The sequence below is a fragment of the Mytilus californianus genome, unplaced genomic scaffold, assembly GCF_021869535.1.
Source record: "Mytilus californianus isolate M0D057914Y unplaced genomic scaffold, xbMytCali1.0.p SCAF_6, whole genome shotgun sequence".
Classification (NCBI taxonomy): Eukaryota; Metazoa; Mollusca; class Bivalvia; order Mytilida; family Mytilidae; genus Mytilus; species Mytilus californianus.
The window spans coordinates 17272753-17344841 of NW_026262712.1; the positions used below are offsets into that span (position 1 = coordinate 17272753).

General features: G+C 32.9%; 1 protein-coding gene across 3 annotated transcripts; it reads left to right on the top strand.

The window, feature by feature from the left end:
- The first annotated feature begins 331 nt into the window (after window positions 1-331).
- LOC127705753 (zinc finger protein 76-like) lies at window positions 332-41018 on the top strand. 3 transcript variants are annotated; one of them, XM_052210111.1, is made up of 15 exons: window positions 332-434; window positions 7207-7564; window positions 7598-7707; window positions 9554-9797; window positions 10833-10895; window positions 11212-11364; window positions 14444-14577; window positions 16734-16808; window positions 21288-21419; window positions 23910-24111; window positions 25011-25190; window positions 25964-26200; window positions 32288-32418; window positions 38754-38921; window positions 40442-41018. In XM_052210111.1, exons 2-15 carry the CDS (start codon window positions 7231-7233, stop codon window positions 40625-40627), a joined length of 2349 nt encoding a protein of 782 aa, XP_052066071.1. In that variant the 5' UTR covers window positions 332-434; window positions 7207-7230; the 3' UTR covers window positions 40628-41018. The 3 variants fall into 3 exon arrangements, with proteins under 3 accessions (XP_052066071.1, XP_052066069.1, XP_052066070.1); XM_052210109.1 differs by having other exon boundaries at window positions 7207-7707; XM_052210110.1 differs by lacking the exon at window positions 332-434 and adding an exon at window positions 571-667 and having other exon boundaries at window positions 7207-7707.
- The last annotated feature ends 31071 nt before the right edge of the window (window positions 41019-72089 follow it).

Here is a 72089-nt window from a genome sequence, read left to right on the forward strand (position 1 = left end):
ACTCTGTTATTTGTACATCATTGCTGAAGCGTCTGTGAAACAAATTATTCGTTAATTTTGAATCAAAATGAAATCATGATCGTGACAGAGACATATATATTCCAAAAATCATATAATAGAAACTTTACGGTATTTAGCCTCATTTGTATGTGACGGGATTTGATCATTTCGCGGTAAATATACTGTGCTGTTTCTGTCTTATTTCTATTTAGTTTTAACATTCAGTTTATCTTAAATTGATCATTTATATCAAGGATTTGTATAGTATACAAATCCTTGTTTATATATACAATCGAGTGATTGAGAGCGTGATTGAGTGGGTCATGCAACTGGTTTAGATATCATTGTGAGCAAAGGATGTATAAAACGGTAACCAGTAGGTTTCCTGTTCGAAAATGATGCATGGCGGTCTAGATTGGTGAGAAGGATTTTGGGTAAGTTTTCCCAGTGTTCAGCAGTAGTAGAGGCTGTTGGGATATTTTAACTGAAGTAAACAGCGGTAGAAGGCAGATACCAGATACAGAGTTTAATTTTAATAAAACAAATAACCAGATTTACACTGTTGTCGTTATATAAAAGCAATAAAAACAAAACAAGATGGTGGACACAGAGTTACGTTACTCGGTACACCGTTGTATCTGGAATGTGTCCAGAAATTTATTGACAAGTATTTGTTGATATTTTCTCAATATAGTAAAAGTCGATACATAATGGTCATTCCAATAATGTCACTGCATGACAAGTGTATCTGGAAATTATCTTCCCATTTTCTTATTGGGCTTGTAAAGTTGTATGAGTCTTGTATCCTGGATATATATATATTCATATATTACAAATTTATCTGACCGCATTGTTTATAGATAACTTAATAAGTGTGTGAATGTATAATGATTGAGGATTGAGTAACTCTAATGAACAATATTTACTATTGAAGACTCTATATTACCCTCCAGCATGTCTTGATTATTTTATTTGTTGGATTGCTGTCTCTGATTTAAGAATTTTAACCATATCTTCTCTAACCACAACTTTTTTTAAATTCAGATTATACAAAACAGCAATTGATTATTAGTTATAAATTTTATACGTTATAGTCAGATAGTAGGATTTTATTTTTTTAATTCTTTACTAAATCATTTTTTGTAAATTGTCCAAAATAGCGAGCCTTTAAATAATTCACAAAACTGGGATCAACTGAACTTGGCGACCACAATACTTGTATATGAGTATTGTCAACAATACTCGTATATATAATAAATGTACAAGTATTGTACAAAAAATTTTAAAAAATCAATATTGTTTGTTATTATTCATCATGTTCATTGAGGTGGTTTATTAACAACTTGTTGGTGTTTTTTTGTTCTAATGCATTTAGGCAGATATAAAAATTGAGACTATGTTGCTTTATACTTTTATTTATTCATGATAACAAAAACACTTAAATAAGTTAAATTAATCTGGGACTATTATTCTAACAGTATAAGTCCCTGAATTAATACACAATAATAAATCAGAAACGTTCATATACTGCAGCTATAAGCAGGGTGATTCTCATCTGGTCAATTGTTTTTGTGTCCATGTCTGTATGATGACGCCTCCCATTTTGTACCCTGGCAAAAACCATTCGTACTCTGACCATTTCGTTACAACAAATGAACAAATGTTTCTAATTTTCTATCCTGAAATACACATTTTTCAAATCATTACATTACTTTTGAATATTTTTGAGTAAAGGCAGTAATAATGACTCTACTTCAATGTATTTATATTTTATATAAACAATACTATGACAATACTCGTATACAATACTTGTACATTAATTATATACGAGTATTGTTGACAATACTAGTATACAAGTATTGTGGTCGCCAAGTTCAGTTTCAGGCAACAAACTATTTCAACTGAAAATAGAAATATGTCTCTACAGGAAAAATCGTCGTGTGAATCTTATAGTGTTGTATGTCCACTTTTGATAAAAATGAAGATATATATATATATGTGAGATCCATGTGTAATGGCCTAACTCCCTATACAACTAGAATATGAGGTTTTTACACTACCAGTTTTTGTCAGAATGACATGGTTCTATCTCCACACTCCCATTGGATTATAATGACTTATTCATCTACAGTAGTTAGATGGAGAAAAATATTTTTATAGCATTGTATCTCCACTATTTCTAAAGAATTTTTGCTTTTGAATAATTATTATTAAAATTATCTTAGTAGTACTATGATTAAATGGTTTACATGGTTTGAACTCAATCTATGAGCAATTCTTAGCAAATCCAGTTAAGTACAGAATTGGGGATATTACAATGTTAAAAAATCCATTGTCTATCTCCAGTGGAAACATAGGGATGCATTTCTTCTAAAACTACATTGTTTGAAGTGAAAAAATGCTTTATTTATCTAAGTTGCTTGTTTATTAAGAAAACAATCAAACAAAGAGTTACTCTTCATGTACCTTAAATTGATTCCTATATAACTTTTTATGTCTTAGTCAAATATTTATGATATTGTTATTTAAATTTTTATCACTGTTACCATGATTACCAAATGGAAAATACATCATAAGAATCACACAATGGAATAGTTAAATAAAAGTCCAAAATGATGCTATATCCGATCCGCATTTTTACAATCAACATGATCAATGGAAAAAATTTGAAACCAAAAAGCAAATATCATGAATATGGCATAAAATTGGGAAATTACAGGAATTACCAAACAGGTTGGAAGAAAAGAAGCAAGCATTATCCTTTAACTTCACTTTTTGCGATGAAGATGATGTCCTCTTAACTAAATAATTCAAAGGTTGGTGACTATGTAGAAATCATCTATCCCATCTGACTTGAAATGCAGGATACAGCAGATACAGTTAAATCTGCTTCATATCTTTACTAACATCTAGAAATTGACAATAAGGGTCAGTTGAAAACCACAAATTTTACAACAAAAGAGATGATTTCTTCACAATTGCGAATTTTTCCATTTCTATGTAGCAACATTCCAGCATTGCCTGTATGTGTAGTGTATATCTCTCAGCTGTTGTTGGGACATTCCAGATTGCATTTCCTATCATCATTTCCTTGTTAGAAGGTTACTGCTCACAAGGATGCTATTAAACCAAGAGTTCCAAGCGGTGAAGTTGAAATCATCCATTTGAAAATTTTACGGACACCATCATGAGTTGGTTGACCATTAAGGCTTTATGGAATATCTGTTTCACAGATGACGACAGATATGTTCCAATTGTCTTAACCATAATCCCATCCTCTTCCTTGAATGTGACCTGAAATGATGAACTAGACTTAATATAAGTCCCTAAGTCCTCCTGCCAAACACTCTAGATTGCAGGTCAGAATTAACCATGTTGGAGCCACCTTTATTGTAATCATGGTTTGATTGATTGACTCACAACCTCAGTGTTGACAGGCTAGTGATACAGTAGTTCGACTACCAAGGGCCCCAATCATGGTTTGACATTGATAAACTTACTCATTTTATGATCAGGATTTGATGCTAGTAAAGTAGTTTGGTCTTAGTTTGTGAATATGCAGTCATATATCTTTATCACAGCATGGACTAACCAACAGTAGTGAAAGTCAAGACATGATCCCAAAGTAATGTTGAACCCTGATCATTACATGGACTAGCAGACTGCAATTTTCAAAACCCAAATTAGAATAGCAAATAAACCTTATGAATCTATTTACACTGCTCTGATGGAAACCTTTTTTCTCTATATTCTCGCCAAATCAGTAAGTGGATTTTTTCATTCAACTAGCCAAAATGATAAAATTCTAAGGCTGGTGAACCAAAATTGTAACTACATATACCAGTCCCAGTGAAAGTCATTTTCTGTCCTTGAAAAACTCCACAACTGCAACTAATATCAACAGTTTACAATAAACATTTTTAAAACGTGGACAGTCTTTTTTTCAATTGATCAAAACTCTTTCAGACTTAAGCAATTTAAAGCTTGTGATATGTTATAGACATATTTATTGTGAAAGCCCCAAGGGTGACTAGGGAATAGAAATATGGTCACTTCCAAACAGCAGTAAAACCCTTCCTAATGTGGGTCTTTTGTTTGGCTGTGCGGGATGTACAAGTATCCTACTATCTTGTCAGAATGGGGACGCTAAATCAGATGCATTGTGTAGAAAAAGTGCCATGCTCTCTGCACGTTAGGAACCCTTGCAACAATTTTTTGAGACGTCCATAGCTGGCCCGTTGCAAGGCAAAATTTCTGTCCAGGGCTACCTTACATGTCTTATTTTATTACATGTATATCCTCATTTTCCAGTGGCAGTCAAAATATCTTGATCTTCATCTGGGACGGCCTTTATTACAGGACCTACCTATTGTATTTATTGTTAATTTATTCTTGACCTGAAAATGCATGAAATATTTGCCACTGGACATTAGGTAACCAAAATATCAATTAATCTATGCTATAAGACCTAACACTGTTTTTTGGGGATTGGGAAAAGTAAGCCACTGTTGACGGTGCCCTTCAATTTTGAAAATTTTCTCTTTTGTTACTGAGAATTGTAGTGTCAACATATATTTGTTATGCATAACTGAAGTACTCCTGGAAACTTTATTATAGATAATACTGTAATATTTGTTCCAGTGGAAATAATATTGCAGAGTATTTTTCCATTTTGGAACATATTATGAAGTCTTTTCTATTTCATGACAATAGGAATTTGGCAGTTTTCCTTTTTATTCTTGCAACAGTTTCATTATGTATAGGATGAACTTGACATATATAGTATAGACAACTGTCTATTGTTAAGGCCTGTTTGAACATAATGGTGACTCTAAATGTCTTTTGGTTGTTTATGACATTGGGTTTCTGTCCACATATGTGTAACTGACATATATCTCCTTTTATTCTTTAAAGATATATAAAAAAAAAAATACTACAACTTACTTTTTTGTGAAACAAAAAATTTGTAAGATGTATTTCATTTGCATAAATGACTTAAATTCAGAGGAGATAATTAAGCTGGATATTTCTGTGAAGCAAATTAATAACCCATTTTAACAGATATAAAAAAAAAAACTGAAAACAACTACATGTTGTGCTGTTACACCACTGTCCCAGGTTAGGGGGAGGGTTGAGCGCTCACAAACATGTTTAACCCCGTCACATTCTTTATGTGCCTGTCCAGAGTCAGGCTTCTGTAGTTCAGTGGTTGTCGTTGGTTCATTAGAAAATGAAAGGATATGGAGTAAATGTACATGGGACAAAATCGCACACAATACATAGAAAACATAGAAAATTATCAATGAACAGGGCTTTTATTCCTGTTCTTCATCTTGACAGTTGATGAAGGGTCTTCAACAATGAATGAATCATTCATACCCTACAACAAGGTCAAGACGGCCCCTAGCGTCAACTTAAGCGGTACTATTGATAAAAATAAACCACAGTTCACCTTCTTGCTCCCCACCCGCCTGTCATATTTGGTTTTCGTAAATTGTTTTGTTATAAATTAAGCCATTTGTTTTCCCAATTGAATTGTTTCATATTTTTCATGTTTGGGCCTTTTATAGCTGACTATACAGTATGGGTTTTTTCTCATTGTTGAAGGCCGTACCGTTGCCTATAATTGCTTACATCCACTTTATTTGAACTTTGGTGGATATATATAGTTGTCTCATTGGCAATAATACCACATCTCCTTATTTTTATACATATACCTCAATTTTCTTTTCATTTCAGGAAATAGATTTATATGACTAATGTACCCTCAAGTATCATGAGTATAGGGTATAGATTGTAAGATTTTGTCTTATTCACCAACAACTTTAACATATTTTCCAAACTGTTTTAAAACATTTTGCATAGAAATGGGGGCTTGACAGTCTATTTTAGGGAGACATTGTAATAACTAAAAAATATTTCAATTTTAAGCCATGAAGAGTCCAAGACATTATAAACATGATAAAGGGATCCAGGCATCATTGGCCCACTCTGGTTATGAGCAAGTTTAAAAAATAAAAACATAGACATATTAAACATAAACATAAACAACATCATGGTCATTAGAAAAAAGAAAAGAAAATATTACAGGGAATACATGGTTGTTGCTCATTCATCATTTAACTGTTGTTCAATTGTATGTCTTTTTATGCCCCCACCGTAGCGGAGGGGGCATTAAGTTTTACCCTTGTACGTCTGTACGTATGTCCGTACGTCCCAAAGGTGGTTTCTGTTCTCTAACTTTAGTTTGCCTCAACCAAATGCTATGAAACTTATACACAATGCTTATTATCACAAAACACAGATCAAGATTTAATTATGGTGGCGTCACTATAACCGATCTAGAGTTATGCCCCTTTACAAATGGAAAAATTACTGAATTTTTCGTTTCCGTTCTCTAACTTAAGTTTGCCTCAACCAAATGTTATGAAACTTATACAAAATGCTTATTACCACATAATACAGATCTAGATTGAATTTTGGTGGCGTCAATATAAAGGTTCTTGAGTTATGCCCCTTTATAAACATAAAAATTGCTGAATTTTTCGTTTCCGTTCTCTAACTTTAGTTTGCCTCAACCAAATATTATAAAACTTATTCACAAATGCTTATTTCCACAAAATACAGATCAATTTTCAGTTTTGGTGGTGTCACTTTTACCGTTCTAGAGTTATGCCTGTTTACAAATGGAAAAATTGCTGAATTTTTCGTTTCTGTTTTCTAACTTAAGTTAGCCTCAACCAAATGTTATGAGACTTATACACAATACTTATTACCACAAAACTCAGATCAAGTACAAATTTGGGTAGCATCACTTTTACCATTCTTCAGTTATGTCCCTTTATAACTTTATATGATATGCAAGCGGGGGCATCATCTGTGTCCCATGGACACATTCCCCATTTATTTCTTTATGTGATGTTGATGTTAACATTGACATACAAACTGTAGTAGATTTACCCATGTATATGTAGTGATCACAGTTTGTTTGATTGGGACTAACCATCCATTATTATTATTGCTTATTCAAAGCAAAATCACAGCACTAATAGAATTAATAATTATCAAAAAGTATAGCTTGCGATCAGAGTTTTACTCTTGCCCATCCAGATTATCTTTCGATCAACTTGTAACTTTTTAAAATGCTAGAATCTGATACAATTTAATTGATTTAATAGTATAGACAACTGTTCTTTCTTTTCTCAGAAAATATTAAGAAAAAAAATTTAAATGGAGAGCAACACAATAACTATACCTTCTTCAATTCCTGACCAGTTAACTGTAGATGATGAAGTCACTCAAATAACTGATTGTTCAGAGGAGGATTCTAACCCACCATTACAGACATCTGACCAACTTTCTAGTAATACGGATGGCTTGGCAGAAAATTCAGTCGTTGATAGTTTCGTTGGCAGTACTGTTATGCAGGCAGGCAGCCTAGATGGAAGTGTTGTCATTGATGCTGGCAACCTGGAAGGAGGTACTGTCATTGATGCAGGCAGCATGGTAGTAAGTTCTGTCATTGATGCAGGTAGTCTTGAAGGAAGTACAGTCATTGATGCAGGTAGTCTTGAAGGAAGTACGGTCATTGATGCAGGCAGCTTAGTAGTAAGTTCTGTCATTGATGCAGGTAGTTTGACAGGCAGTACAGTAATCGCTGCCAGCAGTTTGGCTGGAACAACAGTTGTAAATGCAGGAACATTGCCAGTAAGTTCTGTGGTTATTTACTTTTTTTGCGTCATAATATATTCATCCTGCTGTCATTACTAGGCTGCATAGTACAATGTAGTAGATATATATGTACAAATAGTAGAATAAAAGTGTTCACATCACATTACACAATCAAAATTTATAATGCTTGATATGTTTGTTTTGCTTACAAAGAAAGTCACAGAATGCTAGACAAAGGGACATAATTTGGGGTCAGTAGCAACAAGTTTACATGGTTAAGTAATAACATAAAGCTTTAAATTTCAGAAAGTAAAAGAGATAAATATTTATCTAAAAATAAGTTATACTATATATATATATATAGATAGCTTATGGTGAAGTCAGTTTCAGTTTACTTGAAGTACTATGTCAAATTTACTACTCTATAGAATTTTGTAATGTGTCCATGTCTTTAATCCTTAACCTCTTATAACTCACAGTGATCAATGTTAATTTCCAAAATGTAGTTTTTATCATGCTAAATAAAATAACAGAGCTTTTTTTTCAGGTTACTGGCTGTGTAAAATTGTCAGATTTTGTAAGGATTATTAATTGAAAAACAACCTTTACCACATTCTTTATGCGCTTGTCCCAATTCAGAATAATGTCATCCTCTTTAAATGTATTTATCATATTATTATTATTATTATTGGAGTCTGCAGTTCAGGTTTGACTTTGGTTGCTTTCTGTCATATTTTTTTTCCTTAATTGTTTTGTTATAACTCAATCAGACTCATGTTGTTAGAATTCTTTCACACTTTGTCATGTTGGGGCCTTTTATTGCAGACTACAATATTGGTTTTGCTCTTTTTGAGGCCCTTTGTGGTGAACCTATATTTGCTTACATCTACATCTTTTGGAATATGTTGAATGGTTGTCTCAGTGGCAATAATACCACATCCTTATTTCTATGTGAAGCTGATTCCTGTGCACATCATCATCATCATGTGGCACCTGTTTCTAGAATAATCTTCATTGGTTATCTTGTACATAATTTGAATAGTCAAATACATGTATACATGCAAACAGTTAAGGTGTAATACCACCATTGATTTTCCCCTATTAGTCTTTGTTAAATTTGCACTTTTCAAAAAATTGTGCAGAATTTATCTTTGTTTCAAATAAAGAAATACTTGGCATGAGTAAAGATTTATCCTGTCCAGAACTATAGAAAAAATTTCACATAACATTTCATTGCATATAAGAAAATAACCATCACTGGAAGTTAACCAATCAAATTTTCCCCCTTTTTTAACCTGTGTACAAGCTTTAGTAACCATGTAACCTCAAGTTTCCAAAATATTCTATAGAAACTCCAAATAAAGAAATGATGGTGCTTTGAAATACCCAAGATATATGTTTATGACTCAGAAATGTTTTACTGCAATGAAATGTAGGATCAATTACCTACAACTGTCAAATTCAAGGGAATATTTTTTTTCGACCTATTTTCGTATGCAACCGGATGTGACGTACTATGATTTGGTGGTATTACACCTTAAGAGCATAAGAAAACCAAGAAAGGTACTAAGCATATAAAAACAGTTAAAATTATTTAAGATGTGATTTTACTGATTGATGGATTGTTGGTTGCTTAACGTCCATGTGATTTTACTGAGAAACCTTACTTTTAGTATGATGAAATGATTTATGAACAAAAAATATCAATGTATCTTGTCAATATTTGGGACTAAGCAGTCCACCATCAACAGCATAGACCCTATTATAATACAATAAACATGTGGACAGTTTTGCTAGTATAACCTTGACCAAATGTTGAAAAGCAAAATATACATGTATAGCAAGGACATACAATAATGAGAGCCTTGATACTTTATTTCAGTCAGAACAGTCTAATCACCTTGATATGTCCAATGCCAAGGTCACCAGTATGGAGCATATTCAGAATGTAATGAGTTTCCCTACTTCCTTGGACACTCCATCTACTGTTGTGGATATAAGTCATATTGTACAGCAACTAAACACTTCAGTAACACCCCCAGCCATTATAACTGGAGATGGATCTCAGACAGTACAGGCTGTTACTCTGTCAGATGGCACTACAGCTTTTATACAACATCCAAAAGGTCAGTCAGGTCTCAGTACAATACTTTCAAACCTTAGATGTGAGTAATTATATCAACATGAGCAGCATAGTTATGATAAAATTGAGAATGGAAATGGGGAATGTGTCAAAGAGACAACAACCCGGCTATAGAGCAGACAACAGCCTAAGGCCACCAATGGGTCTTCAATGCAGCGAGAAACTCCCGCACCCGGAGGCGTCCTTCAGCTGGCCCCTAACAAATATGTATACTAGTTCAGTGATAATGGACGTCATGCTAAACTCCAAATTATACACAAGAAACTAAAATTAAAAATGATAAAAGACTAAAAAAGGCCAGAGGCTCCTGACTTGGGACAGGCGCAAAAATGCGGCGGGGTTAAACATGTTTTTTGAGATCTCAACCCTCCCCCTATACCTCTAGCCAATGTAGAAAAAACAGACGTACAACAGTACGCACAGTAAAACTCAGTTTAAGAGAAGTCCAAGTCCGATGTTAGTACATTTATTTGTGAGTACATTTATTTGATTAAAAGTTCTTAGGAGGTAAATAAAGAATGGTAATTTACCAATACGAACTGATCAGAATATTTAGTACCCCACATATTGCTTGTAGGGTTAAGAGGTGAAATTTTATAAAAGATTTTCTTGATCTAAGATTGAATTAAATACCATGCAGTTAAAGATGGTTAATTGTGTTGATTTTAGTTTAACCTATTTGATCATATGTTCTTTAATGCCAGGGGCCTTGGTGGCCAAGTGGTCTAAGTAGTTGAAATACTGTATCACTAGTCTGTCAACACTGAAATTGTAAGTTCAAATCCTGGTCGTGGCAGGTGCACTCGACTCTAATCTTGTGACTAGGATTGTCATTTTTCCTGCCATTGATTTGCAGGACCCTATATAAAGTATATTGAAAATCCCTTTTCACAAAATTAGAATTAAAAGCTTCCTTATAAGAAACTGGAAGGCTTGTGATGCTTCTTTTGTGCAACTGTATCAGTCTTAATAAACACACACATTATATGACACATATTTAGATAATTTTATTCACCAGGAGGAAAATTTTTGGAAGGACAGACCATTACATTAGAGGATGGTACTACAGCAGTTGTTCAAGGTATTTATTTGTTTAGCATGCTTTGGAAAGGTTAATTGTTATTGCACACTGGGCAAATTCATATTACATGTTTACTTTCAAATGCTAAAGATGAAGGATATATGTTAAAATATACACAGCAGGTCCTGCCTCCTTTTTCCATGAGTTGTGCTATAGTGACATGAGGTTTTACTTTCATCGGTGCTTTCTGATTCTAAAGATGTACTTAATATGAAAAATGACTTACGATTGATATTGATATTTGGAAAGCTATCACTTTAGCATGTGAATATCATATATCATATAAATATGAATCTAGCCTGACTTTCTGTTACAGTTACTAACTTATCAGTTCACCCATCATCCATGTCAAATGAAGCAGATACAATTCTACATGAGAATACCTCAACATTGGAGAATTCTGTTCAGGGAGACCACTCTATCCAGCTTGAGGATGGAACAACAGCATACATTCAAAATACAGTCAAAGGTAAAATTAGAAAAGAAAAACTATGAAAGAATTTATTCATAATCATTTGAAAGATGTCTTCTTAAACAAGGTCAAGGTAAGAACACATATAACAGTAATGCAACAAGAAACTGAAGGAAAACTCACGATTACACAACCCAGTTAAAATAGACAGGCCAGCAGTCACCTATAAAACAGTACATAAAACTTCAGACAAAAAAATCAACTCCTCTGAACTAAGGTTCTTTTTTTCTGTTTTTTGAGGTTTCTCATGGGTATAATATAGTTGAAAATGGATCTGATTTTGAAAGGTAAGACAGAGCCTGGATTTAAAAAAAATTGATAAACATTTTATTTAAAGGGTCAATTAGGTATTACAGAAACCATGTCATTTTGAATTTTGTCCTTATTATTCACAAGGAAACAATCCAGTAGAACAATTAAAGATAACATAGGAACTGAAACATACCTCTAGAATAAAAATTAAGATAACAAAAATACTGAACTCCAAGGAAAATTCAAAACAGAAAGTCCTTTATCAAATGGCAAAATCAAAAGATCAAACGAATGGAAAACAACTGTCATATTCTTGACTTAGTACTGTACTGTACAGGCATTTTCTTATGTAGAAAATGGTGGATTAAACCTGGTTTTAATGTGAAAGCAGAGTACAGAAAAACACATAAGCCATAAATGTGTTAGTGTAAATCACATTGAATCAATAACATGAATAATATTATTGGTATGTAGATTTAAATGTTGGAACAGCACAATGATTTATCCAAAGACATTTTTGTTGAGCCTGCGACATTTATGTCGCCAAAAGTGAGACATAGTGAACCTAGATTCCGTCATCAGCGTCAACATTTAGGTTCAGTCTGTGATTAAAGTTTTTTGGGACATCAATAACTTTGTCAAACCTTCAAGCAATTTTATGAAATTTGGATAGAAGCTTTTTTATGACCAAAATATAGTATCCAGAGCAAATTTTTTGAAAATATTTATTTTCATTTTCCGTATTTTACTAATAAATGGACTTAGTTTGTTTTTAGTTAAACTGTAAACATGTAGGCCTAAGACCCGGCATGACATAATATGACATAATTTAAATGAGAAACTATCATCCTGATTTATTACCACACAATTAATGAATTACGTACGTCCCAAAGTTGGTTTACGTTCTCTAACTTTAGTTTGCCTCAACCAAATGTTATGAAACTTATACACAAGGCTTATTACCACAGAACACAGATCAAGTTTGAATTTTGGTGGCGTCACTTTAACCATTCTAGAGTTATGCCCCTTTTAAATGGAAAAATTGCCAAATATTTTAGTTTCTGTACTCTAACTTAAGTTTGCCTCAACCAAATGTTATGAAACTTATACACAATGCTTATTACTACAAAACACAGATCATTTTGAATTTTGGTGGCGTCACTTTAACCGTTCTAGAGTTATGCCCCTTTATAAATGGAAAAATTGCAAAATATTTAGTTTCCGTTCTCTAACTTACGTTTGCCTCAACCAAATGTTATGAAACTTATACAAAATGCTTATTACCACAAAACACAGATCAAGTTTGAATTTTGGTGGCGTCACTTTTACCGTTCTAGAGTTATGCCCCTTTATAAATGGAAAAATTGCAAAATTTTTAGTTTCCATTCTCTAACTTAAGTTTGCCTCAACCAAATGTTATTGAACTTATATACAATGCTTATTACCACAAAACACAGATCAAGTTTGAATTTTGGTGGCGTCACTTTTACCGTTCTAGAGTTATGCCCCTTTATAAATGGAAAAATTGCAAAATTTTTATTTTCTTCTAAATATCAAGTAATTTTTAAAATTGGAGTTATCTTCCTTTGTCCATGGTTATAGTTGAATCAACTACAATCAATGCTTTATACAATGCAATGTTTAATTTTGACTTCCACTGATAGTGATAAAACACAGATCAAGTTGAATTTGGGTAGTGTCACTTTAATCATTATTGAGTTATGCCCCTTTATAAATTGAAAGATTGCAAAATTTTTAGTTTCCATTCTGTAACTTAAGTTTGCCCCAACCAAACATTATGAAACCTATACATAATATTCATTACCACAAAACACAGATCAAGTACGAAATTTGGTGGCGACACTTTTACCGTTCTTGAGTTATGTTCCTTTATAAACATAAAAATTGCTGAATATTTTGTTTCCGTTCTCTAACTTTAGTTTGTCTCAACCAAATGTTATAAAACTTATACACAACTGTTCTAGAGTTATGCGTGTTTACAAATAGAAAAATTGCTGAATTTTTAGTTTCTGTTCTCTACTTAAGTTATCCTCAACCAAATGTTGTGAGACATACACACAATTGCTTATTACCACAAAACTCAGATCAAGTTCAAATTTGGGTACCGTCACTTTTACCATTCTTCAGTTATGTCCCTTTATAACTATATGATATGCAAGCGGGGGCATCATCTGTGTCCACATGTGGACACTATCCACATTTATTTGTACAGAACATGATATCATAATATTGTATGTTACTACAAACAGATAAAACCAAATAAATGTGGCTTGTTGAAAGCTTTAATTTTGTACGTCACATGTGAAGAATGAATGTGTAATCCCATGATCCTTTGATCTTTTGTAGAGACCTTCCATTTTAAATGAAAGTCAAGTATATAACAATTATTTTAGACTTTTGCTAAAATGTGGAAAAAAACATGTGAAAATATAAGCACAGAGTCCAGGACCTTTATTTCCATATTGTTACACTGTGTCCTATTGAAACCCTGCTAACTTCATGATCAATCTAGAAAACAGTTATGGAAAAATTTTAGGGCACTCTTTATCATGAATTCATATGCAATGGTACTATTTATTGGTATATATACATAGTCCAAATAGGTTTGGATTAAAACTCCATTTATAATGGTTTCAAGAGGAAATGCATGATAACAACCCTTCCATCTTATTTTCTGGAATAGTCCTGAAATCCATAAAAATTTTGATAATTAATCTACTGTAACATTCAAAGTCAGATAATCAGTCTACTGTTGTCAAATTATATTTTTCTGAGAATTATAATCTGGTTGCTTTGTTTTTAGATGGCACTAACATACAAGCATTACAACTAGAAGATGGCACAACAGCTTATATAACACATCCATCAGCTATTTCATTGTTTGGGGATACTGCCCTTGATGCATCAGCTATCAACCTGGAACAGTTCACCTCACAGGTAATATCAGAACAAAGTTTTGAATACTGTAACCTCTAGAATCTCTGAATGCTAATGATATGTCAGAAGTGTTAAATTTTATATGTACAATTGCTTTGCTTGATAGCTGACTTAAAGAAAGATTCATTACCGAATAAGAACCTATGGAAACAAAAGGTAAACATTGATATGACAGCAACTCAACAAACTCTTGGAAACAATAAATCTCTGAAGGTCACCTTCTTACAACTCTTCGGATGCACAAAATTTACAAAGTTTTTATTTTATTTACTAGTGATACCACTGCTGTAGGACTGTTAAGTCCTAGAGGCTATCATCATCTCAGTAGTAAGTGCTTCGGTACTGACATGGTTTAAGTAACATATACTTATTTAGAATGCATCCCTCAATTTTAAATGTTCAGGTTTGAGCGTTCCGGATACAGGTCATAAAAATTTTTTCAGATGCTTTAAAGTTATTCAATATTTATTTAATTCACTAGTACTGTATCAATACTGCTGTTGGTTGACTGTGAGTTTCAGAGGATATCACCAGCTCAGCAGTTAGTGCTTTGGTACTGATAGGATTTTTACTGATTTAAAATTTCCTGTTTTTTTGTCGAGCCTGTCGCAGAAAGCTCGACATAGGGATAGTGATCCGGCGGCGGCGTTAGCTAACTTCTTTAAAGCTTTATATTTTAGAAGGTGGAAGAGCTGGATGCTTCATACTTTGTATATGGATGCCTCATGTTACGAAGTTTCAGTCAGTCACATGTCCAATGTCCTTGACCTCATTTTCATGGTTCAGTGACTAATTGAAAAAAAGTTAAGATTTTTTGTAATGTTAAATTCTCTCTTATTATAAGTAATAGGATAACTATATTTGGTATGTGCGTACCTAACAAGGTCCTGATGACCGTCATACAGTTTTCATTTGACCTCGACCTCATTTCATGGATCAGTGAACAAGGTTAAGTTTTCGTGGTCAAGTCCATATCTCATATACTATAAGCAATAGGTCTCGTATATTCGGTGTATGGAAGGACTGTAAGGTGTACATGTCCAACTGGCAGGTGTCATCTGACCTTGACCTCATTTTCATGGTTCAGTGGTTATAGTTAAGTTTTTGTGTTTTGGTCTGTTTTTCTTATACTGTATGCAATAGGTCTACTATATTTGGTGTATGGAATGATTGTAAGGTGAACATGTCTAGCTGGCAGGTGTCATCTGACCTTGACCTCATTTTCATGGTTCAGTGGTTATAGTTAAGTTTTTGTGTTTTGGTTTGTTTTTCCTGTATTGTATGCAATAGGTCTACTATATTTGGTGTATGGAATGATTGTAAGGTGTACATGTCTAGCTGGCAGGTGTCATCTGACCTTGACCTCATTTTCATGGTTCAGTGGTCAAAGTTTAGTTTTTGTGTTTTGGTCTGTTTTTCTAATACTATATGCAATAGTTCAGCTATATTTGGTGTATGAAAATATTTTATGATCTAAATGTCAGTCACGCAGGTTTTATGTGACCTTGACCTCATTTTCAAGGTTCATTGCTTAGTGTTAAGTTTTTGTGTTTTGGTCTGTTTTTCTTAAACTATAAGCAATAGGTCAGTTAAATTTGTAGTATGGAAGAATTGTTAGCTGTACATGCCTGCCTAGCATGGTTCATCTGACCTTGACCTCATTTTCATGGTTCATTGGTCAATGTTTAGTTTACTTGGTTAATGTTAAGTTTATGTGACAGTTGTAATAAAGCTTTATATTTAGGACTATCAACATAATATCAATGATTAGTAAAGAAGGCGAGACATTTCAGCGGTGCACTCTTGTTTTATATTGAAAACGCTTTTGGAAAATAAGAAAGTAATCTTTAATTAATCATGATAGAGATACGTTTAAAATGTTTGTGCTTAATTGTCATTTAAAATGCCTCTGAAAAGAGGTGGGCTATATACTAAATCAGCTTGGTAAAGCCAACAATTACTCAGTCATTCTTCATTAAGTTTACATCCCTAGAAGACAGACTAAAATTTATTTTATCTGGCCTCTTTTGAAGTGATCATTATCATCTATTATTTAACTCCAGTATACAAAAAATATTTGAATGCAGTGTTTGTGATGGTACCATAAAATTTCCTAATAGTAATAAATTTACCTTGTTCTACACTTTTGACTACAGGCAGATGGAGTCAAACAAGAGGGCAGTCTACAATCGTTACAGTTCACTAAAGGACAGATATTACCAGGACACATAGTAAGTACATAGTTATATCCCTTCTCCAAAGAATTGGGATACACTTGTTTACCTCTATACATCCATCCATGTGTCTGACTATCACATTTCAGTCACATTTTTATACGACCGCAAATTTTGCGGTCGTATATTGGTATGACGTTGGCGGCGTCGTCGTTGTCCTCCTAAGACACATTGGTTTTCGCACAATAACTTTAGTTTAAGTGAATGGATCTCTATGAAATTTTACCATAAGGTTCAATACCACAAAAGGAAGGTTGGAATTGATTTTGGGGGTTATGGTACCAACAGTTAAGTAATTAGGGGCCAAAAATAAGCATTTTTGTAACTTCCAGTCAATAACTTGTGTGTAAGTGTATGGATCTCTCTGACATTGTACCACAAGGTTCCATATCACAAAGGAAAGGCTGGGATTGATTTTGGGGGTAATTGCCTCAAAATTTTAGGAATTAGGGGCAAAAAAAGGGGCAAAAAACAAGCATTTTTCTAGTTTCCAGACAATAACTTGTGTGTAAGTGTATGGATCTTTCTAAAATTGTACTACAAGGTTCCATATCACAAAGGGAAAGCTGGAATTGAGTTTGGGGGTAATTGCCCAAAAAGTTTAGGAATAAGGGGCCAAAAATAAGCATTTTTCTAGTTTCCAGACAATAACTTGTGTTCAAGTGTATGGATCTCTCTGAAATTGTACTGCAAGGTAACATACCACAAAGGGAAGGCTGGGATGGATTTAGGGGGTAATTGCCTCAAAATTTTAGGAATTAGGGGCAAAAAAGGGGCAAAAAACAACATTTTTCTAGTTTCAGGACAATAACTTTTGTGTAAGTGTATGGATCTTTATGAAATTGTACTACAAGGTTCCATATCACAAAGGGAAAGCTGGGTTTGAGTTTGGGGGTAATTGCCTTAAAGTTAGGAATTTGGCTCTCTGAAATTGTACTGCAAGGTACCATACCACAAAGGGAAGGCTGGGATTGAGTGTGGGGGTGATGAATCATAAGGGGGTTCAAAAAATTTGGGGGGGATTTTTTTTTTCTATTTTAAGACTTTTATGATGTATTTAAATTGGTAATTATGGTTGCAAACTCCATTGGAAATTTTAATTGAGATTATGACCATCTCTTGAGGGAAAGAATTGGTGTTTTTTTTGGAAAAGGGAGGGGGGAGGTGAAAAATAAATTTAGGGGGAGGTGGGTAAAAAAGAAATTGTGTGGGCTTTTTTTTTCATTTCAGATTTCAGAAATTAAAAAGAAAATTTCTTCAAATATTATTTCTTTTTGCAAAAAAAGGGGGGGGTTTAAACATTTTTTTTTTGGGGGGGGGTCAATACCCAACAGCATTGTGTATTTCACAAAAGCAAAAATAAAGGGGGGTAAATTTTTTTTTATTGGGGGGGGGGGGGGGGGGGTCAAAATTTCGCAACAGCATAGTGTATTGCACAAAAATAAAAAAATGAATATAAATTCAAATCATATAACCAATTCTAAGTTCTTTGACTACAGTTATTCAATGTCAGAAAACTATTATGTGTCAAATATTTAATTACAATCCAAATTCAGACCGTTATCAAGCGCGAATATTGTGTCCATTTTTGCCCAAACAGTTCAGGGTTGGACCTCTGCAGTCGTATCCAGCTGCGCTCAGTGAAGCACTTTATTCACAGTTAGCCTGAGACACTTGCTATTTCTCTTTATCCTATACCATGTGACACATTTTCAGTTCCTTCAATTTTCTCACAATACATTATTTAGTATGTCCTTATATTTTTTGGGAGATATATTGTGTTTGTCAAAATTTTGGAATGGACATTTTCTCATATTTTTTGCTGTCAGTTTGAATTTTTTAGTAAAAAATCTGTGGATTATACATGAAGGAATTCAGGAAAATTTGGTATATAGAATCATTGTAAGGTTTACATGTCTGTCAGAGGGGGTACATCTGCTCTTGAGCTCATTTCATACTTAAGGTCTTTTTCTTTGACAGAATTTAAGAAACAGGACTATAAATGCTGTAAAGAATAATCAAACGTTGTATATCATGACCTGCAGGCAGCATTCATCTGACCTTGACCTCATTTTCATGGTTCATTGGTCAATATTAATTTTTTCGTGATAAGGTCATTTTCTCAGGTATGATTAACTTATAGACTGTTATATTTAGTGTATAGAATGATTGTAAGGTGTACATGCCTGTATGGCAGGGTTCATCTAGCCTTGACCTCATTTTTAGCTCACCTGTCCTAAAAGGGCAAGTGAGCTTTTCTCATCACTTGGCGTCCGTTGTCCGTTTTCATCCGTCATCGTTGTCTGTTGTCATCGTCTGTTAAATTTTACAAAAATTCTCTGAAATTACTGGGCCAAATTTAACCAAACTTGGCCACAATCATCATTGGGGTAACTAGTTTAAAAAATGTGTCAGATGACCCCTGCCAGCCAACCAAGATGACCGACACGACTAAAAATAAAACATAGGTCTAAATGCAAGTTTTGTCTATTATTTTGAAAACCGCTGTAAAAAGAGAGAATCTGACAGGCTAAAAATGTTCAGAATGTTGAGCTCTGTCTATTGTTCATTTAAGTCAAAACTGTCTGACGACTTTTAATAGGAGTTATTGCCCTTGAAAGATGAATTTTACCATTTTTTAAAATATTTTGCCTTTTATCTCGAAAATTATAATAGACAGACAGAAACTTTTAAGTAGCAAAAATGATCAGAGACAAGATCTACAACTAAGGCAACATAGGTGAAATCTTCAGTCAACTCCTTATTAGAGTTATTGTCCTATAATGTCGCTTTTCACCAATTTTTGCATTTTTGCCTAATATCTTAAAAACTATGTTAGATAGATAAAAACTTTAAATAGCAAAAATTATCAGCAAGACAAGATTTAAAGATAAGTCAAAATGACTGAAATTGTTAGTTGACTTCTTATTTTAAGTTAATGCCCTTTAATGACGATCCTATTTTCCCTAAATCTTGAAAACTGTAATAGATAGTTAGAAACTTGAAATAGCACAGAAAATAGCACAAATGATCAGCAAGACAAGATCCACAATAAACCATAATGGCCTAAATCTTCAGTCAACTCGTTATTGGAGTTATCGCCCTGTATGTTATTATGTAACATTTTTGTGCATTTTTTTCCAATTATCTTTAGAACTATAATAGATAGATAGAAACTTTAAAAAGGAAAATTATCAGCAGGATAAGATCTACAAATATGTCAAATTGTCAGTTAACTCTTATATAGTTATTCCCCTTTAATGATGTTTTTCACTAAAAAGTGGTCATTGTTGAAGATGCAGGTGAGCGACACACTCTTTAGAGCCTTTAGTTATGTTTTATTGGTCAAAATTACTTTTCAGGTTCGTCTCCATAGTTGCCAACCTCTGGCAATGAGAAATCATCTCATGCCATGATATGACATGACATGCCAAAATGTGTGTAAAACATGTTAAGGTAGCTGGGGTGTCTAAATGTTTGACGACATATTTTTCTTAAACTTCTGTAAAAGATTTCTGGGTCAGTGTACTTTCAAATTTCAATATATAAACTGAGGGTCACGGACCTTGTTTTTTCAATAAAATACATTGAAATTAATGAATTCAGTTTTTTATATGGGTTTTGTAGTGGAAACTTATTTTTTCCTTGTTGAGGAAACATTGAACGATAGAATAAGTTAAAATTCATGGAGAGATCTACTTTTCACAAATACTTCCAAAATATAAAATAGAAATAGGGGTCACAGGCCTTGTTTTCTAAAAAAATAAGAAAAATTAAAGTTGTCCTATCAAATTCAATATAATTATCTGCCCTTGATTTTAAAAAGATTTTTTTTCTAAAAATTTTGAATACAGTTAACAACCCTTACTTTTTTTACTTTCATGCATATTCATGACATGTGCAGTATCTGATTGGTTAGGAAAATTATGTTTTGCAACAAATGTTTGAAAAGAGTGCCTCAGTCTTCTCATCATTATTCAGTCTACGATCACTTTCTTTTATTGATATTCAACTTCCATTTCCAGACATTTTGATAGGTACAAAGGTACCTCATCTTCTTGCTGTTGGTCCAGAAATTGACCTCTGCCAATTAAATGCTTTTACTGGCATGTGATAAAAATAGCATATGTAAACAGTTGAAAATGTGTGTATTACACATGCAAAGCCTGTAACCCCTTGATATTAAAGACTTTTAAGATTAAATTCTGTCATGATGACTGAATAATATCTTGAAAGTATCAGTAAGGCAGGTGAGATATGACAGTGTGTCGTTCTTGTTCAGGTTTCATATGCTAAGTTTGTTTCCATTTCATTCTCTCATGAACTATTAAATTATGTAAAGATTGTGACAAATTGAATTTCTTTTGTTAATAATAAAATAAAGGATTATTTTACATCTGACAAGTGTGTATCATGTGCTTGCAAGTACATCTGTTCATTTCTGAAGTGAATATTTCTTTACATTTTCTGTTTTAGACAGTAATCACAGCTGGTATGGGAGCAGAGAAAACCTTGTCAGAAAAGTTCATGAGTAATATTGGAGAGAGAGCTTTCAGATGTAATTTTGATGGATGTGGTAGATTGTTTACAACTCAGCACCATCTAAAGGTATGTTTATTGTGGTTAGCCTTCTTTTATATTCCAAAACTACCTGTTAATAAGATTTTATGGTAACCAATTTTACTAACAGTTAATAAGATTTAATGGTAACCAATTTTACTTACAGTTAATAAGATTTAATGGTAACCAATTCTACTAACAGTTAATAAGATTTAATGGTAACCAATTTTACTAACAGTTAATAAGATTTAATGGTAACCAATTTTACTAACAGTTAATAAGATTTAATGGTAACCAATTTTACTAACAGTTATTAAGATTTAATGGTAACCAATTTTACGAACAGTTAATAAGATTTAATGGTAACCGATTTTACTAACAGTTAATAAGATTTAATGGTAACTAATTTTACTAACAGTTAATAAGATTTGATGGTAACCGATTTTACTAATAGTTGATAAAATGTAATGGAAACTGATTTAACATTTATGTACAAGTAACCTTATGTATAATAGACACAGCAGACTTCCCTTTATAGTATACTTTTTGGTTTCCCCTGAAATGAATCTAAATAGGTTTAACTGGGTATTACTGTACATTAAGATGTCATAAACAATTTGGATCATATAATTATCTTATCCCAATTTTCACTGAGGCTTATTAAAATTGAAAGGAAGTTGCTGAGGTTAGGGCAGTATGGGAGTGTAGGAAGGCACTTTTTAGCTCACCTGGCCTAAAAGGCCATGTGAGCTTTTCTCAACACTTTTTAGGCGTCGTTGTTAACTTTTACAAAAACCAAAAATGATCAGCAAGACAAGATCTACAAATAAGTTTGCATTGTCAAAATCGTCAGACGACTCCTTATTTGAGTTATTTCTCTTTAATGACAATTTTTTGCGTTTTTTTTCATATCTGAAAAACTATAATAGATCGATAAAACTGAAATAAGCAAAAATTATCAGCAAGACAAGATCTACAAATTAGCATATACTCTTAAAATCGTCTGATGACCCCTTAATGGAATTATTGCCCTTGAATAATGAGTTTTACCATTTTTTGCGTTTTTTGCATAATATCTGAAAAACTACAATAGATAGATAGAAACTTGAATAGCAAAAATTATCAGTGAGACAAGATCTACAAATAAGTTTAGCTTTTTAAATTGACATTAAGATGTCGTAAACAATTTGGAACATATAATTATCTTATCCCAACTTTCACTGAGGCTTATTAAAATTGAAAGGAAGTTGCTGAGGTAAGGTCAGTATGGGAGTCAGCCTCAGTGTAGAGAAAGACTTAACATGCTAAAGAAAATAGAGAGTAACTGTAAACAGAAAAAATGATCAGCAATACAAGATAAACAAAAAAAAAAGGTTTTTGTCATAAATTCTAAGAAACACAGGTTCTTAAGCAAAATGTTTAGAGCCTCTAGTTATTTTACCCTGCCATTCATAAAGTTTGAGTATTTTCCATATTTGGTCAGACTATGATTCTTAAATAATGACCACCCATCATATTTCAATCAAAATGCCCTCCCACCCAGTTGGATTTCTCTTGAATTATTTGACGTTATACCAGAGCCTAACTATTTCAGGAATCTTCTCCTCTGAAACTACCAGGCCAAATACATTCAAACTTTAATTGAATGTTCCTTAGGGTATCTAGTTTATAAATTGTATCCAATCTTTTGATCCATCCACAAACATGGCCGCCATGGCTAAAAATAGAACATAGGGGACAAAAGCAGTTTTTGGCTTATATCTCAAAAACCAAAGCAGTTAGAGCAAAAGTGAAAGAGAGTTGAAGTGATAAATGGGTCAGGATCTATCTATTATGAAATTTTCAGACAAGTTCGACAAGCCATTGTTGGGTTACTGTTGGAAATAGTATTAAATTTTACTGTTTTTGGTTATTTTCTTTTGTATTATAATAGATAGAGAGAAAGTATAAATGGCAATAAATGTTCAGCTAAGTAAGATCTCCAAATAAGTCAATGTGATCAAAATAGTCAATTCACCCCTTAAGGAGTTATTGCCCTTAAAACGTTTTTTTTTTACATTTTTTGTGAAAGTCTAATTACTTTTTCAAAAATCTTTTTCTCTGAAACTACTTGGCCAAATACTTAAAAACTTTAATTGATTGTTCCTTAAGGTATCTAGTTTATAAATGTTATTCGGGGATTTGATCCATTTAAAAACATAGGGGTCAAATGAAGATTTTGGCTTTCATCTCAAAAACTAAAGCAGTAAGAGCAAAACTGACATAGGTGAAAGTGTTAAATAGGTTAAGATCTACCTGTTAAGTAATCTTCATACCAATAGGACAACTTATTGTTGGGTTACTGTCCAGAAATAGTTAATTTCTAGGAAATTTTACAGTTTTGGGTTATGTATTATCTTTAATATTATTATAGAAAGAGAGAAAGTGTAAATGACAAAATTGTTCAGCAAAGTAAGATCTACAAATAAGTCAAATGCCTGAAATTGAAATTACAGGTGAGCGATATCAGGCTCTCATGAGCCTCTTGTTTATTTTTAGGTGCACGAGAGGTCGCATACTGGAGATCGACCATTTAAATGTGAAATATCAGGATGTGGTAAAGCTTTTGCTACTGGATATGGTCTCAAAAGTCACACAAGAGTCCATACTGGAGAAAAACCTTATAAATGTCCAGAGAAAGACTGTGATAAAGCATTTAAAACATCTGGAGATTTACAGAAACATGTTAGAACCCATACAGGTATAAATCATGGTTGCCAATATCTATCAATATACAATTTTGTATCAATCATCAGAAGATTGGTACACTCAAAAATAGATGAGTCCACAGTAATAAATCAGCCTTTGCCAAGTTTATTATTATTATTGAAATTAAATAACAAGAGTTGTTATCAAGCCATATTACAAATTGTTAAACCTAAAAAGAAAATTCTGGTGAAATATTACATAATAATAAAATGAAACTCTACAAAGAAAATCATAAAACATGTAACTTATGATTTAGATCTACTGCAGTGATTGAAAAAAAAACCCAGTTAACAATGGTTAATGTTGATTATACACACAGGTTATTTTATAAATGTTCAAATTAATTGAAAGTCAACATGCAAGGATAAAAATCATTTTCTTACTTACAGTTTAACAGTATAGTAATTGCAGTAATGTAAATGTGTGATAATATTTGTCGAAGGCAAATTAAAAATTGCATAAATTTAGATCAAGTCAGAAAAGACGAAAAATAAAAAACAAAACAACAAAGACATGGCACAAATATTTTCCTTTTTACTATGCTTTTTAAAACAAATGTCATAGGCTGAAAATCTTAAAGACAGCAGTTGTGGTTCTGTTTCAAGTTCCTAATTAAAAAAAAAATCAATGTTTCATTCAAAAGCCCTTTTAAATTAATATGTCACTTTTTAAATGTGTCAGGAGAAAGACAATTTAAACTTGTATGAACATTATGAATAAAAGGAGATGTGGGGCACCAATTAGTTTGAGGAGAGAGACCATCACATTATATTTTTGATAGGTTGAAATGTTAATGTTAATTGTTTTAGGAGAGTAATGCTATGTGTTTTAGGAGAGAGACCATTTAAATGTCTTTTTTTTGGATTCAAATGTAAATGTTATGTATTTTAGGAGAAAGACCATTTAAATGTCCTTTCGAAGGCTGTGATAGATCATTTACAACTTCAAACATCAGAAAAGTCCACATAAGAACACATACTGGAGAACGACCGTATGTGTGTACTGAGGAAGGGTGTGGTCGTGCTTTCGCTAGTGCTACAAATTATAAAAATCATATCAGAATACATACAGGTAATTTTAAAAGGAGATATGATCATTTATGGATTATTTGAACATTTTCCCTTTGATCATACTGCCTAATATTTAATTAGATAAAGGATAAGATGTGATACTCCAAAATATTTGACAGTGTTGTCATGAACAATGCAGAATGTGACTTTTTTTATGTCCATCCACATAAATTTATCAATGAAATGTTTGTGATGTCACTCATACAAACAAACAACTATCACAATGTTTTGTATACAAAAAAATTACTGCATGTAATTTATTATTCTACCACAAGAAACATATAGTTAAAGACAAATTTCCAATAAAAAGAATATTAGAATTTTTGTTTTTGATACTGACTTTATCAGTTCGTCCTAGCAGGCTTGCTTGATATTGGTGCTGATAAATTCATTATCAAAAACAAACAATGCCATATTCTATATGTTTATTCTGAGGTAGGTTGTGGTGTTATAATCAGAGCTCCAAGCTGTATAGCCCATTATTACACTCCATCAGTTTTCTATATAGAGCTTAGTCTTACTGTTCCTAGGTTATTGGCCCAACCATGATATCAACATAGATTATCAAAGTCATATAAAATTAGATATCCAGTTTCAAATTTTACAAACTCAAATCAAAAAAATATATTTGCTCATACAGAGTTTTCAAATGTGTAATAATATTTGCCCTTGATAGTATGAACCATATTTCCACTTGATACATGCCAAGATCTCCCTATTGTTTATAATTTTGAATATTTGATACAGCCTTATACCTGCCATGTTTTTTCACAGGGGAGAAGCCTTATGTTTGTACAGTAGCAGGTTGTGGGAAGAAGTTTACTGAATATTCAAGTCTATATAAACACCATGTAGTACATACTCACTCTAAACCTTACATATGTAATAGATGTGGTAAAACATATCGACAGACATCCACTCTAGCCATGCATAAACGGACAGCACATGGCGAGGAGGTGACTGCAGAAAGTGAGGCAGAATTATATGCTCAACAACAGCAACATATTACAGGTAGCCAACATTATCATATTCTTGACTTTTGTCAAGTTTAACTGGATGTCAGATTAAGCTTCTGCAGTTTATGTATGATTAGAGCTCCTGGCAATGAAGCTTATGTTGCACAAGCTATTTTCATGCTTGTGGATTTACCTAAATGAGAATTATGGCTCTTGGTATCTTAGAGCCATGCTTCTGCACAATTTAATTTTCGATTAATTCTCCTGCTAGGAGTGTTCCTTGTTAGGTTAAAGTTTGATAGAACTGCTCCTCCTGCTTGGACTGTTCCTAGTTAGGATTGTTTGATAGGAATGCTCCTCCTGCTTGAACTGTTCCTTGTTAGGATTAAGTTGGAAAGGAACGCTTCTCCTTTTTGGACTTTTCTTGGTTAGAATTAAGTTTGATGGAAATGCATCTCCTACTGTGACTGTTCTTGGTTAGGATTAAGTTGGATAGGAATGCTCCTCCTGCTTGGACTGTTCCTGGTTAGGATTAAGTTGGATAGGAATTCTGCTCCTGCTTAGACTGTTCCTGGTTAGTTTTTATACGACAGCAAAATATTTTGCGGTCGTATATTGGTATCATGTCGTCGTCAGCGTCGTCCATAGATATTTGGTTTCCGGACAATAACTTTAGTAAATGTAGATAGAAATTTATGAAATTTTAAACACAAGGTTTATAACCACAAAGGGAAGGTTGGGATTGATTTTGGGGGTTATAGTCTTAACAATTTAGGAATAAGGGGCCAAAAAGGGGCCCAAACTGTTCAGGGTTGGACCTCTGCTGTCGTATCCAGCTGTGCTCGGCGAAGCAATTTATTAGTTTAGTAGGAATGCTCCTCCTGCTTGGACTGTTCTTGGTTAGTATTTAGTTTGATAGGACACTCCTCTGGCTCTGACTGTTCTTGTTTAGGATTAATTTGGAAAGGAATGCTCCTCCTTTCTGGACTGTTCCTTGTTAGGATTTAGTTGGAAAAAATGCTCCTCCTGCTTGGACTGTTTCTGGTTAGGATTTAGTTGGAAAGGAATGCTCTTCCTATCTGGACTGTTCCTGGTAAAGATTAAGTTGGATAGGAATGCTGCTCCTGTTTCGACTGTTCTTGGTTAGGATTAAGTTGGATAGGAATGCTCCTCCTGTTATGACTGTTCCTGGTTAGGATTAAGTTAGATAGGAATGCTGCTCCTATTTGGATTGTTCCTGGTTAGGATTAAGCTGGATAGGAATGCTCCTCCTGCTTTGACTGTTCCTTGTTAGGATTAAATTGAATAGGATACTGCTCCTGCTTGAACTGTTCCTAGTTAGTATTAGGTTTGATAGGAATGCTCCTCCTGCTTGAACTGTTCCTGGTTAAGATAAAGTTGGATAGGAATGCTCCTCCTGCTTGGACTGTTCCTTGTTAGGATTAAGTAAGATAGGAATGCTGCTCCTATTTGGATTGTTCCTGGTAAGGATCAAGTTGGCTAGGAATGCTCCTCCTGCTATGACTGTTCCTGTTAAGGATTAAGTTGGATAGGAATGCTCCTCCTGCTTGAACTGTTCCTGGTTAGGATTAAGTTGGATAGGAATGCTCCTCCTGCTATGACTGTTCTTGGTTAGGATTAAGTTGGATAGGAATGCTCCTCTTGCTATGACTGTTCTTGGTTAGGATTAAGTTGGATAGGAATGCTCCTCCTATTTGGACTGTTCCTGGTTAGGATCAAGTTGGATAGGAATGCTCCTCCTGTTTGAACTGTTCCTAGTTAGGATTAAGTTGGATAGGATACTGCTCCTGCTTAAACCGTTCCTAGTTGGTATTAGGTTTGATAGGAATGCTCCTCCTGCTTGAACTGTTCCTGGTTAAGATAAAGTTGGATAGGAATGCTCCTCCTGCTCTGACTGTTCCTGGTTAGGATTAAGTTGGATAAGAATGCTGCTCCCGTTTGGACTGTTCCTGGTTAGGATTAAGTTGGATAGGAATGCTCCTCCTGCTTGGACTGTTCCTGGTTAGGATTAAGTTGGATAGGAATGCTGCTCCTGCTTGGACTGTTCCTGGTTAGTATTAAGTTTGATAGGAACGCTCATCCGGCTATGACTGTTCCTGGTTATGGATAAGTTGGATAGGGATGTTCCTCCTATTTGGACTGTTCCTTGTTAGGATTAAGTTGGATAAAAATGCTCCTCATGCTTGGACTTTTCTGGTTAGGATTTAGTTGGATAGGAATGCTCTTCCTATTTGGTCTGTTCCTGGTTAGGATTAAGTTGGATAGGAATACTCCTCCTGCTTTGACTGTTCTTGGTTAGGATTAAGTGGAAAGGCATGCTGCTCCTGTTTGGATTGTTCCTGGTTATGATTAAGTTTGATATGAATGCTTCTCCTACTTTGACTGTTCCTGGTTAGGATTAAGTTGGATAGGAATGCTGCCTATGTTTGGATTGTTCCTGGTAAGAATTATGTTATATAGGAATGCTGCTCCTACTTTAACTGTTCTTGGTTAGGATTAAGTTGGATAGGAATGCTGCTCCTGTTTGGATTGTTCCTGGTTATGAAAAAGTTGGGTATGAATGCTCCTCCTGCTTTGACTGTTCTTGGTTAGGATTATGTTGGATAGGAATGCTGCTCCTGTTTGGATTGTTCCTGGTTAGGATTAAGTTGTATAGGAATGCTCTCCTATTTGGACTGTTCCTGGTTATGATCAAGTTGGATAGGAATGCTGCTCCTATTTGGATTGTTCCTGGCTAGTATTAAGTTGGATAGGAATGCTCCTCCTATTTGGACTGTTCCTGGTAAGAATTATGTTGGATAGGAATGCTGCTCCTGCTTTGACTGTTCTTGGTTAGGATTAAGTTGGATAGGAATGCTCCTCCTGTAGTGACTGTTCCTGGTTAGGATTAAGTTGGATAGGAATGCTGCTCCTGTTTGGATTGTTCCTGGTTAGGATTAAGTTGTATAGGAATGCTCTCCTATTTGGACTGTTCCTGGTTACGATCAAGTTGGATAGGAATGCTCCTCCTGCTTTGATTTGTTCCTGGTTATGATTAAGTTGGATAGGAATGCTCTTTCTATTTGGACTATTCTTTGTTAGGATTAAGTTAGATAGGAATGCCCATTCTATTTGGACTGTTCCTGGTTAGGATAAAGTTTGATAGAAATGCTGCCTCTGCTCTGACTGTTCCTGGTTAGGATTAAGCTTCATAGAATTGCCAGTCCACCAAAATGAATTGAATAACTCTACCGTAGAAAGGCTTGTATAGTCCGCGGTTTTATTCTCCAAAATTGGACCTTCCAGACGGGGTGCGGACTATAGAGTACAATAAGCAAGAAATAAGAGAAACATTTCAATTTCGCGGGCGAGGTGGTTTGTTTACGTTCCGCCATCTTTGTTATTTATATTGTAGAGGGCGCTCTTATCATTTTTCAAACTAATAATTTTAACTCATCCATATTAATAAGTTATTTCTATTCAATATCAAATTAATACTGATAAATATAAAAACTAAACCTTTCATTACAAATTTCTCGTTTCTTTTCAATGCATTGGTTGAAATAAACTGGTATCTGCTTGATTGAAACGATACAAACATAGTGAAAAAGACAACCGTAAACCAGCTTAGAATTTGTAAACTACAAAACGTAATCGGTCATTGTTCGTTCCGTTTTGGTGTTTCATACTGACTAATATGGTTTGTATTAGCTTAAGACCCTTCAAACATTAATATGATAGATATATTAAAGACTGTTTTACAAAAGGATGGAACTGTTTTACTTTCAAAGTCGTATTATAGTGATATCTGTTATGTACGGATTTCGACTCTCACCGGTTAATTTCTTCTTTTACACGTGCTTTTTAAACTTCCTGTTTAAACATACACAAGTTTCTAAATTGTTTTTTAAGTGAATTAAACTTATTTTAACAATCATGAAGCGTTCTAGAATCATTTACAAGCAGTTTCAGCTTCTGTTTGATGATGGAAAACAGGGTTATCCAAGAAAATACCGCAAACGACCGCACAGGATTTGAAATTACCGGAGTTTCATTAGACCTTTTCTAACAGTTACAAAAAGTTTTTTTACCTAAAATTTCGTGGGGAGAAGGGGGTGCGGACTATGTACCACTGCGAACTATACAAGCCTTTCTACGGTAAATTGAAATTGTTGGTCAGTATAAATATTTCAAAAAATTATATTTGATAATCAATTTAATAATATATTTGCTTTAAATTTAACAATGTTTAAGAGAAATGATTTCAAATGAGTTGAGGTCCACTCTCAGTTTTCAATGTTAACCTTTGCCTTCCACTGCCTTCCATTAGCACTGTAGAATGACTTTATTTTTTTATTTTTAAAATTGGATCACAGGGATAGTAAATTCTTTCCATTGAAGGTTTAATTTGAGCAGGTTGGAACAAATCCAAAGTCTGTGGATCTTCATCTCAAAGAATAATTTATTTATTTAAAATGTCATCATTCAAATTTATTGTATAAAACAAAATATTGAATTTTTCCAAAAAGTTACAAAGCCTAAAAATTGGAATCAATGTGCTGACTAGAAATATTTATAGATATTACAGTACCTCAACATTATTGCAGAGCTCCAGATATTAAAGCTGCATATTTGAGTGATTACGCAATAAAAACAACAAAAACTTAATCCATTTGTCAATAAGTGTTGAAAAAAAACCCATTTCATGCAAAGGTGAACCCAATTACACGTGAAAACTGTGCATTCCCTTCTAACCACTGCTGAGTGCGTCATTTCATTAATTGATAAATTATTGTTACGTAATTTATCTTTTTTGTTATTTTTGTTCAAAATTCTAAAGAATAGAGTACCCAATCAAATATCTGATCGATCTATGTCCCTGTTGGAATTTTTAAATCTTTTGTCCCTTGCTATATTTTTGTTTCCCTGGCAAACAACAGTTCATTTAATTTTCTTTGTCTGACATACAGGTAGAAAGAAAGCACTGTTAGCACTCAATTGGTGTAGCCTATTGAATAACATGACAACAATCGGGCATTCTGAAGCACAGTAACCACATTGGTGGTCTGGTGGTAGTGTTCTCACATCAAGTGTGGGATGTTGTTGCATCCAACCCCATGTGGGTATGTCCCAGGTCAAACCAAAGACTTGAAATTGGTATTTAATGCTTCTCCTCATAGCACCAACCTTACAAGTAAGAGCAAATAATGGTCAGACAGGTGTGTCCAGGTAATGTGACATGTCTTCCTTGAGAAATAGCAGGTAAAAATTCTGCTAAGTGTGTCAGTCTAGACCAAAGCAGGATTCATATATTTATATTCATATATTAACATATTGTCGTCCTGAATATGAATTTAGTTTGGCATTGGTCATTTAACTTTCTATATTTGACAGTGCTCTTTTTGCTTTTTCTATACATGGACAATTACCTAGGTAATGTAATTGATTCAAAGAAAAACTGCATGATGTTATTATACATTTAAAGATCTTATCTGGATATGTCATGTACACAGATGTGACCCACACTGGGACAAAATGATTCAGAAAGTAAATGGGGAAAGGTGTGAATTAATCATATTGTTCAAAGTAACTTTAACATTTTTGATAAGAAATATGACTTTTACTGTATGCATCCAGGGGCAAATCATCCAGGATGGTTCAATGCATGTGCATATGACAGTCTCTATTTGTAAATCTTTTTCACACTGGATCAGTTTTTGCTTTGGTTTTCAATCACTATGTAAAGTTATCTTTAGTGACAGTTGCTCTTTTAAATACAAAACTGTCAGGAATGTTGAAACAAACCAGTCAAATTTTAAAAAAGATAAATTCCTCATCAGTGTAGATACCAAATAAAACAGCTATCATACATGTACATATACTTGAATGAAATTTATATAAGATAACAGTGGATGACCATTATGATATGTTTCAGTTCAATAACTTGATGATGAAAGTCATGACATTTCTTTATTTCTTTATGTCCTGGTTCCTAACAATCATGTGGTCAATTATGTAACAGATACTGTAAATAAACACGATTTCTACACTAAGTATTTAATCACCTTTGTTCAACATAGAATATGGCTTACCGTATCTAACAAGATTTGTCTGTGTAATAGCTGAAACATTTTTATTGTAGAGAATGGAAGTGAAGGTGAGACTGGAGAGCCCCTTGCCAAGAAAGTTAAATTTGAGTATGCTTTAACTACTACAGAAGGAAATGACACATTGGTGATAAATAATGGGAACAGTGGAATGGAATCTACACAGGTAAATATACAATATTAAATTAGGTCAGTCACATAAAGATATCAACATTTTATGCCCCCATCCATCTGTACATCCCAATATTGGTTTCTGCTCTCTAACTTAAGTTTGCCTAAACCAAATGTTATGAAACTTATACACAATGCTTATCACCACAAAACACAGATCAAATTTGAATTTGGGTTGCGTCACTTTTACAGTTCTTGAGTTATGTCCCTTTATAATGTCATATGCAAGCTGGGGCATCATCTGTGTCCCATGGACACATTCACTGTTTATTTAAATGAGGATTAGAAACTGGTGAAGGACTAGGTTTACCAATTTGATAATAATTCAGTTTGATAATGATTGTAGGGTGTGCATATCAGTTTGATAGGGTTCATCTAACCTTGACCTCATTTAGATGGCTCATTTGTCAACATTACATTATGTTTTATTGCAGATGTGTAGAAGTGATTATTTAATGCTGTTGCATTAACATCCATGCACTTAACTATATTTGGTTTATAGAATGGTTGTTAGGTGTATATGTCCATATGTAAGGAGTCAACAGATCCTTGGCCTATTTTCAGTGATCAATATTAAGTTTTTATGCACAAGTTAGTACCTCAGTTACAATGTGTGAAAGATCAACTATATTTTGTATATGGACACATTGTTAGGTGTATATATTTGTTTGACAGGTGCAGTGTTTTCCCTAGGCTCTTCAAGCATTGTGGTACGGCTACGCATAAATTTCGACCGCCATGCTTTCATCATTGCTGCAATGCATACGCTATGTGTGAAAATTATAACTGTAAAATATTTATTATCGATATTTTGAAAGTGAAGTGACAAGTGACAACACTCCACAGGTGTTTTAAACTCATTCGACTGATAATTGGATGCATCACGTCGCGCTTGCGGGGATTTTACAACCTTCTTGATTAGTTGGTTATACATCGAGACTTCGGTTACATAATAGAAGTTGCCAGTTAGCTGATAAATAAATAGACAGATTAATCACCAATGCATATCTTTCAGTGCTAAACAAAAAGTTTAACAATTCCAGTATAAATTTCACCTTTAAAACGGGTGTCTGACATCGTTATTTTACTGTGATCTTTAAAAAGTAGAAATTCAAAATTTGGTATTATAAAATAAAACTAATGTAATTTCACCGGGAATGGACAAAACATTTTTTTAATAAAGTTTCGCAGTTATTTCCTCAGCTATATTCACATCGATGAATTATTTTTTGATTGGTCACAACAATCAGTTATTTTTAGATTAGTAGCGGTTGATTGATTATATCAAAGAATACACATCACCGCCACCGGGCCGAGAAAAAGATGTGTCTTATGAAATATTTATAAGATTTCATAGAAAAATTTTCAAAACATGCGTAGTTATTTACGGAAATATTGTTTTTAATAAACTTGTGTTGTTCTATTTTTATTTCAATGGGTCACAAGCCGTTTTTTACACAAGTGGGGCTAAATTTCTTTCACTTCGGCAAGATAGGATTTTCACAATTATGAAGTGTTATAAATAAATCGGACAGGGATGTATTTAAAAAAAAGTAGTTAATTGTTATGAAAAAAATGTCAGCTTAGCTTCCAAACAGGTAATTGCCAAATAGTTCATCCGTATGTCCGTATGTCAGGTATTCTCCATTGACGACTTCTGTAATTAACGCAAGTAAACTTTTTTTTTTGTTTCCTGTAAAATCTCTGTGAAGCAATGATGATATTCAAAGTTTTATTTAACAACTTTCTGTTGATGCCATTCTATCAGCAAAATTCGAAGAACAATCATCATTTTAACGACCATGTCCAAGCAACCATCAAAGAAACGTTGCCTTATTGGCCCATCTTTTTTGACAAGTTGGTTAGAGAAGTCTACTCCTTCATCAAATTGTAGTCAGACAGATGAAAATCATCACCATGAGCAAAGCACTGAAGTTGAAATTCAACCTGCACCAGAATGCACTGAAAGTCAACATGTACCAACAGACACAAGAAACCCTACCAGTACCATTGTATCACTGAAAGAAAATACGAGAATCACAAAAGATCCAAAGAAACAAAAAACAGTATCTTTGTCTGTCTAAGTATGCAGCAATTGGTCTTGTTTTGCCAACAGCTGATTGTGAAAGGTGTTTTTCATGTCTAAACAGAGTTGAAACACCTTTGAGAAACAGACTATGCCAAAAAGTGCTAAATTGCATAATGCATAGATATCAATTGAAGGAACAAAGGAAAGTTGAAACAGAGGAAGATATCAACAAAATAATGTGTACATGACATTAATTTGTAAATAACTATTGCAGACTGGATTATTTTTATTATTGTTTATTAAGATCTTTCATTAATTCCTCTCATCTGTGATAAATACTTCTAAGTTCCATGACTTATATGAATTGCTGTACCTATAATAAAACAATTTGATTGGTATATGGCTTGAAATATATAGATGATGTAGTGTAACTAATTCTGAAAAAGAAGCGTCACACGCTGCGTTGCAAATTCACCATGGACCCACCATGCATGAAAAATTTTCTAGGGAAGACACTGAGGTGTCAACTTACCTGTACCTTATTTAAAGGTTCAGTTATCATGTCCTTTCCTAGAATAAGATATTCCAGTTTCACACAGGAAACTGTGCTCTAAAATTTTTGACAAAAGGAACAATTTTTCTTTCCCTATTGTTAATTTTCCTTTTTTGGACCATCTTACAGTGTTTATATATCCAAACAACTTGTTCGTTATGTCAGTGTTTGGAGCGACATTTTGGATTTCAATAAAAGTATTTATTATGGTAAAATATTAAGTGACCGTCAAGTATTTCTTTACCACAATTGTTTTAAACCTTGAATAAATTCTTTCATAGAAACAAAGATTTGGTTTGGAAGTTTGACTGTACCTGTAGAAAACTTATTACTCAATCCTTTAAATAAACTTATTATAAAAAGTTACCAATTGAAGTCCTACATTCTGTCTATACCTATATTTTGGCATTGCACAAGATCATGTTTTTCTCTGAAAATGAATGATGTTTTTACACTAAATTCATTGGATGTTGGATGTGTACTGATTGATGTTTTAGTCTTAGATACATGATTTTTATACGACCGCAAAAATTTTTGCGGTCGTATATTGGTATGATGTTGGCGTCGTCGTCATTGTCGTTGTCGTCGTCGTCCGAAGACACATTGGTTTTCGCACTCTAACTTTAGTTTAAGTGAATGGATCTCTATGAAATTTTATCATAAGGTTCAATACCACAAAAGGAAGGTTGGGATTGATTTTGGGGGTTACGGTACCAACAGTTAAGGAATTAGGGGCCAAAAAGGGGCCAAAAATAAGCATTTTTGTAACTTCCAGACATAACTTGTGTGTTAGTGTATGGATCTCTCTGACATTGTACCACAAGGTTCCATATCACAAAGGGAATGCTGGGATTGATTTTGGGGGTAATTGCCTCAAAATATTAGGAATTAGGGGCCAAAAAAGGGGCAAAAAACAAGCATTTTTCTAGTTTCATGACAATAACTTGTGTGAAAGTGTATGGATCTTTCTGAAATTGTACTACAAGGTTCCATATCACAAAAAGAAAGCTGGAATTGAGTTTGGGGGTAATTGCCCGAAACGTTTAGGAATAAGGGGCCAAAAAGGGGCCAAAAATAAGCATTTTTCTAGTTTCCAGACAATAACTTGTGTTCAAGTGTATGGATCTAACTGAAATTGTACTGCAAGGTACCATACCACAAAGGGAAGGCTGGGATTGAGTTTGGGTGTAATGAATCATAAGGGGGTTCAAAAATTTGGGGGGGGGGATTTTTTTTTTTTTCCTTTTTTTTCTTTTTTTCCTTTTTTTTTCTTTTAAAATTTTCCATTTTAAGTTGGTTATTTCTGATTTATATTTAAAAGCAAATAATAATGATATGGTAGGAGATACACACCAAACAGGATGTGTAAATTATTATATGATAAGTATTGTGCAATAGCAAGAAATTTTCAATTGCACAGTATTGCACAATAGCAAGAAATCTTCAATTGCACAGTATTGCGCAATAGCAAGAAATCTTCAATTGCACAGTATTGCGCAATAGCAAGAAATATCCAATAGCACATTATTGCGCAATAGCAAGAAATTGTCAATTGTGCAGTATTGCGCAATAGCAAGAAATATTCAGTTGCACAGTATTGTGCAAAAGAAGATACTTCGTATAAATTGCTTATTTCTTGACCAATTTCAATGGGGTTTTATTCTTGAATTCTTGGGGTTCTTTAATATGCTGAATCTAACCGTGTATTAAGTTTTTGGATTTTGGGCCCCATTTTGAAATTGGTCCACATTGAGGTCCAAAGGGTCCAAAATTAAACTTTGTTTGATTTCATCAAAAATTGAATTATTGGGGTTCTTTGATATGCCGAATCTAACCGTGTATTTAGATTCTTAATTTTTGGTTCCGTTTTCAAATTGGTCTACATTAAGGTCCAAAGGGTCCAAAATTAAACTAAGTTTGATTTTAACAAAAATTGAATTCTTAGGGTTCTTTGATATGCTGAATCTAAACATGTATTTAGATTTTTGATTATGGGCCCAGTTTTCAAGTTGGTCCAAATCTGGGTCCAAAATTAAACTTTGTTTGATTTCAACCAAAAATTGAATATATGGGGTTCTTTGATATGCTGAATCTAACCATGTATTTAGATTTTTGATTTTTGGGCCCCGTTATCAACTTTGTCCACATTGAGGTCAAAAGGGTCCAAAATTAAACTTTGTTTGATTTCATCAAAAATTGAATTCTTGGGGTTCTTTGATATGCTGAATCTAACCATGTATTTAGATTTTGGATATTGGACCATAATAGGTGAATGTCCAATTTAAAATTTTTAAGTTCTTAGACCACATTCATTCTGTGTCAGAAACCTATGCTGTGTCAAATATTTAATCACAATCCAAATTCAGAGCTGTATCAAGCGTCAATGTTGTGTCCATACTTGCCCCAACTGTTCAGGGTTCGACCTCTGCGGTCGTATCAAGCTGCGCCCTGCAGAGCATTTTATTTTATTAGTTGTTATTGGCTTTGAACTAGCTTTCAGTAACTGCCAGTACTCTCAGATCTGTACTTTGTGTCTTTAGTGTTTTTGTTTGTTGTTTAAGTGCTTTGTATTGATCTAATGAGTTAAGACCTTTTCAACCGATTTTGATACCTTGTTTTTATGTTGTGCTGTTACACCATTGTCCAAGGTTAGGGGAGGGTTGGGTGTCCGCAAACATGTTTAACCCCACCACATTCTGTATGTGCATGTCTCTAGTCAGGAACCTGTAATTCAGTGGTTGTCATTTGTTGCTGTATATTCTATTTGTATTCTTTTATTATTGTTTTGTACATAAATGAGGACATTAGTTTTCTCCATTGAATTGTTTAACATTTGTAATTTGAGGGCCTTTTAAAGCTTGCCATGCAGTATGGATTTTGCTCATTGTTGAAGGCTGTATGGCAGTCTATAGATGCTAACTTCTATGTCATTTGGTCTCTGGTGGATAGTTGTCTGATTGGCAATCATACCACATCTTCTTATTTTTATATTGAGTTTTCTCAATACTTGTAGTAACACTTTTCTCAATGATTATCAACTGTTGATAAATTTAACAAACAAGAAACTTTAGGATATGCACTCAAGTTTTGGAACTAAAATGCTTTTTTATTGGTAAAATTCTTTTCTGCATGAATGTATAGCAGTGAAAGATTTCAGTTATCTGCTACATAAAGGCAACAGTAGTATACAGCTGTTCGAAATTCATAAATCGATTGAGAAAAAAACAAATCCGGGTTACAAACTAAAACTGAGGGAAACACATCAAATATAAGAGGAGAACTACGACACAACAGAAACACAACATTAAAATGTAACACACACAGAAACGAACTATAATATAACAATGGCCATTTTCCTGACTTGGTACAGGACATTTTAAGAAAAAAATGGTGGGTTGAACCTGGTTTTGTGGCTAGCCAAACCTCCTGCTTTTATGGCAATGTTAAATATAACATTAAAATGACAACATTACATGACAGAACTACAATACAAATAAATGAGAGAACATATAGGACAGAGAAACATATGAAAAATAGCTAACGAAAGGTACCAGGTTTAAAATTTAAGACGCGCGTTTCGTCCACACAAGACTAACCAGTGACGCTCAGATCAAAAAAGTTCGAAAGCCAAAACAAGTACAAAGTTGAAGAGCATTGAGGACCAAAAGTTCCAAAAAGTTGTGCCAAATACGGCTAAGGTTATATGTCTGGGATAAGAAAATCTACATGTGATATTATTATTTAACAGTCTCAGGAAGATACAGATAATAACACAACAGTTATACAGAATACACTTCCTGGCACCATGACATTAGATCAACTACAACAGCAAGGAGGAGTCACTGCCATATCTGTTTTAGAAAATGGACAACACGTATATGTAATCACTGATCCTTCACGACTAGAAGCCTTACAGGTAAGTCTTGTGCCATCTCTGTTTTAACGACTAGGTTCCTCAAAGGTAAGACTTGTGCCATGGCTGTTCTAAAGAATAGGGACCTTACAAGGTTTACAAACAACCACTAAATCTGTGAAAACTAGTACTTCACAAATAGAAATAAATCCAAAGTACCCATTGTATATTTGGATATATTTGTATGTAAATGGGACTTTTTTTTACCTTGCCTCTGGGCCTTGTGAGCTATTGCCATCACTTGGCATCTGTTGTCAGCTCTGTCGTATACCTTTCAAAAACCTATATTTGGTGTACAGTATGATTTTAAGGTGTACATGTCTATCTGGTAGGTATCAGCTGACCTTGACCTCAATTTCATGGTTCATTGGTCAATGTTAATTTTGTTCATGTTTTGGTCTGTTTTTCAAATACTGTAAGCAATAGGTCAACTATATTTGGTGTATGGAATGATTGTCAGGTGTTTGTCTGACAGGATTTATCAAACCTTAACCTTATTGTCATGGATCTCTGAAAATGTTAAGTTTATGTAAAACCGTATCTTTAAGACTGTCAACATCAAATCAATCATGGTCAGTTTTAGCAGGCAAGACATTTCAGCATTTGCAGTCTTGTTTTTATATCTGTGTCAACAGTTTTTCATGGTTCAATGACTAGTTTAAGTCAGTATTAAAATTTCGTGATTAGGTCAGTTTTTGTTCAGTATAATAGTTAATTTTTATTTTGGGTGAAGAATTGCTGCAATATGTGCACATCCATTACAGGAATCACCTGACATTGCCTTCGTTTTGAAGGTTCATGTATGTGTTTCAGTCATGGTAATCAAAATCTGAAAGTTGATGAAACCTAGTATCGTTTGACTCTTAGAGAGTCAAAATATTACAAGTAAAAGATTTTCCAAAATGTAGGTCATTTGTGAATCAACTTGTTTTAGGCTCAATCTCTATTTTACTAACTTTTCTGTTTTATCATGACTATAACCGATGACTGGAAAATATTTTTAACATAAATTGCAATGTTTTATTAAAGTACATAGATTCAACATTTCATTTTAGGTCCAATTTGGTCCCTAAACATACCTTGTCCTTTGCTGTTTTCAACTTTTGAACTATCTGAAAACTTTTATAATTTGCTTACATGTGGATGTTCAAAGATATGACATGATATTTATTCTGTCAGAAAATAAAACATATAATACTGTGACTTTTAGAAAAGATTGAAGATTTTTTTTAAATAGCACAAGTGTGAAATAACTTTAGATGAAATTGACCTTACCTCTTTGAAACATTTGAAAGTTATCATCATTAGTGCATAGACTTTTGTTATTTCAGCATTTGGGAGTATTTGTCAAGGCAATATCTCCAAATTTCACATTGAGTTGATTGGAATGGGAAAACTGGTTCATACCATTCATATTTTAAGAGTTGTTGTCCTTTTAATAAAACATTGGAGATATATGTGTTATGCAAAAGTTTTATCATTATTTTGTTTGGCTTGTAAAATAAATATAATTCTCTTTTTAGCAATTAGCTCAGCAGCACCAACAAGAGGCAAATTCTGTAGATGATATTGTCAATGCTGGAGAAGAATGTGGACTGAGCACAGAGGAATCATCATTAACTTGTGAAGATCTAAACACAGAAGAACCTCCACTAAATATAGACAATACAATGACTGTTGTGGGGGATATTGAATTCAAAGATGATTGATGTTAGTCTTAATTTAATTGATTGTAATACAGTGTACTATGTTAATGTTTGGAGAAGTTGTAATGGATTAGTATATGTCAGTGGTGGCAGTAAGCAAAGTTATGCATACCTGAACATTAATCTAAAAATTGCATTGGTTAATATACAAAATGTTCAGGATTCTGAATGGTCCATTATTCAAGCATTCAAGGGATGTTATAGATAAGGGGTATTCTTGAAGGAAGCAAGAGGACATTAATGTTATTGTTTATTCATATTGGCTGTAGGCTTTATTGGTGAGAAAATCAGTGAGTATTGATTTGCTGAGCAGCGCTCAGTGAGTCCTGTGCTATAAATCTGGTGACATAATCAAATCTGTTTTATTTTAGCCTGAATAAAAACGAAAGTCATGTTTTGGTTTCACAATTTTTAGGTCAAGAAACAAAAATGAGTAGATCAAAAGGGTCATTTCAAATGATTTGAAAACAATAAAGTTCATATAAAAGTGTTCAACCATCAAAAGGTTCAGAATTTTATTACTAACAAAACCTGAAAATTATCAGTTTCACTTTTGTCATTAAAGCTCTATACATATGAAAAGTCAGCATTTGTTTTCTGGTAACGTCATTACATTTGGTTACTTAGTTACATCAGGTAAACACCAAATTGATAATGTTATAATCATTGTACTGATTTGTACCCTTTTATTCTCTAACAATAGATATAAGAAGATGTGGTATGAGTGCCAATGAGACAACTCTCCATCCAAGTCAAAATTTATAAAAGTAAACCATTATAGGTCAAAGTATGGCCTTCAACACGGAGCCATGGCTCACACCGAACAGCAAGCTATAAAGGGCCCCAAAAGTTACTAGTGTAAAACCAATCAAACGGGAAAACCAACGGTCTAATCTATATAAAAAACGAGAAACCATAAACACTTATGAACCACATCAACAAACGACAAATACTGAACATCAGATTCCTGACTTAGGACAGGTGCAAACAATTGCAGCGGGTTTAAACGTTTTAATGGTACCAAACCTTCACCCTTATCAGAAACAATAGTGTAACATCACAACATAGAAAAACACACTATAGAATATCAATTGAAATGGCTTAACTCAATCAAAAGACATATTAACACCAGTGAACATACACTGAACAAATTAATTTGATCTATGATACAATGCAGGGAAGAATAATTAAAGTAACATGTTATACCGCTGTGAAATTTAAACAATTTAAGAAAAACAATTTACTTGAACAAAAATATCAGCCATTTGCAATTACTTTAAACACAGGTAAATAAAAATAATTTTGTTGTTAGGTATACGTGTACAGTTCAAATAGAGAAAGGAAATATTTTTACAAAATAAATAATTTTGATGTTCATAGTACGAAGAAGTGAAAATTTATAGTAATACCAAACACTTATCAAAGCTGGTATATAGACCAGATATAACCCTGAATAACATTAAATAACAAAAAAGCATTACAATTAGTATCAATAGGTCATAAACAAGAAAGTACGATTTGAGAGTACTCGCAGTTACTGACAGCTAGTTAAAAGCCAAAAACAATAATAAAAAATCATGCATAAGAGACTAAAATCAACTAAAACACATCCCAGGGATGTAGTATTTTAACGTCATGGACAGTCAAAGAATACATGACTTGTGTAATGCCAAAAATAAATGTATCGACAGGCAGTAAGCTAGTTAGGAGTTAACCTCCAAGATCAAAATGAACACGGGTGTGTCTTTATACATCCCGTTTGAAAAGAATACAAATTTAGTTATGTTTTAATTTGCCAATGACAAAATCGATATTAGTGCCAATGTAAACTATATTCAAAGATCTAATTACAACATTGGTAAGACAACCTTTACTAATAAGTTTGTTTAAAGGTTCGATGAGTTTACACGGATCACATAGTGATTTCCGGGCTTTAAGTACAATATTACCGTAAAATTTAGGATGTGAAATACTGTTTTTAATCAGTTTTCTACAGGTACAGCCAAATTTACTAATCAAATCTTTGTATCTATGAAAGAATTTAGTAAAAGTTTTACATAATTTATGGTAACAAAATCCCCGACTTAATAATTTACCAGTGATGCATTGATTACGTTCGTTAAAATCTATGACATCACTACACACACGGGCATAACGAACGAGTTGGGATATATAAACACCGTATGATGGAGCCAAAGGAACATCGCCGTCTAACAAAGGAAAATTAACAATAGGGAATGAAAAGTCGTCTCTTTTGTCGTAAATTTTAGTATGGAGTTTTCCTTTAGAGATTGAAATGTCCAAATCTAAAAAAGGACAACTACTGCTGTTTTTGTTAGATTTAGTTAAAGGGAAAGTCCGCGATTTTTTACTTATCATCTAAATATGTTCATCCTAACATAAAAAACACATTCACAAAGTTTTAAATTTATATTCTTTTAATAACGGAGAAAATCAAGTATTCGTAACTTTTTTGGTTGACCTACGTCACTGGGTTGTGACGTTTTAACCCGATTTGTTGAATCATGGGAAAAAATAAAATCTGTTAAAAGTCTTAATTGCTTATCAGAATTTTACGTAATTAAAAGCGCACAGATGACCGTTGGTCGTAGTTAATAACCACAATATAAGATTGAAAGAAAATGAATATGTGTGTACCGTTTTGAATTGATTGAATAATACTTCCTATATGAAGTTATCTAAATATAAATATTTTCGAATTAATTTCATAAATTATTGGTGAGATTTTTTCATAAAATTTCTGTGAACACTTAGACTGATATTAAACTGAAAATATTTTACGTTTTATTTACCGCTATAATTTTGGTAACCATTTCAAGGCAAAATATTTGTGAACAGAGTGTGTATATTATTTTGTAAAGTCATTGTTTATTTATCGATTTGAGGAGAATTCGTTTGAACTTTACCTTGCAGCAATTTAGCCTCAGGCGTACACAGGTATGAATGTTGTCATTTTGAATGGATTAACAGAAAGAGTATAGCGTGTTTAATACACCAAGCTGAAATACCCGATGACAATAGAGAAACAATAATTAAAATGTATAAATTAATTGAAAATAAACATTCAATTTTTTTAATTCCGGAAGTGTATTTTGAAATGGAACAATTTTCGATTACGCTCTATGCAATTAGCATAAAATTAAAATATGAAGTTAAAAGAAAATTAATTTAACATTTCCCAATTAATAATTGCACATCTGTTTAATTTACTTTACCGGAATTCTTTAACTTGTATTTAAATCTGGCGATGTTTAAATGCTAACAATCGAAAAACTATCGCAATTTAAAAGTTTTCATTGAAAAAATACAATTGTACAACATGCATAATTTTTTATCTTCTTTTTAAAATTTCATTCCTACATAATAAATTCAACTAACAATCTCTTAGAATAATTATTTGTGAAAAGAATGCCAATTATCATTTATTTCATTCATTATAAATCTAAGCTATTAAAATAATTGTTTATTCCGTCTGGAAATTTGTATTTTCTTTTTTTTTTTCTTTTGATCTGTTTTTTGTATGAGGTGTTCTAATTGTCTTTAACGGTTTGAACATATGAAAATTAAATATACTCATTTTTATATTATATTATAATTTAGTGTAATACTCTACAGGGTAGCCGTCATTAATCCAAAATAGTAATTGTAGTAATTAATGGCATAGCTTAGTAATGTATTGCTGACAATGACGATTTTAGAACAGTTCGTCTCCTTGAAACAAGCTGTACTAGTATACTTTTCCTGAGGTATAAGCGCCGTTGAAGACGAGCTCCAGATGTTCTTTCTAAAGGACAAAGCAGACTAATAGCGTATCGTTCGTTTGTTTGTTGGGTCAGGGGAGGCCAACCACTTGCCCAGAAAAACAGAATCACCATACAAGCATAGTTGTCAACACTATCGGAAAAGAGTTCCTATCGTCGGATGGGGTACACGAATGCTTCCAAGAATGTAAATGAATAAGTGACATGTCTGACTCTAAACAGTCAGTAAACGAACTGAACAATGATCCACAGACATCGACCTCTTATTCTTGATATCATAAACTGCATGCATGTACGTTTATGAGAGCGATTATTTATCTTGTACCTGACGAAAACTTAATGCCTGCATGGTTATGTATCTTGCTATACGTTTTTATTGGTTTGGTGTGTGTTCACTCAAAATCGTAATTCAAAGATAATGTTTGTGAGATGTAATTTCACTTCTCAATACAGAATTTCGTCTATATACTTCACAAGTGTATACCACTGAGAAGCTCTGATTGTATATAATTCCTTTTTTTTTGTGTGGACCATCGTTGTTAACAGCAATTAATATTTGATGAAGCAGATGATGATAGTAGAAAGCAATATGAGCGTATTATTTATCTTGTGTCTGACGAAAACTAAATGCCTGCATGGTTATATCTTGCCATTTTGTATTGGTTTGGTGGTTGTTCACTCAAAATCGTAATTCAAAAATTGTGTTTGTGAGATGTAGATTCACTTCAATAACGAATTTCGTCTATATATTTGTGACAAGTGTATACCACGGAGAAGCTCTAAAGGTATATTACTCCCATTTGGTTTGGGTGTGAACCATCGATGTTTACAGCAATATTTAATGAATAAGATGATGATAGTAGAAAGAAATATGAGCGTCTTGTGGCAAATATTTCATAAATGTCGGACTATGAGTTATCTATCTGTATGAAAAGATTTCCAATACAACCATACTGAGTAGGATTTTTACATGCTATACTCGAGTCGTACTAGTATACAGGCTTCTCATGTCGCCGTTTGACTCAGACACACATCTTTTACTTTACGATGTATGAAAGATTCTATATATATATTAAATGTAACAATAATGAAACGCCTACAGGCAATAACTAAACGGGTATGAAGTTTTATACAGATTTATTCTTATTTACATAATCATTAACAAACTAAATAAATTGAACAAAGAAACACAGTGACACTACGATATAACAAATGGGATACTTAATTATTTTTAACCATGCTATGCAGAAACTTAACACATCAAGTTAGCGCACGTGAATACCAATTTGGAACACGATGTGTGATTTTGTATAAAATTTTATCAAAGCGAGCAGTAACTTTGTCTAGCAAAAATTTTTTTACTATGCCTCTCTTAATCTCTTTTCCTTTACAATAACTATTACCCTTTTCGTCGATCATTCTCTATGTAGTATAATTTTCTCTAACCGTTTTTTTTTTTTTTTTACCATGCCACTCTATCTCCGTTCCTTTACAGTGTCTGCTTCCCCTGTCGTTCTAATCCGTATAAAGATAGGGACATTAGACATAGAAGGAGCTCTCTTATCGTCAATAAATAAATATTTGATACGGTCTATTAGTGCTGCATTACTTTATACTGTATGTTTGCCAATCGTCAAAAGCTTGCATTTGCGTGAAGAATTTTTTTTTTCAAAAGAAGAGTCCAGAATCATGACAAAACAGTATATGTATTTCACAAATTTTTTTAAAGATCATGTTTATAAAATTTTTAAACTTATTATCAGCAAAAATAGTGGATAATATTATTATCAGAACATCATTCATTAACAGGTGGAATTATAATTTCAAACACGCACAAGATAAATAACGTCGAACACAAATATATGTGGTTCAATAAATGTTACCTGTGCACGTCGGGTACCTCAATTAAGAAGCCATGCATGAACCTGTATAATGTATGTGTAATCGGAATTTTTAGTCGACAGGATGTCACTGGAATAACCAAGGACGTGTATCTAATATACGTCCTTGGGATAACTAACAGAATGTGTCGCTCTGACACGACATCTATCAATAATTCTGACATACCTATTATCAATTCGGGAGGAAACCAATATATATATATATAATAAGATAACGTAAATAAAATTTAAAAAGAAACTTTTTTCCAAACATACCAGATAGGGTCACACATTTAACTGTAAAGTGTCTTTATAAGTGACTGTTCCGAATTGATCCCGTATCAATTTGATATAGTTAAAAGATTAGTTAAAAAACTTTTTTGATAAAAAATTGAGATGTCCAATATTTCGATATTTACATTTCTATAACCTGGCAATATTATACTATATCAACATATTTTGTCTTAGCTAAAACCTCTTCCTAACATTGCTCCCCGTCAATATCCGTTAAAGATCATAATTTAAAAATGTTATTTATCGTATAACTTTGTTAATTTAAAAAATTATCTTGACTAAATACGGAACTATTCTTTATATAAACCAATGCACTTTATATAAAAGAGGCATACTAATGAATCTTTTGTAAATCAGTGATTGTTACAAGAACACTGCATGTGTCTTTCTTTTAATTGAAACTTTTCTTCCTCATCAAATCTATATTTTATTGAATCAACGAGATCTTATCATATCAGGATTTGATAACTATAGCAGAGACATATAATACAAGAGATTCGCAACTCTAGTAGAGTCTATATAACAGCCAATGAAATGACGTGGCCACCGGAAAACCGATTAATCCGATGGATTTATGGGTAATAACCCGTATTGTTGTGAAAAAGGTTTTTACGCCTCACGATTTTTCTAATGGATAATGCCGATACCTTTCACAGCTAAAGCATGCAAGTATATTTAAAAGTTACAAAAAACTAATTCTAATAATTTGTTATTGATTAAATGTGTTCTAATAATGAGATTAATCAAATACAAACAAAGTTAAAACTCGGCCCATTTTACTTCACCTATTGCCGTAGAAACCATTTGATCTCCCAATTTTTTTCTTAAAACTTGGAAATATGCTAATAAATATATAATTTTATGGGCCAAAAGTACTCCCAAATGTTGTTTCGTGAAAATAAGACTATTTTCGTAAAATTTGATCCAACAATGTGGCGATTTTTTCTGATTGATACCCGAAATTTTTTATTAAACTGGCTAAATATTGAAATTGTTCATGGACAAATTTCCTTAAATCAGTCCTTCTTTTTTGTGCACTATGGAATTTATAGCCTGCATTTTGTTAGACAATTTATTCATTTTTCATTCTGTTTATTTTCTCCTATTCTGAAGTCATTGTTTTTTTCTTCTTTTTAGGGTGCCAAAGATGAACGAATGCAGTAAATTTACAAAAGGAGTAAAATTTTCCTAGTAAAGGGAACTTTCTACTGGTCGTAATATTATGAATGAGCTTCATGCATCTGTTGTCGTTTCAGACTACGCTTCTCATTCAAAACATGAACCTAATTCATTTTTAAATTAAAATCGTATTGAGGACATTTCAATGGTGACTGCAAAATATATATATATATATTTGATAATAAAAGATTTTATTTACACCAAGGATTTGTATATGTATACACATAAACAATCTTACTTTTAAATTGCCATCTCTTTACCCCAGAATAAAAAGAAAAAAAACTGCTACAAATGATTAAAAGACAAAAACCACTACAAATGATTGTCGCGTGGAAACAAGGTTATAAAATACTTTTTAAATAGTGTCTTCCATGTTGCTTTGATGTATGACCTCGGCTCCCACTTCAATGTTGTGTTTTTTTATAGATTTTTTGTTGCTTTGAGGACACACATATCCATCTATGTATGCAGTATTGTCAATTGTTTTTGTTGGTGGGTCTCTCGCTTATGTTTTCGTCCTTTTCACTATCAACAAAGAGTTCGTTATCAGTTTATTCAACTAGGAGTAAACCTAAGTCGTAACTATTAAGATTATCATCCCACGAAATAAAATCGGAATTTTCCATATTGCGTGCACATGAATGAAGCTTTATTCAAATGAGAAATTAATTGTAATTTTCTTAAATATTAATTCTCAATACACACTTCGAACATGAAGAAACCATAAATTTACCGACAATCATTTAAAAAAACAACTCAATGAAAGCCTATATGATAAAACTGTCAAACAACACTTAGAATTCAAACAGTTACCGACAATCCTACAGAAAAAAACTCAATGAAAGCCCAATAAATGATGAATATAAAAATAAATAAAATTTTAATAACTTTTAAATATCAAGAACAAAAAACAAAGCCTATCATGATTAACAATTAATTAACAAATAAATTAAGTTTTTTACCATATTAATTAATTTTACATTTTGTGAATTGTATTTTTGGAAAGTGTGTGGACACCTGTGGTGTGACAACTTCTTGTTTACAAGGTGTCAATTAAAACTCATTATTTATAACATGTTCGTGATTTACCTGGTCATCGAATAATTCAAACCTAATATACATGTCACACTGTGAAATTATGTCTCCGAGACAGGTGTATATTCAATAGAAACCCATTATGTAACTATCAAATAAAATGAACTCTGACACAATTTATTAAGTGTTAATTATTTAATATCAGTTTTTTTTTTTATACAATATCAAATTATGTCTCTTTTTCAATAATACAAATCTAAAATCAAAATTCCATTAAAATAAATAATTATATATGTACTCAAATTATATTTAATTAATTATGATAAATTTAACACTGAAACAGTTTATGTTATGCTTAAACATTCGTCCTTACTTCGAGTACTTTTAATACTTTTATTAATGACTTTATTACCTAAGGAGATCTCGCGAGGTTTAACTAGTGGCCGCGTGTTATTACGGGATTTCGCCGAGTTGCGAATCTCTTGTATTATATGTCTCTGACTATAGCTATCAGAACTGCTAGGTTATTTTGTTATTAAAAAAAGTGTAATTACCATCAAATCTCCCTCGAACCAAGATTGTTCAAAATGGTCTTCACACATCAACTTGTGCTTGCTATAGATCATAACTATTTTCTTTTTTTGCGGTACGTCTAAACACTGCTAAGGAGTCCTTAGTGCACTAAGGACGTATACTATGCCACTAAGGACTAGATGGGGTGCTGTTACATGCATTATTTTTCCATATTAAGTTAGAGATTGATATTTAATGCATAAATTAAAAAAATTATAGAAAAATAATCATAAATAAACGAGTTATTAAGCATTGTTTAAGCACGTGCCCATTTTTCTTTGATATGCCGAAAATCAGTGAACCGATTGACACGTGCCATATAACATAACAACTGAATAAACAATCATAATCTTTTTATTTTAAGTAATTAACAATTGTATCGAAAAGATTAATGTTTAATAATTTATAATGAAATATGTTGTTCTTATTTGCAATGATTAAAAGGACAAATAATTTTATTTATTTTTTATTTCTTTCTCGACAAAGTTATTTGCCATTTGTGCACGACTTTGATGTGCGCCAACTAATAAGTTAAGAGTGTGGTCAGCTTGTTAAATGTTTATGTAAGAGCATTGAAGTAATATTTAGAGATACCAAGATAAAAGGAATAGATATATTTATAAGTTTTTTGTTTTAATTTTAATTCCGACAAAGATGCGTGTTTCGTTAAAATTTATGAGTAAATTCTGAAAAAAATATCAAAACCGGGTGTTTGATTTTCCACTTTCTATTACTGCTTCATACTTAGTACGAATTACGATTGAATTGAAAAAAAAATCATGTGACGTCCTTGGGGTTATTCTAAACCACTAGTTTTCAACCAGTTTGATAGCTGTTTACAAAGGCTTCATACCGTACTTATTTTTTCTTTTTGTAATTGTTCGACATTTCTTTTTTTCTCGAAGTATAAGAAGTTTAAATATCATTATCGAACTTTGAAGTTTCATTTTTAAATATATAAAGGAGACAAATGTTTTTTTTTAAATGTTCCACAATTTTTAGCACATTATTTCCGAAAATTATCCCGGCCCGTATGTGTTAATTTTAGAGCTTTAGATATAATTTTGACATAAAAAGGTTATGCTTCGTACGAATGCCTTGAAAATATGCTTTTTCATGATGTGAAAATATGCTTTTTCATGATGTGAAAATATGCTTTTTCATGATGTGAAAATATGCTTTTTCATGATGTGAAAATAATCATTTTTTGTAATACAAGATAATTTGAATACTTTATACCTAAATCTCTCACGTGTAAAAATGAAAAAAAAAAAATAAGGATTTGTAAAGTATATTACTATATAAATCCTTGAAAAAACAAACAGAAATATTTTCAAATATATTTTCTTTTAATCTATTTTTCTTTAAGAAGAACAAGTATGTCAGAAGGAAATCCGATTCGTATTTTTTTAACCAAATTGTCTGTTTAAGATATTGTATGAAATAATGACTATGTTGTACATGCTTTACTCATTGTTGAAGGCCGTACGGTGACTTATAGTTATTAATTTCTGTGTCATTTTGTCTCTTGTGAAGAGTTGTCTCATCGCCAATCATACCACATCTTCTTTCTTATATTGGTTGCATGTAGTAAAAATTTATTATCATATTGAATTCGTTTTTGTCCAGTAATAAATTGCTTAACGTCTTCATATATGAATATAAATTTAGATATATTGCTTTGGAAACAAATCTATTATTTACAAGAAATAATTACAAAATACTCTTGAGAATCTGAAAAAAAAAAAACATGAATAAAATTTTAACAACTTATTCAGTGCGAAGTCAATCAAAATTGATCACTGAAATATAATCTGAAAAACTATTCATTTATTAGTATCCAACTTTTCCAATATTGTCGATTAAACACAACAGATAGCAGTTTTCCCGTGTAATCAGTTATGTAATTTGACACGTGTCTAACGGTTCATTGATTTTCGGCATATCAAAGAAAAACAGGCACGTGTCTAAACAATGTTGAATAACTCATTTATTTGTGATTATTTTTCTATAAAATTTGAATTTTATGCATTAAATATCAATATCTACAATAATATGAAAAGACACTACATGTAATAGCACCCCATCTAGTCCTTAGTGGCATATCATAAGTCCTTAGTGCACTAAGGACTCCTTAGCAGTGTTTAGACGCACCCCTTTTTTTGTGGGTTTGGGAAAACTAGACTTTTGTCATAACCTTGTCGGACAGAACAACCGGTACGCTTGATAAGACATTTTCACAATGGGTGATCATCTACGTAATCCCCGATTGATGATGGGAGTTTTTAACGCACGGTCGGTAAATCCCTGATTCATTTTGGTCTTTGTGGTTAATAGATATCACGTGACTTTTTAGATCGAACATGCCGACAAGATGGCGATATGTCGAGAACTGATAGTATTTTTCAGAAATCGATTTTGATCTCTTTTCATAGAGAATAAAAGTTTTTTATTTATGAACATGTGGTTTTTTATGCTTAAAGAACAAAATATCAATTTTTCATTTTTTTGCGGAGTTTCCCTATTTCTAAGTTCTTTTGGGTAAATTTCAGTAGTATATTTAGAGAACTCTGGATTATTTAATGAAAAAATATCATCTAGATAACGGAAGGTATTGTTGAATGTATCAACCAAATGTAACAATGACGTGTCTTTACTGAGTGTGGTCATAAACTGAGATTCATAGCAATACAGGAATAAATCTGCTATTAAAGGGGCGCAGTTAGTGCCCATAGGAATACCTACTATTTGTCGATACACTTTATCGCCGAAAGGTACATATATGTTGTCCAGGAGAAAATTTAAAGCTTCAATCGTATCTTCACATTTCCAGTAAGTGTATCTAGCATACTTACCTTTTTCGTTACAGAAAAAGGCTTTAAACGAGTTACAGCAAATAAATTTGTAATGAGATTTTTCAAAAGACCATTTAATTAAATATGAAATCTTTTCCTTGATAAGATTGTGTGGAAGTGTAGTACAGAGAGTAGAAAAATCATAACGATCAACAGAATTAAAAGGACCATCAAATTTAAAGCATGTATTTTATCTAAAACCTCTGAAGAATTTTTAACACTCCAAAAATAATTAACACCATTATTTTCATAAGCTTTATTACAAAAGTTAATAACAAGTTCTTTGATTGTAGTAAGGGAGGTAGTTAGAAGCACTGATAGATTGGTAGTAGAATACTTACTAGATGCGGAGATGAAACGGAATTTAAATGGTTTTTTGTGCAATTTAGGTAACCAGTACATAGTAGGGACTTTCAAATTTTCAGAAGAGGCTTTAAGCTGGGCAGTGCCAGTGATATGCTTGTTTACAATTTGACTCTCTGTGGAGCGTACGGACCTGAATGTAGATGAATTTGTAATTTCGTTTTGGAGAACTTCCGTGTAGTATATGCGTCACACCACCACTACATTGTTTGCTGCTTTGTCTGCCGGTACGAACACAAACCGCTTTGCGAGTACTAGGAGTTTATTTTTTATTCTATAAATGGGACATCATGGACCCTATTACTAATTTCAGAATTGTTTTCAAAATGAAATATACGAATATTAACAGTATTCATAATTTTATTCAAATAACTGTCTATAGAGATTTTTTATCAGATTTTTCACGTTTACACCAATTTTTACAGTAGACAGACAGAGCGTCTTTAATGACCTGACGACACTGTTTCCAATCTATTTTAGATGGAGAACGATATTTCGGTCCTTTCTTAAGAAAAGTTATGACCTCACGGTCTTCGACGATGTTGAGGTCTCTTGTAAGGACATGACCATAGGGAACACATCTAAAACTAGATGATTCACAGTCTCAAGTGGAAGGAACATTATTTTCTATATTGACGTCTGATGTAACTGACGTATAATTAAAAATCAAACTTCTGCTGTTTTTTTTTTATAAGAATACGAAATAATAGGTGGTTCTATATTATCAAAATATGGAGGTATTTGGCTTTGGATGGTAGAGTCATTGGATATACTAGACAAGTTAATAAAATCAATACCTCTTTTTATATATTTTAATTTAAGAAAATGCCGTTTAGGATTTTCAAGTTTATCGATACTAGGAAATAGCCTATGATGACAAAAGGCTGTAATAATACGGATGTATATCTAATATTATATATATGTTCCTGATAGGGCTAATAAAAGAAATTTTATCACACTCCAGAAAAATAGCATATAATTTACTTATTGGTAATTGACCCAGTTTGCATAATACTTGATGTCTGCCATTATTTTTTATTATAGATAACAGATCAGCAAGTGTATCATTTATACGATGTTTAATACGTTGATTACGGTTTTTGCGTTTGCCATGAGACCTTTTATTTCTAAGTCGTGTATCGACCATATTAATGACATCGATTGAAGTTTTAGTTATGTTCCCCTGTCCTAATATTTTGTCATTAAGACCGAGAGGATAAGCTGGAGGATGAAGTCTTTTTATCCAAAATAATTCGCGAACTTCACGTGATTTTTCAAATTGCTTGTGTGATTCTCCTGGTTGTTTCTGAACGGTTTCAAGTGGTTGGAATTTTATAAATTTTAGATTGAGATTATGCTTATGTAAATGTTGATATATCAAACTTTTGAATTTTTTAGGTCTACGAAAGCGGTAAAGGTGTTCTTGGTTTCTTTTGTAATACTCTCGTCCCGTCTGTCTCGCATATTGAATACCACACTTAGGTTGGGTTCAAGTTACCACATATATAAGGTTTTGAGTTTTCAGGTAATGTCACAAGAAAAGGAGAGCAAAAAAGCGCTCCCGTTCACTGTTGACCTTACAGTATTTTGTGAAGTTAATCTAAAACAGGTTAGTCACTTTTTGGCATTGCACGGGAAAATTTGTGGATCATCCACGTGCATTTTTGTTAAACAATCTGGCTGTAGAAGCATTACAAATACGTTTGTTTAAGCACGTGGATATCCTAGAAGTTGTGTTGTTAATAATTTTCTTTCCATTACGTAAAATCATGATAATTAAATAGGGGTATAGGAAAAATAAAAAAGACTGGAGGTTGTAACAATGAATAAGGATCACAATTACGGAATAGGAAATAATAGGCAAAGCAGTAAAAGAACTCTTAACAAAAACTGTTATAAAAGGCCCGACGTAAAGACTTAGTATTAATTACAATACTGACATATAACAAACACAGGGCAAAAACAGAGATTGTAAAAAATCTTAGTAAAACCTTAGCAGGGTGCAATAATAAAAATAGCAGGCGTGGAAGAGTATTTATACATCCAAACACCATAATATATAATTAACAATTAAGAACAAACATGTGAAAGCTCTCTCACAGGCAAACAACCCATAATTGAAAAATATAAGGGCATACACCACAAGCACAGGGACACATTCTACTGTGACCATCTAACCTAATGTGTGCGTTCCTTTTGCATTTAGCTCTATGAGAAGTATTAATCTAGTAGATGCTTTAAATCAGATGTAAATCTACCTGTTAAAATGTTAATTTTTTGCATATTTTTTCTGTTTACAGCATTAGGATGCAAGGATTGGAATAGAAATGTACCAAATGTTAGATGGTAGTAAAATTCTATTCAATGTTGAAGAAGGAGACGTGATGTGTTTGTCAGAGACGAATGACTTAGGTGTTGGCAACTATAGGTCACGGTTTGACTTCAACAATGAGTAAAACCTATACTGCATAGCAAGCTATGCAAGGCCCTGAACATGACAAAATTGAAAATAATTCAAACAAGAAAACCAATGGTCTGATTTATGTATAAAAAAAAAACATTTTGAATTGGTGAAATATCATTAATTTTATGAAAGATATTTGTAAAATCGCACCATTATCTTTTCTACAAAACATTATACTGCTATGACTCCAGGTGGACATTTACCATGCAGATAACCCGTACTGATCACAACTGAAAATGTTTCTTAACGGTTACATGTCGACAAATAAGGAAACGTACTACTAGGAGTACAAAACCAAATTATTCTAATTAATCAGGGTTGGCAAAGTATTTCCCGGGCTGGGCAATACTGCCAGAAACGGGTAATACTGGCCATATATTCACAAAAAATCGTACCACAATCTTAGATCTTTCGTCTGTCGTAAGTCAATTCGTAAGTTTTTGACCGTTTCATAAACAATCGTAAGTAGAATTTTATCGTAAGTTTGATCGTAATCTCACTAGTGGTAACAGGCAGTCGTAAGTCAAATCGTAGTGGTTAAACTGTTGATATTTCGTTAAAATCAACAACATTACATGGTCTTACAGACAAATTAAGTTCCATGCATGGGATGGACAGAAGACATGTATCCATTTTATTTTGTCCCAATCATAAATATTAACTAAAATTTTAATTCCTGAAATAATCGTAAATTTACCATTCCTAAATTTGAGTTTATGTTTATTAAACTAAAACGAGTGCCTTGCTTCCAAAGTTTCAATTCTTTTACCTTAAAAACTTAGAAGTGATTGAACTAGCACAGCACTAGGGACATTTGCTTTTAATCAAGGGGTACATTCCGTGTAACTTGGTACTAAATATTCTCAAAAAAGAAAATTTTAAACGTTTATTTACTAGTTCTTTAATCGTATGTCATATACAGCATTATACACGGTGGCTATGAAGTTAACAATAAGTATATATGTCGACTCAAGCTAAAGTTGCAATAATCCCCTAGAATGCATGTCCTGTGGTTATACACTACCGCGGAGTACGGTGCTCTTTATTTACTAGACTTTTTAAAATACAAATTACGATTATTTGCAAACAAATACCAGTCCAGAAATTGCGAAACAATAATTTATATAACGTTACATGCATGTCATTAATGTAGTGGTAGAGTTGAATGTTATGAATCCGTAGTTTCAATGTAATTACACCAGTTGCTATGCGCTCTATCAGGCTCGCGTTTTCTTTTGAGGTATAAATTGAATGCTTCAATCCTGTACTCAATACCTACTTTGTTCTTTTTTAATTAAAAACATTTCTATAATTCTAGGTTTATTTGAAAACTATGATATTTCACTTTGCAATTGTGTGATTGTGTGTTTTAATACTTATGAAAATTTATTTTCAAATTTACAATGTAATTTAGGTGTAAAAAATGTAACTGAAATTTTCAAATCCTAAATATGTTTTCTTCAATTTCAAATTCTTGTTATAAAGGTGACATTAAATTTGCATTTACAATCATATTTGGCATGATTCTTATTATTAAGCATTCCAGTGGAAAATAAGATTGATTAAATGCAGTAATTTATCCAAAAAGTGTAAGGAGAAAATAGCTATAAAAAGTACCAACCAAAGTACAACTGATAATTTACCAAGGCAGCCCCTATTTTCTCACTCTATGTTATTGTAGTCTTAATATCAGCTTGAACTAATATTCATTTTGCTATTGCTCGTGTATGTTTTCCGTTATCAAAACTGCTGTAATGAAAATATTATTTTGAGAAGTTTTTTAACTTTAAGTAGAATGAAATGGAAAAGTACTGTTTGTGAGTGTTTTCTTTTTTTCTTTTTTTTTTGTTGTGCACAGCAATAAAAGCGCTGTTGCTTTGCGTTTTTGTTTGTTTATATTTTTTGCAGATGCGTAGCTTCCCTTGAGGCAATGAGGCAACTGCCTCACTAAATATTTGACAAAGAAAAAATTTAGAAAGACAAAATGTACAATTTGTATTTCGTAGTAATGGATGCATGGTTATAAACATTTGACACAACTATTTTAATTCTAAACGTAAGACAGACTGAGAGACTTGGTTCAAATTTTTTAATAAAAAATTCAAAGTCGGTACAAATATCAAGTTATCAAGGGACACATACCTAATAAATACAACTAAAACAAGAAGTTCTTTAAAATTGAAATCATAAAGATGCTGCATTTTCATTGAAACAAATTTGTTATGTTTGGTCGACGTGTTGTATGTTACAGGAAATACTGTATGATTGATTGATGTTCCGTGTTGAACATACAGTGGCAATATTTTATGCAAACGAAAACAAAATATGTCGATTCTCCAAGGTAGGTCGGCAAGTATAAATGCCTCTTTTAAAAGTTAGCGTGTAGGGAAAGGCAGAAATTTTCCCTTGCAATAGGCCACCAACAGACCCATAATGGCGATATTACATGGCTTATTTAACGTGCAAAGTGTGCGGAACTCACATGCAGGGACATCGGATGAATATTTTGTTCACTACAAGAGCGTTTCTAACGTCGTCGGGTTGTTAGTGGCGATTTATTGTTCACCATTGTTCTTTCAGCTTTCAATTGCAAAAACAATAATTTTATTACATGTATTTTGAATAATGATGTCGGAATACAAAGAATTCGATACCAAAACTATCACTATACTGAAATCTGTACTAGCTGTCGTGGCAGATCTCCAGACACAATGCGAAAAGTTTGATCGTGAAGTTACTAGAATATCGCAACTTGAGGGGAAATTAGATTCAATGGTAACGAATTGAAAACGTTGAACAGAAGTGCGAAATTGTGTTTAACCGGAATAAAATGATTGACGAAAATGTAGAACAAATGGGTACGGTTGTGCATAAAATTATAGATCGCTACAAAGAAAATATGTCGAAAATATCATTGCTAGAAGAAGTAAAAAGTGTTAAAGAAAACACATTCGATATAAAATGCGTCGATGAGCGATTGACAAATCTTGAGAGCGATGTCGAAGAGTTACAATGGCGACCAATGAATAACAATATCATTATATCCGGAATAAAACAGGAGCCAAATGAGAATACAGAGAACACTGTAAGGGATTTTATTCGCAAAAAACTTTATCGTTAAAAATATCAATTTCGTTTCAGTACATCGTTTTGGAAAGCAAAAACAAAATAATCAAAGAATTATAATGACTAAATTTGTATCTTGGAAAGATAAACAGTTAGTTATGAAAAACTGTCACAAATTAAAGGGGACAAATATTTCTGTCAGAGCACAATTTCCGGTAAAAATTGAAAAGAAGAGGAAAAACCTTTATCCTGTGTTAAAGGCAAAGAGTCAAAGCACACGGATTACAAAGAAATACAGAAGAGAAACACCAAAATTCTTGAAGCCGATAATTTATCTGATAGAAGTCCATTCATAAACTCAACCCGACCATCTAATATTTACCCATGGAATCGTTCGATACCAAAACAACGGAAAAGTCTAAAGCGGAACAGAATTGCATCAGGGAATTAGGCTTTGTGTACGTATACAAAAATACGATGTTGTATGCTTACCACTGAGACTATTATTCAGTAAAGTTGTGAACGACTATAGTTAGATTGAATAATAAAACCCAATATAGTATACTATAAAAGGTCACAAGGATAATCAAAGTAAAATGATTCAAACTACCGGCATGATAATAACATTAAACGAACTGCCGGCATGATAATATCATTAAACGAACTACCGGCATGATAATAAAATTAAATGGTAAAACAACAAAAACCATCTGACTGCAGTTAATGGGGTGGGTGTTACATACGTGCTCAATCCTTCCCATAACATAAGACTGGCGTGACATTGCAGCATTCGAACAAAGTAATATTCTTTGGGAAAAGGCTGACGCATTAGATCGATGATATGTACAAAACAATATATGATTATTTTATTTTTATAACTTATAAACAATTCTTACAGTTTTCACCGAAATACCAAGTATTTGAAAGAATATTATTTAATAATACATAAACATGGATTACTGGAACCACCAAAATTAGCACATAGTACAACAGACCACTTACAGCAACGACTCCCGGCTCCATCGAAAAAAAGATATGCAAAGACAACAAACAACAAATAGTACACATAGTCTGACTTGGTGTCCTTGATGAAGTGTTATAACCACTTTGGTGGATGCTGGATTAACTTTTCATCCCCGAGGTTATCGCCAACCCAGTAGTCAGTACATTTATGTTGACATGAAAAACTTTTGACATGTTACTTTTTCTGTGAATTTACTGTTTATGAAATGTCGAATTATTCGAAACACTAAGCCGGGTTTTTACCCTAGGAAATGACTTCCATGGCCGTATTTAGAATAACTTTTCGGAATATTTTTGTATATGCTCTTCAGCATTGTATTTGATTTGACCTTCGAACTGTTTTGGTTCGAGACGAGCGCTCTTGATGAGTCTTATGAAGAGGAAACGCGCCCTTCAATTTTTTTCAAATTTGTATGAGTACAATTATGTCTTAAACTGGACAAAATTTAGTTCTTTTGGATAAATACATTTACCATATTTAATAATCTCTGGAATATCAACAGTTAGTACATCATCAAGGTTTTATTATTGTTAAGAATTATTATTGTTACTTATAAGAATGTCGATCAATTTGTCTGAATTTTCAATTTCCCCTTTCGAACGTATTTCCATGAAAAAAGATTCATAACAGTAAAGAAAAACAATATACAGTTAGTACCGTCTTATCTGCAAATTTATCGATTGTTTACATTTCCCGACTGTGACATTTTGACAGAGTTATGATTCGCATGTCATGTGATGCATTCATAGCAGAAGACGCTACCCCTGGCGGCGCACCAATGAAATTTGAACATAATAAACTAATATTGCCACTAATTTATACCAGAATGCAACATTTAAATTGACGTTTTATTTTGGTGTAAAATATCCGTCTGGTATATGTCCATTGATATTGACTGACAATGTAAAGTTTATCGTGTGACATTTTCGAAAAAATGATAGTTAATCTGTTTTTGTTGTAAATAATAATTGTAAGGTATATATATCCGCTAGACAGGGTCCCCGGACAGTGTTGGACAGAAGCTTCTTTATATACAAAAACAATTTTGAAACATTTTTTTTATCGTTTTTTTCATATTTTATTTATACTGAACCGAGGCTTTATTCACATTCAAATAATAATATCTAATGAAAAAAAAACGGCGGCTTTACTGATCAATGGACTTTTTTTTACAGTCTGTGGTTAAAATTTTGAAAACATCCATAACATTTTTCAATAATCATGGAATTTATCTAGTTGCAGTCGGTGATTACAGATTTTAAAACTGTATGTCAAACTTCCTTGAAATTTTACAAAACATAAACAGAAGCTTTTTCTTATCTGAGAGACAGAACCCTGAACAAAATTTCTATTTTTTATGCCCCACCAAGGGGTATTATGTTTTTCGGTCTGTGCGTCCGTTCGTTCGTTCGTCCGTTCATTCGTCCGTTCGTCTGTCCCACTTCAGGTTAAAGTTTTTGGTCAAGGTAGTTTTTGATGAAGTTGAAGTTCAATCAACTTGAAATTTAGTACACATGTTCCCTATGATATGATCTTTCTAATTTTAATGCCAAATTAAAGTTTTTACCCCAATTTCACAGTCCACTGAACATAGAAAATGATAGTGCGAGTGGGGCATCCGTGTACTATGGACACATTCTTGTTTCTCATCCTTTTATCTGTATTTTATTGATAATTAATCTTAGTTTTTTTTTCAGCAAGGAGTACCGTTTTACACTTGATTCGCCACTGACGAGTCTTATGTAGATCTGGCGTACCAAATTATAAGCCTGGTATTGTTGATGATGTTTTACACCGACGACAGCAGTTACCGATTTACACCGACGACAGCAGTTACCGATTGTGTCCTATTCCTGATTGTGACATTTTGACTGAATGTTGATTCACATGGTGGACGAACATGTATAACAGGAGACACCTACCCTGTCGACGCACCCGGTCTTGCTCCTGTTGGATTTCATTCGATCCCCTCATTTTTTGTTTGTTACCTTGATTTGGCTTTTAAATCGATTTATGAGATTTGAACATCGGTAAACTACTGCTGCCTTAATTAAGAACTAGCATGGTTTCAATTATTTTCAGAATAATTTACAGGTTATGAATTGGGTAAAAAGTTAGAAAACTATACTCTATGGCAATGTTGACCTTATATAAATCTATGCCTTATTTTGGTTTTGATGAACCGAAGCGTTTATCACTTTTGTCCCCCGCGCTACGCGCTGCGGAGGACATAGAAATACCGGGCGTCCCCGTCCGTCCGTCTGTGTGTCCATCCGTCCGGTCTTGTTAGCGCTATCATGTGTACAATTCTTGTCAGATTTTTATTAAACTTATATCATAGGTTTATATCAGCAATGACGAGTTCGAAAATCAGTACCGATCAATTATTTTAAAAGAGGTATGCCCCTTGGAAACATTAATTATAAGAAAATTGCATCGTTAGCGCTCTAACGTCTACAATTCTTGCCAGATTTTTATGAAACTTATATAATAGATTTATGTTAGCAATGTCTCTGACAAGTTTGAAAATCAGAGCCGATCAATTATTTTAAAAAGAGTAATGCCCTTGGAAACATTAATTATACGGAAAATTGCATTGTTAGCGCTCTTATGTGTACAATTCATGCCAAATTTTATGAAACTTATATCATAGGTTTATTTTAGCAATATCTAGGACGAGTTCGAAAATCAGTGCCGATTAATTATTTTTGAAAGAGTTATGCCCTTGGAAACATTAATTATATGGAAAATTGCATTGTTAGCGCTCTCATGTGTACAATTCTTGCCAGAACTTTATGAAACTTATATCATAGGTTTATATCAGCAACGTATTTGAAGAGTTCTAAAATCAGTGCCGATCAATTATTTTTGAAAGAGTTATGCCCCTTGGAAACATTAAATATATGGAAAATTGCATTGTTAGCGCTCTTATGTATACAATTCTTGCCAAATTTTATGAAACCTATATCATAGGTTTATATTAGCAATATCTTGGACGAGTTCGAAAATCAGTGCCGATCAATTATTTTTGAAAGAGTTGTGCCCTTGGAAACATTAAGTATATGGAAAATTGCAATGTTAGCGCTCTCATGTGTACAATTCTTACCATAACTTTATGAAACTTATATCATAGGTTTATATTAGCCATGTGTTGGACGAGTTCGAAAATCAGTGCCGATCAATTATATTTAAAAGGGTTATGCCCCTTGGAAACATTAATTATATGGAAAATTGCATTGTTAGCGCTGTTGTTGTCATTATGTTTTTCTTTAGGACAACTGATTTAATCTAATTCACGGACATGGAAAATGACCTTATCAGTGTGGTCATGTCTTATCTATTGATACATCAAAACTGAAAGTGTAAAATGATCAGGACAGTGTGTGCAATATGTAAGTCAAATTTCGTCAAAGTAAAAATAACCTTGCATGAAAACAAATACATTGTACAAATAAATTAGAAAAATACAAAATCGGTAAATTTTATACAAAAAAAATATCAATTTTAATATCCAATCACTGTTAACTGCATGGAGGAAATACTGCAACCTTTGCTTATAATTGGTGACAAATCTTTGTAAATACAAGATTTTCAACAAAAAAAAGTTCATCGGAAGATACCAAGACCTTGTTGATAAATATTTCGTATCAACTTCACAAATAATACATGACGGTCTTGAAGTATAGATTCTAGGTACTGACGTTGTTTATCATCTTAATTACGTGTTAAAGTGTTCTTTTATTTGTCTTTGTAAATTATTAACCTTTACTGTTTAGTCCATTTTTTAGTAATATCCTTTTGGCATGGCTCTATACTTATGCATCCCGCCAATGTGTTGTTGTGCTGTGGTCATTTTTTTGTATTCTTGTCTTTCATTGTTGCTTATGTGCTTATATTTTCTTTTTTGAAATATTTGTTTGTTTTTATAGTGATTAAGATTATAACACAATGTTGACTGCTGTATCCCTATTTTTGATATTTTTACCTATTATGTCTGTTTGTTTTGTTCACACATTGTTATCAATATAATGGAATTTTATGCGACTGTCATACAAGTGAGAGGTTTAGGTAGCTATAAAACCAGGTTTAATCCACCATTTTCTACATAAGGAAATGCCTGTACCAAGTCAGGAATATGACAGTTGTTTTCCATTCGTTTGATGTGTTTAAGCTTTTGATTTTGCCATTTTATAAGGGACTTTCCTATCTGAATTTTCCTTGGAGTTCGGTAATTTTGTGATTTTACTTTTTTCTAGTAGTGAAACTTCCAAATTTACTTGCATCTTTCATTTTTACAATAGAGTTAATATTGGCATTCTTAATCCAGTCAATTGCGTTAACCTCGTTGTCTGGTAACTTTATAGATTTTTGTTGCTGCAACATCTGAAATATAATCATCAGTGTTTTTATTAACCGACCAGCATTGTGTTGCAAGGTTAAGCGGTTATGCGTTAGGATTTTACATACGACTTATAACTACTCATATGTACAAACCCATAGCCCACCTCTAGCCCACATCTAGCCGTTTCACTACCCCTACCACGAAAAAGAGCTCGTCCTCCCCCAAAAAAGGAAGAAAACCAACCTAATAAAAACCTACTTAGCAACCTACTAAAAAATCATTCCAGGTCTCTTTACTACCTCTGGAACTTATGTTAAATGCATGGCATAGGTACTGTTTCTCCGGTACCTGATATTTTGAAAATATATGATATAGGTAATGGGTCTCTGGTATCAGACAGGTAAAATTTTCTCTGATTTTAATATAAGATCACATACTAGTACTAGTAACGTACATGTTCCAAACTAAAGTGGTATTCCGACCATATTCGAATGGTCATGACCATGTGCGTATATCCTTATATTGTCCGACCATACTATATGGTCCGGGTAATTAACACGATGAAGGTTGAAATGTTTAACATTTACTACTGGTTATTTCATAAGGTACGACCCTTCGAGTTGACATAAAAAGAGTATATAAAAACTAAATGTTGAGTGATTTTTTTTATCATATACCATGATATGGTCATCATTGTTACATCATAAATAAAAATGAAATTACTATGGATACTAAATTACTTATTGAATTTAATTCACAAGTTAAAAGTATAATAAACACATTTATACATGGTAATTTATACATCGATTCGTCCTGACAATTGACTTTGGACGAAATTAAGTGCCAATCTGCCTAGGAATCAGGCAGTGGTGAAAACATGACAAACAAAAATCCACTCAAGTTGACGATTAATTCATGTGCAAAATGTATAATGGTGCACGAATATAACATTCGTTTCCTTTTCCTGTTCTGGTAATTCAAGATATAATTTGGTTGAAATGCACTAGAAATTAACAATTAAGGGGAGATAACTCCGTAATTTGCTATCATTCTAACCAAAAGTTATCTAGAGATTTCTCGAGTTACCAGACAAGCAGAAATGAATGACCTACAATTTCTAACTCAGGATGATTAGATCAGTGGTTTTTTCGGACATGTTTTGATTTTTTTTCAAAATAGCCTGATTCTTACAAAGACTAGCAATTAAAAAATGAAAAAAAAATATAAGTTAAAAGGACACAAGATGCTACGTCAGCAAGAAAGCCCCCCCCCCCCTCCCCAAAAAAAAAAAAAAAAAACACGTTTTGGACAAAGATAATATCCGAATATTGCAAGGCATATATTAATCACCTGTTAAACAACAGTCAAATGTTTTATTAACAGACGTAAAGGTTTACAAGATAAGGACGCTTGATACTAGTATGACTAGCGAAGGCAAGAAAACAGATGCACCCAGATTCAGACAATTTGTCAAATATGAAGGATTTCAGATAGTAACTTGGGTGAACGAGCTGTTAGGAAAATACACGTTTTTCTTTGTGACGTCGTACCTTATATCATTTTAATTTATATTGTTTTTATCAATAATTTATTGAACATACTTCCGTTCCCGTTTCTAACTTGCTAAACAATATGCACATAACTTAAGATAAAAGAGCATAGAATAGGCGTTAACGTTTCTCATGCATATTTGAAATATCGTCAAAATACTCATATGGTCCAGCCCGTTAACAACAAACGAGTGTTTAGTTTTATGGTCCTGTCCGTTAATGTTAACAAACGCATATATACTCACATACTCCTACAATCGGACTATAAGAGTAAACCTTAATGGTCATGACCATAAGCGTATAGTCGAAAAAACTCATATGGTCCGGAATAACCACACTCTACTTGATGTACAGGTTTTAAATAAAGGAATGGTAAAAAAATAGTAAATGATACTCCGTAAAATGTATCACTCGTAACACAGACACGTCGGTGAATCACAAGTTCAATACCATATTAACATATTCCACAGACGTCCCATGCGTCCAACAGACACGTCGATGTTGACCTTATATACTATAGGTAACACAAAATAGTTGTGCATGTTATAGTGTAGCCTGACAACATTTGGCTGTAGCGACACAGGGATCATCTCTGTCGTCTTTGTCGTCGTTCTTTGAGTTTTAACTTTAGTTTTTATTGGGCACCCGCTTGGCCTACCAAACTAAACCTAATATCTTCGATAGGTTTTTACAGGTAAAACATACTTTCATTAGGTCATGAAGACTTTTTTTAGCAACACGCGTGTATTGTCATAAATGATACGAATAAATTGTTTCATCATATAGGTTGCTTTTACATCATTTATGGCACCAGGTTATCAAAAACGCAGAACACAAACACCACGTGAGTACATTAATTATTCAAATACATTTTATAGTATGAAGAATTTTGTGTTTTAATATTTCTATCGGTGCAAAGATGCTTTATACATAATTTTAAAACCAAATATTAACTGTAAGCATAGTCGTCATTATTTGACCTGTTTAAGCTTTTTCATTCGAGTGTCTGGCGTACAAAACTTTAATCCTGGTATTTGTCAATGTGGAAACCTATAATATTTATGAATATACATTATTGTGTCCTTTTCTTTTCATTTTATTCATAGATTTAATTGTATTCAAATCATTGTTATCATTGTAATCATTTGTACCAAATTTAACTTGATTATTCTGACTGTAATGGGCGTCTTTAATTGACAATGAAATATATTTGAATTTGAATTTGGTATCTATATTGAGATATGTATATGGTTTATGTTTCGAATATCTAAATATCAAGAATATTTGATATGTTGTATTGAATATTTTACCGTTTTAAAACAACGAACCCGTTTCAAAACCTAGAGGGTAAACTCGGGTGCTCTTGAAAAGTAAGGAGTTCCAGTCCCACTATCGACACCCGTCTTATTGCTCCGGGTAAACAGTTCTATAGTCCCACAATTAACACCCGTCAGGATGCGCCAGGTAAACAATTCCAGTCCAATTATTGACGCCTGTCATGTTACTCAAGATAAAAAGGTTCCAGTCCCTCTATTGACACCCGTAATGTTCCTCCAGGTAAACAGTTCCAGTCCCTCTATTGACACCCGTCATGATGCTCCAGGTAAACAGTTCTAGTCCCACTATTGACACCCATCATTATGCTCCAGGTAAGGACTTCAAGCCCCGCTATAGTCGCCCGGCATGTTGCGCCAGGTAAAGAGTTCCAGTGCCAATATTGACACCCGTCATGGTACTCCAGGTAGAGTTCTAGTCCCACTATTAACGCCGGTCATGATGCTACAGGTAAAAGAGTTCCAGTCCTACTATTGTCGCTCGTCATTTTACTCCAGGTAAAGAGGTTCCAATCCCAATATTGATACCCGTCATGTTACTCAAGGTAGAGTTCCAGTCCCACTATTTACGCCGGTTATGATGCTACAGGTAAAGAGTTCCAATCCTACTATTGTCGCTCGTCATGTTACTCCTGGTAAAGAGTTCCAGTCCCAATAGTGAAACCCGTCATGTTACTCCAGGTAAAGAGTTCGAGTCCCAATATTGAAACCCGTCATGTTACTCCAGGTAGAGTTCCAGTCCTACTATTGACACCCGTAATGATGCTCCAGGTAAACGAAAATTCGCTGATTAATGTCATAAACGAGGAAAGTAGTATTGAATTATTGATTCGTCAAATGGAAAATTGTTGGAACAAATGGGACACAGATAGTCGGTCAACATATTTTGGAAAATATATATTTCGTAAATTAAAACCGACTTTCTCTGATTTGTCAACGTTATGATTTGGTAGAGTGATGCATAATATACTATTGATTATTCTGATGTCTGTCTGATTCAGATTGTAATAAAATATGTAGCATATCTTTAAAATCTTTGGGTCGGTTAATTATAAAGAATGCGATGTTGCCGTTACCATAACTGTTTAGCGAATATACTTAGTAATCTTGTGACAATAGTACTTAAATTCATTAAAGGGTTGAACTGTTTGGTTTCCAAGACGTCATGATGCACATGGCTGGTGGATACAGAATATCATTTTACATATCGGAAACGGACTGCAAAGACCCATCGACAATGCCTGGGGAGTTTCATGAACCCTTTGGTGGAACAGTCGACTTCTACTTCCAATACACTGAAGACAATGTAATGACAGCGCAATTCTCAATGTCAAAGTTCGAAAGAAATTCTACAGGTATCTTAAGCATATATTGACCGGCTAGAATTGGAATAGAAAATTAAAATTGTTATTGGCAGTCAAACTATCAACGTAACAATTACAGTTTGTAAAAAAGTAAACCGTATACAGTGGCATTTTCTAATATACAGACAATAAAATAGGCACAAATGTATGTCCATATTTAATTAATCTTTAAACTTTGTACTTTTTTATTTATCAAAAACATCAAATGGAATATGCAAAAACTTCACAAACCTTAACTTTTGATCTCGTTTTAATGTCTGTATCGTTGGGTTGCTGTCTTAGTGAAGTATTGCCCATATCTCTTTTTAATCAAACTTAAACCATTGTCTGTTTATTGATAATATGTATGTTAGCTTTATAATTACGATTTCGATTTAATCCACTTCATTTTTCCTCTTTGGACAATTTGTTTATTGAAATTGTTATACACAATCTATCCGAATTATATTTGTATTTTCCCTTTTCATACACAAATTCCTGCCTATCTATCTTATTTGTCTTAATGTTTGTTTTGTGTCTGTAGTTTATAGTGAGATCGTTGGACAATTTATAACAATATATACCAGATTTCTTTGCCATATATAGATTATAATGAGTTGATATTATACCTGTAGAATGATTGGCATCTAGCATGTAAATAATACCACTCAAACAATTACTATAATACCACTCAAACAATTACTATAATACCACTCAAACAATTACTATAATACCACTCAAACAATTACTATAATACCACTCAAACAATTACTTTAATACCACTCAAACAATTACTAGAGACCGTGTAAATAATACCACTCAAACAATTACTAGAGACCATGTAAATAATACCACTCAAACAATTACTATAATACCACTCAAACAATTACTATAATACCACTCATACAATTACTAGAGACCGTGTAAATAATACCACTCAAACAATTACTAGAGACCGTGTAAATAATACCACTCAAACAATTACTAGAGACCATGTAAATAATACCACTCAAACAATTACTAGAGACCGTGTAAATAATACCACTCAAACAATTACTAGAGACCGTGTAAATAATACCACTCAAACAATTACTAGAGACCGTGTTAATAATACCACTACCACTCAAACAATTACTAGAGACCGTGTAAATAATACCACTCAAACAATTACTAGAGACCGTCTGTAAATAAAACCACTCAAACAAAATACCACTCAAACAATTACTTTAATACCACTCAAACAATTACTAGAGACCGTGTAAATAATACCACTCAAACAATTACTAGAGACCATGTAAATAATACCACTCAAACAATTACTATAATACCACTCAAACAATTACTATAATACCACTCAAACAATTACTAGAGACCGTGTAAATAATACCACTCAAACAATTACTAGAGACCGTGTAAAAAATACCACTCAAACAATTACTAGAGACCATGTAAATAATACCACTCAAACAATTACTAGAGACCGTGTAAATAATACCACTCAAACAATTACTAGAGACCGTGTAAATAATACCACTCAAACAATTACTAGAGACCGTGTTAATAATACCACTCAAACAATTACTAGAGACCGTGTAAATAATACCACTCAAACAATTACTAGAGACCATGTAAATAATACCACTCAAACAATTACTAGAGACCGTGTAAATAATACCACTGAAACAATTGCTAGAGACCGTGTAAATAATACCACTCAAACAATTACTAGAGACCGTGTAAATAATACCACTCAAACAATTACTAGAGACCGTGTGAATAATACCACTCAAACAATTACTAGAGACCGTGTAAATAATACCACTCAAACAATTACTAGAGACCGTGTAAATAATACCACTCAAACAATTACTAGAGACCGTCTGTAAATAATACCACTCAAACAATTACTAGAGACCATGTAAATAATACCACTCAAACAATTACTATAATACCACTCAAACAATTACTAGAGACCATGTAAATAATACCACTCAAACAATTACTAGAGACCGTGTAAATAATACCACTCAAACAATTACTAGAGACCGTGTAAATAATACCACTCAAACAATTACTAGAGACCGTGTAAATAATACCACTCAAACAATTACTAGAGACCGTGTAAATAATACCACTCAAACAATTACTAGAGACCGTGTAAATAATACCACTAAAACAATTACTAGAGACCATGTAAATAATACCACTCAAACAATTACTAGAGACCGTCTGTAAATAATACCACTCAAACAATTACTAGAGACCATGTAAATAATACCACTCAAACAATTACTATAATACCACTCAAACAATTACTAGAGACCGTGTAAATAATACCACTCAAACAATTACTAGAGACCGTGTAAATAATACCACTCAAACAATTACTAGAGACCATGTAAATAATACCACTCAAACAATTACTAGAAACCGTGTAAATAATACCACTCAAACAATTACTAGAGACCGTGTAAATAATACCACTCAAACAATTACTAGAGACCGTGTGAATAATACCACTCAAACAATTACTAGAGACCGTGTAAATAATACCACTCAAACAATTACTAGAGACCGTGTAAATAATACCACTCAAACAATTACTAGAGACCGTCTGTAAATAATACCACTCAAACAATTACTAGAGACCGTCTGTAAATAATACCACTCAAACAATTACTAGAGACCATGTAAATAATACCACTCAAACAATTACTATAATACCACTCAAACAATTACAAGAGACCATGTAAATAATACCACTCAAACAATTACTAAAGACCATGTAAATAATACCACTCAAACAATTACTAGAGACCGTGTAAATAATACCACTCAAACAATTACTAGAGACCGTGTAAATAATACCACTCAAACAATTACTAGAGACCGTGTAAATAATACCACTCAAACAATTACTAGAGACCGTGTAAATAATACCACTCAAACAATTACTAGAGACCGTGTTAATAATACCACTCAAACAATTACTAGAGACCGTGTTAATAATACCACTCAAACAATTACTAGAGACCGTGTAAATAATACCACTCAAACAATTACTAGAGACCATGTAAATAATACCACTCAAACAATTACTAGAGACCGTGTAAATAATACCACTCAAACAATTACTAGAGACCGTGTAAATAATACCACTCAAACAATTACTAGAGACCGTGTTAATAATACCACTCCCACTCAAACAATTACTAGAGACCATGTAAATAATACCACTCAAACAATTACTAGAGACCGTCTGTAAATAAAACCACTCAAACAAAATACCACTCAAACAATTACTTTAATACCACTCAAACAATTACTAGAGACCGTGTAAATAATACCACTCAAACAATTACTAGAGACCATGTAAATAATACCACTCAAACAATTACTATAATACCACTCAAACAATTACTATAATACCACTCAAACAATTACTAGAGACCGTGTAAATAATACCACTCAAACAATTACTAGAGACCGTGTAAAAAATACCACTCAAACAATTACTAGAGACCATGTAAATAATACCACTCAAACAATTACTAGAGACCGTGTAAATAATACCACTCAAACAATTACTAGAGACCGTGTAAATAATACCACTCAAACAATTACTAGAGACCGTGTTAATAATACCACTCAAACAATTACTAGAGACCGTGTAAATAATACCACTCAAACAATTACTAGAGACCATGTAAATAATACCACTCAAACAATTACTAGAGACCGTGTAAATAATACCACTGAAACAATTGCTAGAGACCGTGTAAATAATACCACTCAAACAATTACTAGAGACCGTGTAAATAATACCACTCAAACAATTACTAGAGACCATGTAAATAATACCACTCAAACAATTACTAGAGACCGTGTAAATAATACCACTCAAACAATTACTAGAGACCGTGTAAATAATACCACTCAAACAATTACTAGAGACCATGTAAATAATACCACTCAAACAATTACTAGAGACCGTCTGTAAATAATACCACTCAAACAATTACTAGAGACCATGTAAATAATACCACTCAAACAATTACTATAATACCACTCAAACAATTACTAGAGACCATGTAAATAATACCACTCAAACAATTACTAGAGACCGTGTAAATAATACCACTCAAACAATTACTAGAGACCGTGTAAATAATACCACTCAAACAATTACTAGAGACCGTGTAAATAATACCACTCAAACAATTACTAGAGACCGTGTAAATAATACCACTAAAACAATTACTAGAGACCATGTAAATAATACCACTCAAACAATTACTAGAGACCGTCTGTAAATAATACCACTCAAACAATTACTAGAGACCATGTAAATAATACCACTCAAACAATTACTATAATACCA

Excerpts from the sequence above, each read along its gene's own strand:
- LOC127705753 (XM_052210109.1), top strand. The coding sequence starts at position 7,231 with ATGGAGAGCAACACAATAACTATACCTTCTTCAATTCCTGACCAGTTA. Across the intron at positions 9,798-10,832 it reads TTTTATACAACATCCAAAAG|GAGGAAAATTTTTGGAAGGA; the intron begins GTCAGTCAGGTC and ends TTTATTCACCAG. Across the intron at positions 25,191-25,963 it reads TCATATCAGAATACATACAG|GGGAGAAGCCTTATGTTTGT; the intron begins GTAATTTTAAAA and ends GTTTTTTCACAG.